This window comes from Labrus mixtus, chromosome 8, assembly GCF_963584025.1.
Source record: "Labrus mixtus chromosome 8, fLabMix1.1, whole genome shotgun sequence".
NCBI lineage: Eukaryota > Metazoa > Chordata > Actinopteri > Labriformes > Labridae > Labrus > Labrus mixtus.
The window spans coordinates 15,363,014-15,430,595 of record NC_083619.1 but is presented as its reverse complement, the minus strand read 5'-3'; the positions used below and the strand labels follow the sequence as shown (position 1 = coordinate 15,430,595).

General features: G+C 40.2%; 8 protein-coding genes and 1 long non-coding RNA gene across 23 annotated transcripts in view; 4 read left to right on the top strand and 5 right to left on the bottom strand.

Moving 5' to 3' along the window:
- ppm1la (protein phosphatase, Mg2+/Mn2+ dependent, 1La) overlaps positions 1 to 7,528 on the bottom strand; it is a 9,572-nt gene extending 2,044 nt beyond the window's left edge. The window contains exons 1-5 of one of the 2 annotated variants that reach the window (XM_061044636.1): positions 7,402 to 7,528; positions 5,788 to 6,121; positions 1,769 to 1,943; positions 504 to 665; positions 1 to 187 (exon numbers count right to left, since the gene is read on the bottom strand). The exon at positions 1 to 187 is cut by the window's left edge and continues 2,044 nt beyond it. In XM_061044636.1, coding sequence (XP_060900619.1) covers positions 1 to 187; positions 504 to 665; positions 1,769 to 1,943; positions 5,788 to 6,015 — 752 coding nt within the window. In that variant the 5' untranslated portion in view covers positions 6,016 to 6,121; positions 7,402 to 7,528. Of the gene's footprint in view, positions 188 to 503; positions 666 to 1,768; positions 1,944 to 5,787; positions 6,860 to 7,401 lie in introns of those variants that run through there. The other variant, XM_061044635.1, reaches the window with a different exon arrangement.
- A 2,219-nt stretch (positions 7,529 to 9,747) lies between these two features.
- Positions 9,748 to 12,837, top strand: otol1a (otolin 1a). The gene is made up of 5 exons (XM_061044623.1): positions 9,748 to 10,079; positions 10,673 to 11,142; positions 11,214 to 11,303; positions 11,451 to 11,522; positions 11,800 to 12,837. Exons 2-5 carry the CDS (start codon positions 10,695 to 10,697, stop codon positions 12,675 to 12,677), a joined length of 1,488 nt encoding a protein of 495 aa, XP_060900606.1. The 5' UTR covers positions 9,748 to 10,079; positions 10,673 to 10,694; the 3' UTR covers positions 12,678 to 12,837.
- A 3,911-nt stretch (positions 12,838 to 16,748) lies between these two features.
- tal1 (T-cell acute lymphocytic leukemia 1) lies at positions 16,749 to 22,283 on the bottom strand. Of its 3 annotated transcripts, none has more exons than XM_061044624.1 (4): positions 22,133 to 22,283; positions 20,216 to 20,785; positions 19,743 to 19,861; positions 16,749 to 18,832 (listed from the first exon to the last, which is right to left on the bottom strand). In XM_061044624.1, exons 2-4 carry the CDS (start codon positions 20,746 to 20,748, stop codon positions 18,309 to 18,311), a joined length of 1,176 nt encoding a protein of 391 aa, XP_060900607.1. In that variant the 5' UTR covers positions 20,749 to 20,785; positions 22,133 to 22,283; the 3' UTR covers positions 16,749 to 18,308. The 3 variants fall into 3 exon arrangements, with proteins under 3 accessions (XP_060900607.1, XP_060900610.1, XP_060900609.1); XM_061044627.1 differs by having other exon boundaries at positions 19,773 to 19,861; XM_061044626.1 differs by having other exon boundaries at positions 20,216 to 20,829; positions 22,133 to 22,217.
- LOC132979110 (uncharacterized) lies at positions 21,255 to 27,318 on the top strand. 3 transcript variants are annotated; one of them, XR_009674019.1, is made up of 4 exons: positions 21,255 to 21,721; positions 24,518 to 24,729; positions 24,927 to 25,084; positions 25,926 to 27,318. It is a non-coding gene; the product is annotated as an uncharacterized LOC132979110 (long non-coding RNA). The 3 variants fall into 3 exon arrangements; XR_009674018.1 differs by having other exon boundaries at positions 24,927 to 27,318; XR_009674020.1 differs by lacking the exon at positions 21,255 to 21,721 and adding an exon at positions 22,342 to 23,157 and having other exon boundaries at positions 24,927 to 27,318.
- On the bottom strand, positions 23,716 to 34,469 carry si:ch211-13f8.1 (uncharacterized). 3 transcript variants are annotated; one of them, XM_061044608.1, is made up of 10 exons: positions 33,797 to 34,469; positions 32,148 to 33,330; positions 30,999 to 31,071; positions 29,425 to 29,577; positions 27,777 to 28,942; positions 26,421 to 26,568; positions 25,917 to 26,136; positions 25,268 to 25,380; positions 24,951 to 25,141; positions 23,716 to 24,707 (listed from the first exon to the last, which is right to left on the bottom strand). In XM_061044608.1, exons 2-10 carry the CDS (start codon positions 33,319 to 33,321, stop codon positions 24,514 to 24,516), a joined length of 3,432 nt encoding a protein of 1,143 aa, XP_060900591.1. In that variant the 5' UTR covers positions 33,322 to 33,330; positions 33,797 to 34,469; the 3' UTR covers positions 23,716 to 24,513. The 3 variants fall into 3 exon arrangements, with proteins under 3 accessions (XP_060900591.1, XP_060900590.1, XP_060900592.1); XM_061044607.1 differs by having other exon boundaries at positions 26,421 to 26,571; positions 33,797 to 34,468; XM_061044609.1 differs by having other exon boundaries at positions 26,421 to 26,571; positions 32,154 to 33,330; positions 33,797 to 34,468.
- Positions 34,470 to 34,781: 312 nt separating this feature from the next.
- On the top strand, positions 34,782 to 51,473 carry rc3h1b (ring finger and CCCH-type domains 1b). 7 transcript variants are annotated; one of them, XM_061044617.1, is made up of 20 exons: positions 34,782 to 34,885; positions 36,107 to 36,526; positions 37,963 to 38,083; positions 39,691 to 39,930; positions 40,028 to 40,203; positions 40,454 to 40,654; positions 40,818 to 40,950; positions 41,171 to 41,289; positions 42,301 to 42,413; positions 42,513 to 42,758; positions 43,147 to 43,358; positions 43,489 to 43,898; positions 44,009 to 44,167; positions 44,299 to 44,460; positions 44,710 to 44,932; positions 45,116 to 45,206; positions 45,348 to 45,444; positions 46,213 to 46,425; positions 46,909 to 47,012; positions 47,143 to 51,473. In XM_061044617.1, the coding sequence occupies exons 2-20, from the start codon at positions 36,296 to 36,298 to the stop codon at positions 47,297 to 47,299; spliced, it is 3,408 nt and encodes a 1,135-aa protein (XP_060900600.1). In that variant the 5' UTR covers positions 34,782 to 34,885; positions 36,107 to 36,295; the 3' UTR covers positions 47,300 to 51,473. The 7 variants fall into 7 exon arrangements, with proteins under 7 accessions (XP_060900600.1, XP_060900599.1, XP_060900597.1 ...); XM_061044616.1 differs by having other exon boundaries at positions 45,113 to 45,206; XM_061044614.1 differs by having other exon boundaries at positions 45,113 to 45,206; positions 45,345 to 45,444.
- Positions 51,474 to 55,123: 3,650 nt separating this feature from the next.
- zgc:110366 (uncharacterized protein LOC550476 homolog) lies at positions 55,124 to 58,333 on the bottom strand. Its single transcript, XM_061044630.1, has 7 exons — positions 58,186 to 58,333; positions 57,645 to 57,893; positions 57,432 to 57,533; positions 57,253 to 57,344; positions 56,548 to 56,730; positions 56,390 to 56,449; positions 55,124 to 55,711 (listed from the first exon to the last, which is right to left on the bottom strand). Exons 1-7 carry the CDS (start codon positions 58,259 to 58,261, stop codon positions 55,616 to 55,618), a joined length of 858 nt encoding a protein of 285 aa, XP_060900613.1. The 5' UTR covers positions 58,262 to 58,333; the 3' UTR covers positions 55,124 to 55,615.
- Positions 58,334 to 58,648: 315 nt separating this feature from the next.
- On the top strand, positions 58,649 to 61,883 carry extl2 (exostosin-like glycosyltransferase 2). The gene is made up of 6 exons (XM_061044629.1): positions 58,649 to 58,882; positions 59,301 to 59,752; positions 59,863 to 59,933; positions 60,075 to 60,190; positions 60,312 to 60,776; positions 61,375 to 61,883. The coding sequence occupies exons 1-5, from the start codon at positions 58,878 to 58,880 to the stop codon at positions 60,715 to 60,717; spliced, it is 1,050 nt and encodes a 349-aa protein (XP_060900612.1). The 5' UTR covers positions 58,649 to 58,877; the 3' UTR covers positions 60,718 to 60,776; positions 61,375 to 61,883.
- A 404-nt stretch (positions 61,884 to 62,287) lies between these two features.
- Positions 62,288 to 67,154, bottom strand: parla (presenilin associated, rhomboid-like a). 2 transcript variants are annotated; one of them, XR_009674017.1, is made up of 11 exons: positions 67,015 to 67,154; positions 65,882 to 66,077; positions 65,673 to 65,777; positions 65,455 to 65,587; positions 65,235 to 65,330; positions 64,929 to 65,078; positions 64,139 to 64,209; positions 63,953 to 64,054; positions 63,752 to 63,808; positions 63,552 to 63,649; positions 62,899 to 62,925 (listed from the first exon to the last, which is right to left on the bottom strand). XR_009674017.1 is itself a non-coding variant. In XM_061044628.1 (10 exons), exons 1-10 carry the CDS (start codon positions 67,092 to 67,094, stop codon positions 62,790 to 62,792), a joined length of 1,167 nt encoding a protein of 388 aa, XP_060900611.1. In that variant the 5' UTR covers positions 67,095 to 67,154; the 3' UTR covers positions 62,288 to 62,789. The 2 variants fall into 2 exon arrangements, 1 of the variants encoding a protein (XP_060900611.1); XM_061044628.1 differs by lacking the exon at positions 63,752 to 63,808 and having other exon boundaries at positions 62,288 to 62,925.
- Positions 67,155 to 67,582: the final 428 nt, after the last annotated feature.

The following is a 67,582-nucleotide window of genomic DNA, read 5'->3' as shown; positions in this document are numbered from 1 at the left end:
AAAGCGTCCCACAGGCCGTCTGAAGCCAGGATCATGAACTCTGGCTGAAGTTTATCGAGGTCAAAGGTCATTATGTCAGGGTCTGGGATGACAACGTTGAGGTTCTTCAGTGGGTAGTCTCCAAGAGAGCGAGACATTGCTAGGATTCCCTGGACTCTCCAGGATCCATTAAAACTGATGAAACCTCCTAGAAAATAAAGAATACAAGTTAAATTTGGTTAATCTATGAGAGAAAAATATTTTTAGAACTATTTGTATTCATACTTCTTTAAATCCCAAATAAGCACTAAAATCTCTGTATTACAAAGTGCTATAAAAATCTAGGATTATTAAAACACTGAATGAATTTGGGATATCTGTCCATGTGTTCTTTTTTTACACAATGCTATTCCTTCATAGACCACCAGATGGCAACCAAGGGCCCTGAAGTTAACCAGATAAGACTCAATTCAGATCATTTAGTACATGTATCATATAAAAGGGTTGTTTCTTTGATCATGTACCTGCCCTCTTGATCCTCTTCCTCTCTTTGAGCTGATAAGGCTTGTGGTCATGTGATAGTGCAACAGCGTTCCCATCTTTGTCACACAGCACGCCCCGAGAGTCTCCAACATTAGCCACGGTGAGTTCCCTGTCCGACAGCAGCGCTACAAGACATGTTGTTCCTAAATTTAAGAGAAAGGCAAAAATAAGAGGAAACAGCTGAGAAGACTGCACCTTTAAATGCCTCTCAATCCTGTTACAAATGTGGTTGCATGATTATCTATAACACAAAAAACAGCGTTACTTATGACAGCTAATGACAAGAAAGTAAGAGAAAGAAAGTGAATGTTCCGTAAATATGAACTCTAATTGGTTAATTACGTTTTTTTATTTTTTACACCTTTTTGCTTTTATCAGATAGGACAGATGAAGAGAGACAGGAAATGATGGGAGGAGAGAGTGGGGGATGACATGAAGGAATGGGTCGAGGTCGGACTCAAAGCCACAGCCATGGAAGCAAGACATAACCACTAGGCTATCCAGCATCCAGTTTATACAAGGGTAAGATGATACAGAAGTTGTTATGTTACAGAAGATACATCTCCCTCCATGATGAAAAATGTGATCTGGTATGACAATCTCTGCCACTACAGGCCTGGTTTTGATGCATGACTTTATAAAAAAAATACTGTGATTCATAAGGATCAACGTTTATCCCCAGGGCTGAAAGTTAAGTACAGTAACCTGGGATAACTTTTAACATTTAAAACGTGACACACAGACTTAGTTGAAAATCGTGTTGACCTGTAAAAAAGTAAAACATGCACAAGCACAAAACACAAGTCCTATAGAGAGACCACAATTAGTCTACTTTTAGTAAATAGTAAATTGACTGCACTTACACAAAGCCTTTCAAGTCTCCTGATTACTGAATGCACTTTTAAACTACATGTCACATTCACCCTTTCTTACATTCATACAATTATCTAGTGCCATGCAAGGCCACTAATGAACTCATTATTCCCACTAATTCATACAGTGTAAGGAGCAATGTGAGGTACAGTTTCTTCCCTAAGGATACTACTAATCCCATATAAGGACAAGGAGAGCTAGGGATTGAAACACAGACCTTCCAATTAAGGCAACCCACTCTACCTCTGAGCCACAACCATCCCACTACTATTGGGATGTTACCAAACGAATTACACACAATAGAGCCATATACTGTATGTTCCCAACAACACACACACATATATATATATATATATTCACTCCCCCCCCCGACCTGCTTCATCATGGTTGGCAGAGAGCTTGTCCAGCATCTCACGATCCACAGTCAGGATGCGTTGCTCGAGGATGTTGGCATAAGACAGAGTGCTCTCTCTCTTTTCTCTCTCAAAGCCCTGCAGCTGCTGCTTCAGTGAGTCAGGCAGGTGGGCTTTCACATAGTCAGCTGCAGCCTGAGACAGGGAGGGAGACAGAGAGGAAGATATGTACAGGGATCATTCTGGTGTCAATTGGGGGGGCCTGCATGGTTACTCACAACACAATGCATATCCTAAATGAATTGTAGAATGTGAGACCTGATACACAGCCAACATTAAAATCACGATACAGCAATTCTGTGACAATTGATAAATTGCAAGACAATCATATAATGACCCATCGTGATATCTGACTAACTGTAGAATACAAAAATTGCAGCATTAACGTATTCATTCACTGCTAATTGTTCTCCAATTCAACTATTATCACTCTTCATCATTTTATTCTTTTCACTGCTCCGACATTATTCCCGTCTTTTTTCTGCTGTCAACATATTCACTGGCCAATTCACTTTTGTTCATGTCATAAGGAGTCATGAAGTAGTGACACGGTGAGTCTAACTGACAGGGAAATCTGAGCACCTGTTTTTTTTTATTCATTAAAATATCAATATTTGACACCAGGGATTTTAATAGCATCACACAAGTTAGGGAAACCTTTATATAGTTGAAACCATATTTTGTCTCAATCCTACTGGTCCTAGCTTTAAAAGGTGTGCACATCTGTATAGTGTTTGTCAAAGTGTCTTGTTTACGGCTGCCTCAGTGATGGGTCTTAGGTGCCTTTATTTTCTAGCCAACTAAATAGGAAAACACTGGTGGTATTCATAAAGCTGAAAGCAAAGTTAATACATACACATTTCAGCACATTTCCCAGAATAATCATCTGCAATTTGGATCCTCTGGACAGGATAAATCACATTGTGAGGTTGTTTATATTTGATGTAATATATGGTCCATACAGCTCTGACTTTTATACAGCACGTCCTCTGTGCTGAATTATTGAACAAACTCCTCCTCTCCCTCCTGCTCCGCCCGCCCTAACTTATCTGCTGCTTCACTCACTTTCTCTGCCAGGATTTTCTTATTATGCTTGAAAGCTGTCAAATCAAATCCAAAAGCTGAAAACTGTGAACCATCTACATTTCCAAGAGAGACAGTCTCAGAGAGAGAATCCGTTAGAAATGAGCCATTCATTTTGCATGCCTCCATGTTTTGCTTTATGATGAACTGATGCGCTATAGCAGCTCTGCAGCAAGAGTCCTCGGTTGGAGTCATGTGAATTTTATTCTGATTTTTCGACTCTACCGTACTAGAATTTGTCATAGCAAAGATAATGCATTTCTGTTTTGGTTAAAACTGTCAAAATAGAGCTACAAAGCAGAGCAATTAATTCATGTGCAACTAAAGAACAAATGTGTTTTCATGAAATGAATCAGTTGAAATGAATGAGAAATTAAAACCACTTTGATTTAGTTTTATGTTAAGAGATTATAATATTTATAATGACCACTGCAGTGAAGCCACCTCTCTCTGCTGCCCCTCCCCCCTCTTTCTCGCTCCCTCTCTCTCTCCCCCCTCTCTCTTGCTCCCTCTCTCTCTTCCTGTTTGCCGTTCAAGTGTACCCGTTCATTTATTTAATTGGTGAGAGAAGTACTCAGAGAGCCTTGATCAGGGGAAAAGGCTTCAAGTATAAATTTCCATTAGTGGTAAAAGCTGAAAATGCCAAAGCCTGAGTCTATAAATGACTCAAATATTTCAGTGTCAGAGGATTTTATGAGTGAATGTTGCCATTTGAGTCAGTGTGTGACTATAAATTTAATTTTACACCGCAAAGAAGTGTGAAAGCCTGTCAAAGTTCCTGCTTCCACAGCAAATGTTCTCAGTAAATCATGTTAAAAGAAGAGCAGTGGTTTGCCACTTTTATCATTCTGGGCCGAAGCTCGCTTTCTCCATGAGAAAAAAATATCAATAAAAGGGAGGTGTATGAGAAGTTTCGGAGCATTAAAGACCAGAACACCCTGCACTGCCAGAGAAAACAACTTTTTTGTGCCCATATTTGGTTTGGCAACATCATAAAATAGATTTCCATGCTAATGTTCCTCACCATCCTTAGTATTGAGGGTCTTAGATGATAGATGTAGCCATACCAGATTACTTCAAATATTAGACTCCTTTCCTATATATCAACTCTCTGATTTTGCAGTTATTTAAAGCTTATAGACAGTAGGTACTGTGTTTTTTTATATCTCAGGTTAAGGTTGATGTCAGAGTGACCCTGTCTTTATCGGTCCAACCCCGTTACAACTAAAACACCAAAGGATGCAAATAGAGTACAAGTAAAAGATAATATTGTAATTGAATGAACAAGCATACACATATAAGTACACGTTTGCATCACGGTATAGACCTGAAAGGGAGCAAAGGGAGCAAAGACTGCAGGAGAGAACGTGAAGAAGAAAGAGTGAGACGTCAGGACAGACAGGAAGGATAAATATTTGTTTATAGGACAGGAATAGAAAACGAGATCCAGAGCGGTAAACAACCCCCAACTAACTCTGTTTGTCCTCCCTCTCTAAAAAAACAACCAAATCACAACTTGTGCATGCTGATCTTTTTAAAAATGAAATGCAAGTTCTCTTGTTTCTTGCTCTTTTCTCTAATCAAATGAAACAATATGTGCATGTATTTCATGCCAGACACACAGGCTTGATGTTAAAGCAGCAGGAGATCATTTGGTTTGAGAGACAGAGCTCCCGACTGTGACAGCAGCACTGTACATAAACTGATTTCAGTTAATTTAGTAATCCATTGGTTGTCAAATATTAAATTGATTTAACCATGTTCAAATGTTTTTGTGAAAACTGTATCCTTTCTGTTCCGCCAAAATTCAGCAAACTAAGCTTGCTCTCTAAACGAGATAAACTGTACTTTATTTATCTTCTGATCCTAAACCAATTTCTCATAGTCAGCACTTTACAAATAAAACACTGAGTAAGTAAAAATGAAAATGTGCTTTTCCAAAAAGATACTTCAAATGTGTGTTTGGATTGAAACACATAAATGAATGTTTGTTAAGTTAAATACAACTACTCAAATTGAAAAACATCTTGAGTTGGATCATCTTCATGAACTACCTTTACTTAAGCCTGATAGATCTTCTCTGGTAATGAAAACCTACAAAACCTAGAAAAAAATGGAAGAAATCATTTAATAAAATCCCAAACTTTGAAACACATCAACTGTGTCTCTAATGTGATATTGTGGTGGACCAATTCACTCCTTCTCCCTGTTTTCTGTATTTGTAAGGCTCTTGATTGAGACCAAATTGTTTTCCTTCTAATTTTAATACATATTTCAAATTATAGATACAATACCAGCTAAAGCTGTGTGAAACAGAAACTGGGCTCTGAAACTAAAATACACTGGAACCTCTGGGGTGATAGGAATGGTGTTAATGGTGTGACAGGTGGCGTCCGGCACACATTGACTAAAAGCAGCCATGAGGAATTACTGCATGACCCTTAAAGACTTAGGGGGTAGAGTAAAGACAAAACCTGCACAAACATCACTTACCCTGCACACACAATTCATTGAGATGAGGCCCACGTGAACTCCCTGAAGGGTGGTGGAGGTGCTCACACAAAAGAAAACACTGATGGAGGAGGGTTTAAACAAGACTCATGTGGTGCTTGTGGTGTTTCTAGTTGCACTGTCCTATCTATTTTTTTTTATTTTTATTAAGTTTTACAATATTCTAAATCAATATTTCTTGTTTAAATTTGATGCATTTAAACAATTTTAAGTTGTGTCATCCCCGTTAATGGGTGATTGGATCTCTGCACCTCTGACTCCATGATATAACTTCACGTGCAGCAGCACACCCTTTACCACCTTTCCTTAGTCTGAAAGATTTCACCACCACCACCACCCCCCACCCCTGTGTAACCTCCCCCCCCTCCCTCCAGTCCCAACTTACCTCCCCACCGTGACCGTCAAATATCCCGAATATGGACGGGTGGCTCTTGTTGGAGATGTCTGTGAGCACCTCGAAGCGGTCCTCCATGTGATCCCTCCTGCCCTGGATGGAGTACACGGCCACGTTGTTGTTCCTGAACTGCCAGGTTTTGGAGAACTCTGCGTCCAGGATACTGAGGCCTCCGAGCCGATCATTCTGCATCATCTCCGCCACCTTCCCCTTCACCATCTTCACGGCGTCCCGGCTGGACTTGACGATGGTTTTCACCTCGTCGGTGTGGAAGAAATAGCTCCACAGCGCCAGACTTATACACAGTAGGAACAATGTCTCAGGCCTGAGGAGAAAATAACGCATGATCCGACCCAGTAGAGACAAGAGCGTCATTGTGTCTCCTATCATCACACGAGACCAAACTGCAGCCCGACTCCCCCCCTTTTTTTTTTTGTTGTACAATTCACTTCATCCACTCAGCGAAATTACAAAGAAATCGATTCACTGCCACTATGTTTAGCAAAGACTGAATATCAACATTTAAACGACCTGTTTTCCCCACTACGACCGCATTTATGCTCAGTGAATAAATCGCTTCTAGACACCGGGGCCGAGAGACGCAGTACAAAAGCGGACAGGACACCCTCATCGACTCGGTCCGATGTCTCGGTCCTATCCTCGGCTCTCTAAACAGCTGCAGGAGGATTCTCCGAGTCCGCCCGAGCTCCCAAAGCCCATTGTTGTATATCGAGTTTTTTGGGTTAGACCCACCCCGGAGAGAGACATGGAAGTCACAGGAGGAGGGCGAGAGTCGACGATATGACTTGGCGGCGTCCTCCTTTTTTCCTCTGCTTCTGACCCCGTTTCTTCTCTTTGATATTCTGTGTCTTCCGTCTCCGTGTTAACGCTACATTTTTCACACACACGCCTCCATTGTTGCAGCTTCGTGAAACCACCAAGCGAGAGTGAGCATAAGACCGGAAGCGAACTGAGGTGTTCTTAATAAAAGCATACAATTAACATGAGCAGTAGACCTAGACCGATGTTTTTCAACTCTGGCTTTTATTTTGAAAGTCTTTCACGGGAGTGAATTGCGATAGTGTCCATCTTAACGTTAGCTTATTGACAAGAGTGCGCATCCGCAAACACATATGACGGACATGCCAAACATTTATTAACCAATGACGGGGGCTGCGGAATCAGATCATGATGTCATCTACTGTAAAATGAAAATATCTTCATAAGCGTATAAAACTTGTAACCAATCAGTGTCGATATTTCCTTCTGCTCTGAACTGTTTCCTTAATGAATCTGTCACGGATCATTTTATTCTATGATCATAATTTTTTGATTATTTGTATTTAAACATATCTCATCATATAAATGTTATGTCTAAGTGTTTGAATATTGTTAACAATCAACCAATAAAGTAAAAACAGTCATAAGTGAAAATGTCACTTCACATTATCTCACATTCATCAACAGAAATTTTAAGGCTGTAGTGACTCTTTACAAGGAACAGAATAATGCATTCACACAAACATCAAAAACTGTAATACTATGCAACAACATTTAAAAGTAAATATACATTTCATTACACAATAATAATTTTGGTTAACAAACCAGAATGTGAATTTCCTGAAGAAACTGCAGTGTGATGGCTCGCAGCTATGAGCTTCTGTTCTTCTGTTGCCAACGCTGCAGTAGTTGCTGCTGTTCCTGTACAGTATGTGTGTGCACTTGAAACTGTGCACTTGTAAGTGCGCAACTCAAAGTGTACAGCTGAAGGTGTATACCACTATAAGATGCACCCTTGAGAAGATGCACTTGTAAGTGTGTACTTATATGTCCTATTAGTGTTCACTTAAGTGTTCACTTGTTAATGTGCACTTGAAATCTGCACTAATGGACTTGTAATTGTTTAATTTTAAGCATGCACTTGTAAATGTGAATGAGAGTGTGCAATTATCAGCATGCACTTGAAGTGCATACCAAAGCACTTCAAAGTGTCCATTTAAACGTGTGCAAGAAAGCACATACAAGGTGTTGACTTGACAGTTTGCATTTCAAAGTGTGCATTTGAAAATCACACTTTTTTATTTGAAAGTGTGGTGCACTTGAAAGTACGCTTATAAGCACTCATAAGTTTGCATGTGATAGTTTGCACTTGCAAGGTTGAACTGCAGAACTAAGTGTGAATTTGATAAAATACACAGTGTGCATTTATGTCCTTGAAAGTGAGCATACTAAGTGTGAACCGCACCTGTAATGCACCTTTGATCCATTAATGTATTGAAAAGTTTGCTCTAGTAACTGTACACTTTAATGTACAGTGGTGAGCCGCAGTTATTTCATTGACCCAACACTGCCCCCTAGTTACTCTCTGGTATGATACACTTCCAACCATCATTTACAATCAACTGATGCGGTGTGTTCACCAGTCAGACAGTCAATTTAAGATTAAAAGATTGGTTTCCAGGAGAAACCTGAAAACAACATACACAAATAGGACATAACAACAAGGCATATTCATTAAAAACAAAACTTCCATCACACATAAAAGTCATTAAGTGAAAAAGTTGGATACTATCTATGTTGGGTTACACATATTCACCATTATATCCGTATAAGCAGAATATTGGGATTTTCATTGGTAATTTTTAAAGCATTAAGTAATACCTTTCTATGCATGACCATATTCTACTAGTGAATTAAAAAAATCTGGTTTTGAAAAACTTAACTCACAGAAATATGAGTTTGAAAAACGTAGAGTTTTAAGACACTTCTACATCTTGTCGCTCTGCGGGTTGTTAGAGGAGAGAAGATAGTATTTTTAAATGAAGAATAACTATTCTTGTGGTGCTTAACCACCTTGTTGAACCTGTACTGTGCACAGCTTATTAAGACTGTGATTTATGTAGGCCTGCAACAATGTCTTTATTTTATATCAGTAAGTAGTAATTAGGAGGTTATCAAGGGAACTCACTAAATGGCCTTAGAAAGAAGATATCAATAAAATGTGCTTTGTAATATAAGAGCCAATGTGCCTCTTCTACTCATACTAATAATAAACTAGTTAATGGTAAATATTTGTTTCTTGATCCTTAACCCTTTTTCAAAAGTATAACAAGAGAGTCACAAAAATTATCTCAGATTTAATTAAGTTGAACTTTCTTGGATAAGAAGAAACCCCTGTAGACGAATTGGGGTGTATGGCTTCAGTTTATTTTGCAGCTCTTTCCAGTAGAAGGGTGTATTGGATTGGAACTTTTCCTAACCAAGTCAAAAGCTGGTTGAGATCTAATGTCACCGTTGTTGACTTTGAACTCAACTAAGGACTATAAGTTACTCATCACACAAAGGTATGTTGATGTTTCTTTAGAGGTCTGTGAGTATTTTACTTTTTAATGTAACTTACGATGGGTGAGTGCCATAGCTTCAGGAAATTAGTCAAAATGAATCCAGTGGTTTGCGGGTATTCACAGTACAATGAACAGAATAAAACATGTTTATTGTTAAGCTAAATTTATGGAAATATGCCTAGCATATATAAGGACACTGAGTTCGTCATTTATTATTTTGCCACCCACACTATCATATTGCTCCTCATCAGATTAAGAAGCCAACAAGAAATCAAGAATTCAGAGTAAATGTCAACACCTGAAACTATTGAGATGTATAAAGTTTAGTTCAGAGGGGCCAGGTACTTTGGTTTCTTGGAGGTTTCACTGGGCCCTTTAAGCTTGGTTAGATCAAGGAAGTCAATGTTTAGATCAAAGCTTCTGTTTTTGGATATTAATCCCTCTCCCACCGGGTTTACAGTGCTACATTTACTACTTTGAGCCTCTGCCAGGTGGTGTGGTCACTACAAGGGGTTTGTACTCTGTAACTCTTATATGAGATGTTATTCATCACTAACAATGTGTGAGCTCGTGTTTCTACACTGGTCGCGTATGTACACGTGTATCTTTGTGCGTAATTTTATAGTCCTGCTGTTTGTGTACAAAGCAACACCACTTTAGTGGGTGTGTTGTAACCTGGAATCATATCCCCCAATCACAAAGAATAAAGTCTTGCATTGTATACCGGCTGCTTTATTTCATATCCCTCAGGAGTCATGTAATCTGTGCCTGCCAGCCCACCTACCTCCTAATAACCCCCTGTGTTTTCTCTCCCTTGTTCTAGTGATGACTTAAAGGTGCAGAAATTGGGCTAACAGGGCAATATAAGGACAGGGAAGCCTCCATCCATCACTAGCTGGAGGAGATGGAATGAAGAGTCAACACCATCTTCATCAGCAGGTTAGATTGACATAATGCTGTTGTATCTGTCTGTCTGTCTGTCTGTCTGCCTGCCTGCCTGCCTGCCTGCCTGCCTGTCTGTCTGTCTGTCTGTCTTTCTCTATCAATCTTGTTTTTTCTTCCCAACATCTCTGTCCGTCTTTCATCTGTCTTAACGCATCCAGTCGAGGCAGACACCAATGAGTCAGGTTCTGTTGAGCCCGTTGCAAATTAGGGTGTTTTGACAGTTTTGCAAAGTACTTGCTCATTGGTTTTTTAATGTTAGGTCACTGTAATGGATATTTCAAAGAGTACAGTTTTTACCTGCTTCTTATTTAGGATGTCTGGAGATTCACTTTTGTAGGTATTTAAGGCTAAATAAGGAAAATTGGTTTACTGATTCATGATATTTGTATTCTCTATTTCAGATGTCTAGCAACAATACAAATAACAAATGTTATTTCTAAACACTTTACATAAGAGAAGGTCAAATACCTTACTCAGCAGGTTATATTATTTATAAAGTGTCAATTTAAAGGGGCTATATGTAACTTTCAAAAATACTGCTGATCATATTAACAAGGCAACTGTAATCTCTTCTGTCTTTCATACAGAATTTGGTGTCAAGCCCTCAGCATGCCATCCTCTCGTCTAGTCTTATTGTCTCTCCTTGTGGTTCTGATGGCCATGATGACCTCCAGCGCCAGAACCACACGCTGGCCCAGACCTCAAAGCACCAAGAAGCCCCCTCGGGCTGGAAGCGGAGGTGGAGGTGGAGGATTTAGGCGGACAACCACCACTACCATGTCCCCTTCCAGTGTGCACACAGATGAGACAACTGAGGTTATGATGGATGCCTACTCCCTGTCCCCTACAGATAGCACCACCTACTCCAGTGACACTTACCCCACTGATTTCCCCACTGATCCCATAGCACCCCCAGGTAACAGCCCTGGAAACTTCACCCTCGACTACAACGAATGCTTCTTCAACTCCTGTGAGTGCTGTCCTCCTGAGAGAGGCCCTGCAGGGCCTATGGGAGAGAGAGGGTTACCAGGACCACCAGGAGAGAGGGGCCCTCTTGGTAAGAAGGATTATCATTTCAGCTTTTGTATTGTGAAATATATCCTGCTTTATACTTCTTTTTTTTTCAAGGGTTAGCAGGAGGTAAGGGGGAAACAGGGCCCCGAGGACCTCCAGGATCAGCAGGACTACCTGGAGCCAATGGACTCATTGGCGACATAGGTACAGCCGGGCTTGACAGGAGGACAGTTTCTGATTGTGGGCCAATTTGTCTCCCTCTCTGCCTCCTTACTTTTTTGCAAACACTGTTTTTGTACAAGTTAGTTTTGGATGTCACTCTCTACACTTTATTTATCAAAACTACCACAGGTGAAAAAGGAGCTCAAGGACCAATGGGTGTCCCTGGTACCCCTGGGATCCCAGGAAAACCAGGAGAGAGGGGTGTGTAGTCTTTTATGAGAACTTCGGAAGAAACCTTTCTGTTAAGAGTCTGCATTTTCTTCGACACCATATCATACAAGTAAAAAAATAAACTGAACTAAACTAATATGTGAAGCTTATCTCAAAGATGTTGAACGATACAGACAGAGATAAGATTGAATAAGCTATAAATACACCCTTTAAATGTTTGTAAAATATATGTATATTTATATGTATATATATGCTTTACTCTAAGTAAAAATGTCTGCCTATGTGAAATTTTTTTTTCATAATACAGGTGATCAGGGCCCCAGAGGAGAGAAAGGTGAACGTGGCTTCAGTGGTCTGAAAGGGGACCCGGGAGAAAAAGGAGAGCCTGGCCTGAATGGGACCAAGGGCAGCACCGGGCGAGAGGGGCCTATGGGTCCCCCTGGGGTAGCTGGAACAAAGGGTCAGAGAGGGGAACAGGGATTCTCAGGCGAGCGTTTACCAGGCGAGAAAGGGGATGTAGGTGAGCGTGGGCCCCCTGGTCCAAGGGGTGGGTTGGGGCCCGCAGGCGTTAATGGAACTAACGGTGCAAAAGGTACAAGAGGGGAACCCGGGCCCCCTGGAGGGAAGGGGGAAACTGGTGCAAGAGGACCTCCAGGAGGGAGGGGGATGGCGGGGCAGAGGGGGGAGAAGGGGCCTAAAGGAGGGCGTGGGCCTCGGGGCCCTAAAGGTTCGCCAGGGGAGAGCGTGGAGCAGGTTCGCTCTGCGTTCAGTGTCGGCTTGTTCCCCAGCAGGTCCTTCCCTCCACCCAGCCTGCCTGTGAAGTTTGACAAGGTTTTTTATAATGGGGAGGGGCACTGGGACCCCGTACTTAGTAAGTTCAATGTCACCTACCCAGGGGTCTACTTATTCAGCTACCACATCACCGTACGAAACCGGCCTGTACGTGCTGCCCTAGTGGTGAATGGGATACGGAAGTTGCGGACTCGGGACTCCCTGTACGGCCAGGACATCGATCAGGCATCGAACCTGGCACTGCTGCAGCTAAACGAAGGCGACCAGATATGGCTCGAGACGCTCAGAGACTGGAATGGGGTGTACTCCAGCAACGAGGACGACAGCACCTTTTCTGGCTTCCTGCTTTATCCAGACTTGAAGAACAAACCTCCTGCTGTGGAAAACATGTAACTGTAGCTCTTATTGTAATTTCCTTAAGTCTGTTGCACTGCTCTGCCAGATTAATGTGATACAGCTCATTTCTGCTAGCTAGTGTCATGCTTGTCAAACCAAACATTCTGCTTTCCTTGCTGTATTTGTAGATGGATGAGGCCATTAAAATTGACTTTGCATGAAATTCATCACCCTTGAGTTTTATTTATGTAGAAGCAGAACCAAAATCATTTATACGCTATTAGTTATTACAATCGGAATACAATAGACAAACTGTGTCTGTGAGGCAACAATTTAGGTAAAATAATCCATGATTGCATTAGGTTCCCACTAGAGGGTGTAAGGTGCCCAAGTTTCGTTATGAGAAGAGTATTGTTTGAATCAGTACAGAGACATCATTTTTTTATTTTTTTAAAAAAAAGGTAATGAAAGTAAATGCAGTAAGGTGAGGTCTACATTACCAGATCCCTTATTTCAATAGTAAACACTTGAAAAACACAAACAAATGACAAAATGAACGTGTTCTGAACCACATACTGACCGCAAAACAATCAAGACAAATAACTAATCCTTCAATGCAGATATTTTTCTCACAACATGAAAAGAAAAATATTGAAGCCTTTAATTATTGTCACTGCTATTTTATTTAAATACTGCATTTGGCTCAATATGTGACCATGATGATTTACTAGGCAATATATGATAGGTAATACAACTCTGAACCTAGACAAAAAATTAGGAGTTAAAATACTTGTTTTACCCTCTAATCATCACCACCTACTTAAGATAGTCTTCAAGGGGGTGCAGACCCAAAGGAACACAATAACAGATTATTTTTCAAATAAAACACCACCACCCAGAAGTTTATACAAGTAAATATGATTCCTTATACACATTACACGAACAACAGATTAGCTATCTTAGAGCAGAGCAGAGGGGATAACCCTCTGTAGCACAGAGAGATGAATGCACTATAAATTATACTCTACTGCACACACACACTGTACAATACAAAATAGCACTGACTTTTACAAATACTATATCTCATTAGACTCTAAACTGCCTTTTTCCAGAACAGAAATGATAATAATTTATTTTCCAGACCAACAATAAATCTTAATGGTAAATGTCCTATCTTATTTCTGAGCGAGGTTACGTGGCGTTTTTATGTTGTGGTGCATTTTAAGAGTAGGGAGACTGCATTGCAGAGGTTGAACTGTGCAGCATCATACTAATTACAGTATGGGGTTCAGGATATACAGTATTTCATTATAAAAAACAAAGAGTCCTGTCTTTGTCTAACTTTTACAAATGTCCAGATAATTTGGATAGAAACATTTAATCACTAAAAGTTTGTATCTTAACTTGAAAGATGTGTTCACCGAAAAGTTGTGTCTTTGAATGTATTTCAACAACAAGACGTCAAATGTGACATTAAAGTATACGACAATAGGAGTTACTCAATATACATTATAAGTGAAGCTCCTGTAAGGAACTTTCGGTTTACAATTTTGGTGCCATATGACAAAGATGCCAGATTCATGTCTTTGTCTTTTGCATGTGTGAGTGTGTTTCCAACAACAACAACAACAACAACAACAACAACAACAACAACAACAATTACAACTACAACTACAAATCTCATTTGCTTTATTTCAAACATATAACAGGCAACTCACAATACATCTTTGTGCATGGAAAAAAGGCCTGTTTCTGCAGCATGCTTTTTTGTCACTTAGTCTTAAACCTACCCTGCTGCAGCTGTTTCACACATTTATAATAATATAGAAAAATCAGTCTCCTTGTTGATGGTCTCATTTGCTTTGATAAGCCACATAGAGACATCAGTGTTAACTTCAGTCTGTTACATAAACAGCTAGGAACTCCTCCCAAGAGCTCTCATTTTGTTTTGTACACGTGTGTCTATACGTTAAACTATTCCAGATTCCCTCCATTCCGTGTTATACATATCATGCTGTTATAGCATGTTAGGTTTTCTATTCAGGAATATCTGAATAATTGAAATCATATATTCATCTTGGCGTGCCCTTACGCTGAAGGACTGTCACATTGGTCTCTAGGTACATCTCACACATCGGTCCTTATGTTACAAAATAACACAATGGGCCCTATGTCTGGGAGATGTTTGTAAATATATGTGTCCCTTTCATTGTCATACATCTGCATGAGACTTTCTCCTTCGGTTTTTTCAGCACAAAACACAGTAAGTCTCATGATTGTCGCATTTGGCACAAAATTGACAAACAGAAGCCTATACTGTATAATTACATGATACTGCACCATAAAAATTACCTGGGATTGATATTGTTTAATTTCAAAGATAGCTTGTATTTCATATGTGTTTAAGGAAGGAATAATAGAAAAGCAGGTCGTACTCTAATTTCTTCAAAATCTAATGTCAGAGCTCATACTCTAAAGGATTGAAGTCATAAGAATACAAATTAAAAATGCTTCTCATTGAAATGTAAAACATTCAAAAACATTTGTCAAAATAAAAGTGTAGTTTTTAATCGATAGGCTAGATTCTGTCTGTAAATAATCATTTTTGTGGTTAAGTTCATCATTGGGTTTGTATATTAACAGGACTCAAGGTTTTTTTTATAAGCTAAGTCTTTTTCAAGGCAAAAGTTTAAATCCAATCAAGAGACTTACAGATAGATACAATTGCACTCTGGGAAATATTTATGGTAATTTTAATGAAGGACAGATGTAATATTTGTTATTAACAACTCTAAAAAGGAATGTAACACTCTCAAACTTGCTAAGGAGGAAAGCCCAGTGTGGCATCCCCATCTACTATAGAAAAACATCAATTTACCACACATGTCCACCTTGTTTAAGCTGCTGTCCATGATGATGATGTTGGTGTGTGTGTGTGCGGGTGGTGTGTATATTTGTAAAAAATTGTATTTGTTTGTTTGTTTATAGGCCTATCTGTGGATGTGTGTGCGTGTGTGTATGCATTTATGTATTTTCCCCTGCTCGGTGTGAAAATATAAATAACTACCTTGGCGGTGTGTGCAGTGTAATCTGCTCCCAGCAGGCTGGATTCCCACTGTGAGAAAGACAGTATATTGTTCCTGCAGCAGCACAGATAACAACTCATTAGCATACTGAATCATTTGGCTGCAAGAGCCACTCTGCCACCCATCTGCACTGAGCTGATAAACACACACGCCTGCTCCCTCGCATACACACACACACACACACACACACACACACAGATCCATGCAGACCAAGCACACGCACTCACTAAAGCCTGCTCTAACAAACACACAAACATGTACAAGGCAACAAGCCTCCTCTCCTTCCCTCCCTTTCAATCCCTCACATACACACTCCCTGGATCCTCTCTCTTTTTGTGTGTTTTTGGAGAGTTGGGAACATTGAAGCAGGTAAATGTTTGGCAGGCATTAACCCCGAGAACCCCTCAGTCGGTCCCCGCACAGGAGGGGTCTCCAAACACCTGGATGTCTCTGATGCCCTCTGGAAGCAGTTATAGTTTTGAGAACGTCTTAGAGCTGCTGCTGCTGCTGCCATAATGCTGGAGTTATGGAAAATAGGCAAGCAGACATCAAAATAGTGGAATTCAACTCTGCTAATTTCTTTTTAAATAACCACAGGCTGGTGAGCATAACTTTCCGATTGCGTAAGTGAATAACTTGCAGGCTGTACGGCTGTGTACAGACACATCAGCCTGCAAACGACTGCAGCGGAGGCTGTCCAAACCACTTTCACAATAGCAGGATATCCTGCAGGTCACCGAGACACGTTAACCTCTGCAGGAAGTTGTCACTTGTTGGGGGGAAGTGAGGATTCAAGCGTTCATTGGGGGAATTTCATGAGGAGGTGTGTGGTTTTAACTTCTTGCTCTTTATACAGAAAATTAGGGAAACAGTTGCCTTGTGGGTCGTTTTGTACCTTTAGGAATTTATCAATAAGGGACGTTACAGTAACAGCCTATTAAGATAAAATCAGATAAATGTTATATAATGTGGCAAAAAAGTAGAAAATCTTAATTTTGAGAAATGCATCGACTGCGTCAAAATTAAGTGAAACATGCTTGAGTAAAATCACATACCAGGCTTCTCTCTCTGTGTTTTATTCAGGGGTTTTGTATAAAATTCATCGCTTTAACATTGGATATATTTATAGATACAGCTATCATACAGCAAATATGTCATTACCAAACATACAATGTCCCTTTACTGCAATTCATAAAATACCATAGTTAACAAAGGTACCAATATAGGCTACAAGGTTCTGCTGAAAAAGCAGAATTACCAACAACAGTGAGCAATACTTAACTGCATTTGTGAAAAACTGCTGGTGTTATTATGATATTAACAGTGTGTGTGTGTGTGTGTGTGTGTGTGTGTGTGTGTGTGTGTGTGTGTGTGTGTGTGTGTGTGTGTGTGTGTGTGTATGTGTGTGTGCACGTGTGTGCGTGTGTGTGTGTGTGTGTGTGTGTGTGTGTGTGTATTTGTGTGTGCACGTGTGCGTGCATGCGTGCGTGTGTGTGTGTGTGTGTAAAATGCGGCAATGAAGGGATTTATTTGTGTACCTTACTAAACTACAACTGCATTACAGTTTTTAAAAAAAACACTGAAACATTCATATCAAAAGGACTGCATGAGTCTGTCAAGATATCATATGACTCATAATTTGTACACTTTAAGAAACACTGCATCGCTTGTACCTCCACAGCTCTTTCAAACAGATATTTTTGACCCAGCAGTGAAACTGTTTATCCGTCTGTCGCCGTGTTTGGTGCGATTTTCACCACCAAAGCGTAACAGAAGTAAATGGTACCACATTTGATGTACTACGTTGAGTTCTGAACGTCTACTCATCTTCGCATCTCTCCAAAAATACCATTTTGCTCGTAAACCCAGTGACAAACACACAAAAGTACATCTTAAACCACATGACTTGAACTCCAGTCACTGTTGTTACATTGTGCAGTGGAAATATGATGCTATTTACAATACATACGCAGCTGCATGGGCACAATAGAGTCAAGTCTAATCATTTACAGCCTCAAACTGAGGCAAACTTAATTTTGTGGCATTATTCCATAACATGGATTTTCATTGACTTGAAGCACTCGGCAGCAAGTTGGATCTATTCTGGCTGCACCAAAATCTGATCAATATTATCATTAGTTTATCATGGGACTTTTTTTTTAATCAAGTGTCTTGTGAGTGATTTTTGGTTTAATTTGAACCTGTTTTTTTTTTGCATATTTTGTTTACTTTTTTTGTGTTTGTACTTTTTTAGAATATCCAGTTTGGGGATTTGAAAAAAACACACACAATTTTAAACTGCCGGTCAGTCAAAGACATGAGACATGCAGAATTTACAAGTCTTTTGTCAGATCAAATTCAACCAACAACTAATCGAACCAAGCCTCGGGTGTAGTTTGGGGACAAGAAATTTCCACATGATCCATTTCGAAACCCCATTCCCTCTCTCTCTCTCTCTTTCTGTATGTGGAGATTGACTCATTTCCCTACACTGAACCCTCAAAGCTAATAGTTCCTGAGCATATCCTCCTCTTTTGTTAGTCCATCTAATTGTCCGCTTTCAGTCTCAGGTTTTTTGTTTGTGGATTTTTTGGCTTCAGCATCATCGGCGACTAGAGCCATCTGTCTGGCGCCCGTTGCGCCTCAGATCCCGAGTTGCCAAATGCAGTGGGGGCCCTCTAGAAGCTGTTAGAGTCCTTGGAGCCGGAGGTGAGTCCTGGTCCTCCATAAAGCTCTCAGGACTGCCCTCGGCATCGCCATCAGGTAAGCTTCCGCAGCTCGAGCTTGGTGACATTGTTTCCAGAAGATCGTCCCTTGCCAGGCCCACCGACGTGTCCTGATGTGCTCCTCCTTGAGGGCCACCCTCATGGGCCCCTATCAGCAGCCCTGTTTCCCCGTCTGTTGTGCTGTCAACGGTCCTTCCTCCGTCCTGGTCCTCCAGCAGGTTGGAGAGGAAGCTGATGTACTTCATAGCGAGCCGAAGGATCTCATTCTTACTCAGCTTCTTGTCCGGGGGATGTGTGGGGATGAGTTTACGAAGCTCTGCAAATGCCCCATTTACGTTCTGCTGCCGCCAACGTTCGCGACTGTTAGTGAAGATACGGCGGACAATCTTTGGCTGGCCAGCTAGCAGAGAAAAAACAGAAAGACAACGGGAGAGAATAAGGTCAGGAGCAATTGACAGGCGACAGTAACCCAAATAACATGAAACGATAACTTAAAACAAATAATGTAATCTTTAAAACGTCAAAGCAACAAAAGTGCAACATTTACAATGGTAGAAGTAGCAGCAGAAGAAAAGATGCATATGCATAAAGAAGAAACAAATACTTTAAAATCCTAAAGAGTTAAGTAACAAAATTTTGTAATATATGGCATTTTTACATGATGGAGCAAAGAGGCTTGAAGTAGTACGATGCCATTTGTCAATGTACTATACATAAATGTGTGGTTTGCTACCATACATTCATAACTCAAGAAATTGTGTGAGAGGGAGAAGGTGATCTGTACTACATTTTATGCACTTTTTCATTTATTTAGGTATGATAAAATGCCCCAGTGCAGGTACTCACATCCTACCAACTCCAACAATGGTGTCTTCCAGGCTATTGTCGCCCTTGGAACACACCCAGTCTATCTTAATCCTTCAGCCCACTCTGCAGTAAAACCTTGGCATGAAGGCAGCAGCAGCACCCCCATCCTCCACCCCTGAATGTGGCAGTGAGTGGGCAGCAGTGGAAAGCATGTTTCAAATGAAATAAACCTCAAATCCTCCTACATCCAGCTTACTTTAATGGTGTGCAGGTACATGTATTTCACATTCCGATTAGCAGCACTCATTTATGCCGTGAATTAGCAAGTATTTATTCCTGCAGGTTATATACTGAATATCCCTTTTTGCAAAGCATCTTGTGCAACCCTCAGATTAGGCACAGCATAGATCCCTGTCAGTGGATGGATGACAATACGGATGTGGAGGGGACGTTTAGGGGACTTATTATTGGCAGAAGGAGGACACAGCAGAAGTGCGTCTTACCATACTTATAAAGATCTAAAATGTGCCTACCCTCGTCGAGTTCAACCTCATAAGGCGCCGGGCGGCGCTTTACCCTGTTGCTGGGGTACATGCTGTACTGCTCCGACTCCCCTCCAAGACTAAGGCAACAGAAAGGAGACAAAAAGTTGAACAGGTATGAGAAAACTAGAATTTATCATTTTATAATTCCCGTCATTGTGTAAAACCCTTAACTGTCCTTGCAACAACAAACACATAGTAACACATGCTCATAAATTACATATTGCTGGGCTTTGGTCATCTGTAATAAATGCAAAAATAGGTGTTCAAAATGTGAACTTAATGTAGGCTATGCACAAAAAGCATTATTAAGGCACAGTAGCCAAATCCTGCAAGTCATCTACCTGCATTCAAACTTTCTATGTTTATCAAACTGAACATATAAAACGTTTGGAAATTAAACTACATGATTCTTCTTCGGTCTGGACCTTTACCTGTTGATGGCGGCGAGAGGCTGCGCCAGGTTGTAGAGCATGGCCCGGGCCGGGACAGGAAACGCGTTAGGGCTCAGTTGGACCATTCGAGCGTCGTCTCGTTGCGGCGGCGGTAGCGGCAACGGTGGAGGTCTGCGAAGTTCTGTGATCGGCACCAAATGGCTCTCAGTCCTATGCTCGAGCGCTTTTATAGCGTCCCTCCTGGAGAGCTCGATCACCGGCACTTCCCTTTTCAGGTCAAGGGCGTTGTGAGAGGCAGTTTCCTTGGCAACGCCGTTGATGATGATGCTGATGCTGGTCCCGTTGCTCGAGTTCTGCAGAGGAACGTCATCCGTCTCCTCAGCCCCCTTCAAGCGCCCTCCCCTCTCCTTCTCCATCTCCTTCTCCTCCCCCTCCTCCACCCTCCTCGGCTCCTCGTGCTCCTTGTATCCGTTCTGTCTGGTGATGATGATGGAGGAGTCCTCACGCTTTCCAGGACCGGACTCTGCATCAGGACTGCCAGGACGAAGCTCTGGCTGCCGTTTTTCCATCATTTTTACACCGTCAACAGGCGCTCGAGACCACTACGTCCTAAAAAAGATTAGACTCGCCTTCATTGTTCAGCGCGTAATAGCCTTATAGACAAAATAGATTTTTTTGTGACATGCAATAAGAAATAAGAACATTCCACTTATTGTCAACTATCTATATAATCGTTATTAAGCTCTAATAATAACGATTATTGAAATAGTTGTAGGCTATAGCATATAGGCCTAGGTTTGCTTCATTTTTTTTAAACCTATCGCAGACTTTAACAAACACGAAACACTTAATTAAATTAAACTAGTTTATTGCTGCCTGTATATCTAAAAATATATTTATTTTCTTCTTATTTGAAATAAAAAAAAATCTCGATTATAGCCTATTCTTTGCAAAGATGACAACTATTAAATACAAATAATTAACGAGGATTCGTTCATCTGAGCTTATAAAGAACCGAGAGCTTGTTTTAGAAAATAATATATAATAGGCTATAGGCTACATTTGTAATTGGGTGACTTTTATAGCCTATTTCTAATAAGACTTGCCTCAAGCAACATTTGTATTCGTCTAAAATGTTGTGCCTATCGATATTTAAAATGTGACTTGTTATTTACACAGAGCTTTATCTTCTCCCTCCATGAATGTTTTTCTCTCTCCCTTCTATGAATCTCTTATCTAACGCTCGCTTGGCCCTCAGCACCGTTAAATATCGTTAAGTACTCTACATTTCTGCATGTATGTAAACCCACGTTTGCGCTCACACTGAACTATATTAAAAGACCATTTCGGCTGCTTTTTATTTAGTGCTGAAATGATCGTCTCATTGAACCCTTTTGGATGCCAGAACCACGAAGGGAGCCTTTATTCTTCGTCGACACAGAAAACCTGCATTCAGCAAAATCCATGGAATAAGCCCGTAGAAGAAGAAGAAGAAAAAACAGTTGGACCTGATCATTTCCATCGGCACAGATATCAGACAAGGTTGTTTAATTTTCGTTTTTATCGAGATGTAGGCCGTGAAGTTGTCGTTATTATAATAGAGCATCAAAGGCTTGCTATAATAAATACAATAGGCCTACATGCAAGTAAATCATTATTTTGTGTTTAGTTGATTCGATAAACGCCATTAGAATATTATAATAAACGAATAACAGAGCGCTAATGAGAAAGCGTAGGCTACTTTTATTTCTGGGAATTCTCTGTAATAGGCCTCGCATCCGTTATGACATCCCGTACAGCCTTCAACCATTCGATCGGACAATAGCAGAAAATATAGGCTAAGTATTTCGCTCATAACACCAAGAAAATCCAGACAAGCGCAATCCAATTAGAGCCTTTAGAAACAACAAATGTGGCGGTTTAAATAAAGAGATGTATTATTTTTTTTTTACTCACCGTTCCAGCCGTGTTGTTGATGTTACTGTGTAAGTGGAGCCATTTTGTGAGTGGGTCATCCATGTCTGAGGTTTTTCTTTTTTTTTTTTTTTTTTTTTTCCCTCTGCCAGTTGTGGAGCAGTGTGCGTGTGCGTGTGTGTGTGTGTGTGTGTGTGTGTGTGTGTGTGTGTGTGTGTGTGTGTGTGTGTGTGTGTGTGTGTGTGTGTGTGTGTGTGTAACTGAGTTATTCCTCGCCGCATCCAGCGCGCTCCCTCAGTATGGGGAGCGGAACACAGGCCGCAATGTGGCCGAGAGAGATAAGCGCACGGCAGCGGCCTCTTCATTCCCGATAAGCCCCTAAACCCATTATTTATGAAATGATTCATTATTATTTGGCTGTCGTGGGCTATATAGGCTTGTGGAGGGCAAAGCATTAAAAAAAAAAAAAAGCAAACAGGCACAGCGTAACGGCCTGTAACAACGTAAGGTAGTGTAGTACTGTAGCTTGAGCTTTAGTTGAGGTGTTTTAATTTTTTTTTTATTAAAGAAACAAAAGCTCAGGTTAAGCTTCTGACCTATTTATAATTCAAACAAAAGGCTTTTCGCTAAGCCCATTTATCCTGCAAAAAGATAGCGTTAAGTGATGATAGCAGAGGGTCGTGTGTCTTTTAGCCTATTTTTTTTTATTTTTCATTTTATCCCAAAAAGAGTGAGCTATATCCATTTTCCATTCCTGCGCCCTGAGGCTGCACGTGCTACTGATACAATACACTAGTGAGCTGACGAGGGTGTAATTATGATAACGATGCCTTAATAGAAAGGAATTCAATTCTTTATCGATTGATTGATTAATAAATAGGGGGATGAATAAATGTGCTGTTGCGTGTAATTGCTGGTGTTAGGGGCCTTGCATGGTCGGCGGTTCCCCGGGGCCCGTGGGGAGGCATCATGGCTGTGGGAGATAAAAGCGCGTGAGCTCCTGGACGCATCAGATAAAAGAGCCGCGCGCTATCAGAGCGAGTGCAGGACAGTTGAAATTGTAGCAGGTACATCCTAATAACGGATTTTTTTTTTCTCACAGCTTTTTTATTTTTGACAAATAAAATTGTGAATTTTAAATGGTACCATAATAGGGCCTTAATATAGATAGATAGATAGATAGATAGATAGATAGATAGATAGATAGATAGATAGATAGACAGATAGATAGATAGATAGATAGATAGATAGATCAGACACGATACACGGATTTGAGTCGTATATTTATGTGTAAAGAAGAAAACAGCTTCACACTCAGCTCAGTCACGACCTTTAAACAGACCTGTTGAGGCAGCAGTCACGACCAATATCCTCCATCCTGTTCCTCACAACAGCACAGCTTCAAGTAATCTCTTTCAACTTTTTTCTTTTGCATCTAAGGACACCATTCGTTCCAGGATTTCTCAGTGCACTTAGCACTATTGATGGTTTAAATTAAAGCTTAAATTGTAACTTCATTTTTTTTTTTTGAAACATCTGATTAAACATAGAATACATCATGTGAAATTATTGAAATTGAAAAAACAATATATATGCATAATTAAAGGATGTGGTACATTAAACAATAACAGTTTGACAAAATATATTATTTTTATTTATAGAAGCAAACACATATCCATTTCATAGGGTGATAGAAATCAAATATCTCAATGTGTGATACAGTAGGATACCTTTTTGTTTAGTATTTTTGTTTCAGACAATAATGAACCTGTTAAAGCTTGTGCTGACAGCTCTTTAGTCTGCGGGTCTCAAGGCCCTGAATGACATTAACAGCACAGCCTCAGACATGTCAATCATCATAATTAATCAACCTGAATCAAAGACACAGTTTTAGGAAATGAAAAAAGACCTAGGAAATGGAGATCACCTCACTAAGCATTTAAGTTTTTACACTATTACACTTGTACTTTTTTAATCAGTAACTTAAGACAAAATAAATGCAGTCATCCTTTTTTCAGGAAGAGTTTTTAAATAATAAATGAAAGATGAGGTAAAAATTCAGCTACATTTAAATGAAACTATTATTAGGCTATTGAAGTGAGACCTAAAAAAAACTGCATAAAAACAAGTCATGCTGGATTGGAATCATTATTCCCTGACTTTACCATCATTAAAATAACAATAGCTATTCTAAAATCCGGTTAATAACTAATTTTAGCTGTCTGTTAATGTATTTGTAAGCCATTAACATGGGTTTGCACTCAAAGGAAAATTACCTGTAAACCTGAGATCCTATATGCTTGTATTTTAACTGCAAATAATACACACTGGCTATCTGACATCGGCCACAGGTTGTAGACCATAAGCAGGGTTTGCAGTGGTGAATTTATATCCATGGCTCTGTGCCACGTCTTTCTCTCCACTTAGCGCTGTATGCGTCTGGCTGGCATGATCCGAAGAGAAGCAGTGCTCTCCCGGGTCATGAGCCGTGTCACCTGGTCCAGACTGAGGCTGGCCACCACCTCTCCATTCACCTGAAGGATCTCATCGCCGATGCCGAGGAGACCAACGTAGGGACTCTCACCACTGCCGTCACCCACTTTCTCTACATACACCCCTGAGAAGAAAACAATAGGCGGGTAAGAAGGGTGAAATAAAATGAAAGGAGATAGTTGCATGGCGTAAGAATTTTTTTTTACTCTATCCAATCTGTCTTTTTTACTCTTTATTCCTTTTATCTTAAAGTTTGACAAAATTTAAATGAAACATATCTTCACAGCTAATCACAAAAATAAAACAACTGTTATTCTATGCTCTACATTTCAAACTGTACAAGGTAAATGTTGATTTAAAGAGTTACCTGTGTCTGGTCGACCTTTGCCTCTTGAGATGACAAAACCGAAGGGGCCATTTGGGGGTCTGACAAGCTCCAGGAGGAGAGTTCCATCAGGAAAGGCCTGAGTGACCCGGCCCACTGGACGCACCATTCTGGAGGTAAGTACATCTTCAACACTCAGTGCCCGATGAAGCTCAATCTGAGGACTGTCAGGGCTGCAATAGCACAAATTCAGCTTTAATAATCTGCAACCAGAAGTAGTCAAAATGTTTTATGTAGATATATACCTGATTTATTTTGTTCTCTTTGTGTTTATTTACACTTCAATTTTCTTGGCCTACCTGGGTGCCAGGCCATACGGTATCTGCACCTCTCCCAGAATTGTTGAGCGTTCTGTTCTTCTTTCCAAACTCTGCACAGATGAGGCTTTGCGCAGTTGGGCCAGTGGCAGCACCTAGTGGCAAATAAATGGCACTGTTACAAACTCTTGTTTTTCCATATTGGCAAAATTCTCCACAACAGCTATTGGAACTGGAAACTTTTTGCTCTAACACTAACTGTGTGTTTTGAACCACACACATCCGTAAAATATTGCCAATGCAATTGGCTGGAACAGAAAGTTGTTTCCATTTGCTTAGTGTACTTTAACAGCTGCCAAGAGGACAACTAGGACAGAAGGTGGAAGGAAACAACCTGGAGAGCATTTTTCGTGCTTCTAGAGTCAGGCGCAATTTGTAATACTTCAAAGCCTCAGTTGGTCCACTGTGGCAAATAAGTAGTGAAAGGTACTTCAAAGCATAACTTGTTATGCTATGTTAAGTTTAAAGAGATGTAAATAAGGTTTTTTCCTCCCTACGGTCTACTTTTCAAGGTAAAAATCGCATCTATTTGATGTTTGTTGTTGATGTTCACATGAAAGTAAACAGAAGACAATAGCAGGTCCAGCATAGCAGTCCTTGAACATAACATGGCATGAAAAAAAATTCTCACTGGGTGCAGGGTTTGCAGTGAGGGTGTCCTCTGGATGCGGCTGGGAGGAGGTGGTCTGCGGGTGGGGCTTGGTGAAGTAGAACTGGCCCGGGGGGGAGCGGGTATACTGAGCTGTTCCATGCTGCTGGAGCGTCCTCCTTTCACCAGTCTGCCAACACTGTTCAGACCAATGGAGGAAAAGAAGCGACGCAAGAAAAGCTTTGGCCGTCCATCCATCTTTCTGTAATGTAGAGACATTATATTCTTATTACGTGGTAATATAGACACAGATGTTTTATCTAAGACACAGTAACTACTTCAACATCTCTATCAGCCAGAAAACAATGATTATTTTTTTGAATTATTATTTTGCAGATCATGATGTTGCATACAGTCTTGACAAGTAAAGCTTTTTATTACCACAAGAGGGCAGGATTGTCCTGTTTCCGAAATACCCAACGCAACAAAATCCTGTGGACTGTTAGGTCACCAGGCTTCACCAGCGACTGTTTTGTCTTGTCTTACCTGGACCCGTCACAGTTCTCCTCCCACACTGCCTCGGCTTTCAGGTGTTCTGCTCTCAACAGCTCGGCTCTGAGGCCCTCAGTCCGAGACAGAGCCAGGCCCCGGAGAGCAGGACGAAGCTCAGGACCAGAAGCAGAGTCTCCAAGACCTGCTGGGAGATGCACTCAGCTGATGTCAAAGAATTATTTTAAAGTGTTCTGTCACATGTTTAATTCTCTTCTATCCTGATCTTTTCCGCTTTATTATACTCTACAAGATTAAACTTCGTAATATTCAATTTTGCTCTGGTCTAGAGTTTGTTCTACTCAAAGAAGTTCTGTTTTATTCTCTTCTGTTCTGTTCCAATATAATGTATGTATTTTTTTCTTCTACCTTAATAATGATTAAGATCATGTCAACTAGACATTTCTGTCTTTAGGATGATAAATACCAATTACTTGGCATAATTAATTAAACTTTATAACATTTAACTCAATTGAATGTGCATTTACAGTATTATAAGAATGAGTATTTTCTCTGACCCTGCTTGAAAAGAGATCTTCCTAAACTAAAGAAACGTAATGCTCTATTGCTTGTTTTATGAGCTCAGTACAATGATCTGGATATCGTCTAGACTTGATCTTTTAGACATGCACAGCAGATTTTTGTCTGCACTAGATACATGATCAAAAATGTGTTTGGTTTGGTCCAGGGGAGAGTCTGGGTAGGGCATGCAGGAGTATATGGGGGGTGGGTGCCCTTTGTCATGATGATTGCTTTTGTTGACATATGATTGGGAGTACCAATCAGCAGTATCAGCAAAAGACTGGAAAACAATAGACAGGCTAGGACAAAACAATATTTAGTTCTTGTCAAATCACAACCTCTAATGTTGAAAAATAAAGCCAATGCAAAAGAACTGTAGTTCCTCAAGTGTCCATTCAAAGGCTGACTGTTAAAGTGTGCAAGTCCAATACACACCAATGCTAAATGCTATTTTGACAGCAGAAATAAACATGTGAACCAGCTTGTTAAAATAAAAATGTTCTGAATAGCTAATTTCTTTATGTGCACACAGAGGGTGGGGGATGATATATAGGCTAAGAGCTATGCATAATAGAGGCATGGCGGGTGCGTTGAAGCTTTTTACCAGGAGGCTGAAGGCCCACCTCAGCTCCTAGCCTGTTACTAGGTTGCCCGAAATTAGGGGAAGTGAAAATTCCCAATGTGTTAAATGCAATTATTGGCCTCAAAACTATGCTTCAGTAACCAATGGGTGACATCACTGAGACAACGTCCATGTTTAATACAGTTTATATTTAGCACAGAGTCTCTATGTCACCACCATAGACTGTAAATAATAAGGTCACCACTCACCTGTTCCGTCCGGGGTTGAATCCCAGACTTCAGAAGACGGCAGATCAGTGGTGACGCGGGCTGGGCAGTACCTGAGGGTGGAGGGCCTTAAACAGGGTACCGGGATGCTGGTTGCAGGAATCACTTGGGTTAAAGCTACCAGAGACTCCCGTCCTGTATCTGGTGAGTCCAGGTGCTGGGACTCTCCCTCGCTTCCCTGATCTGAGGTAATTTGGAACTGAACTGTGGACTGCCCTGCTGCAGAGCGATTTCTGGAACTTGACTTCAAGGCAGATTTTATAGGCAGTGATGGGGCAGAGGATTCCCGTAGTCCACCGGATGCTTTCAGCAAATGGGGCTCCAGAGCTATGGGGCTGCCTGGGGCGAAGGAGACAGCTCTTTCCAAGTTGACCCTACTCCTTGGATTTGAATTACGCCGCTGTGCCCAAGATGGACCATACGGGCCGTTGCCAGACTCTATCCGACTTTCTCCTTTCCTGCTCCTTCTCCTAAGTTTCCCAAACCCTGAGGATTTCCAGCCTGTGCTACTCTCTTTGCTTTCCCCAAGCACATAAGCCCCAGCAAAAGTGACAGTTAGAGACGCTTTGGGACGAGTAATCACCTCTGGCTTGCTTGGAGGCACCCAGTTAGGAGCAACTCGTTGGTCCTCAGGGTTGCCTAGAAGCTGCGGATCCAGCTTCTGTGGATCGGATGTTGATGAAACTGGCTGGGGTTCCCTCACTACAGAGCCACATGCCTCACATTTCTTCACTAGCACTATTATCTCTTTAATAACTGTTGTAGGTTCAACATTGAGGCCAACCTCTTCTGGCTTTTGTGCAGGAGGCATGGAGACACTTCTATGGCCTCTGCTCCTCTCTGAACTGCTGCTGCTAGAATCTGTTTTACTCTCTTTACTCTTGGACTTAGGCGCCCCAGGCCTGCCTCGCTGTCTTACTCTATCCAAGTACCGAGACTCTGCTTCCTTTTCAGATTCATCTTCAAAGCGTACCCGTGTTGGTGAACAACCATACCGTCTGGATCGAACACCATTGTCTCCAGGGGGAATATCTCTTTGGTTGGGGATGGGGAGGGGAATAGATACAGTTTGGGGTGTGACATCATCTTTGGTTTGAACAGCTTTCTGCAGTACCACTGGACTGGGAGGCTCATCTTGCATAGTCTTTCTGCAGGGTGTACACAACAAGTGCATATTACAAACATTTTAAAGCAGCAATTGTCTGCCACAGAAAGACACTTGTTTCAAACACTTTTTCATAGTTATATCTTATGAAAGTGAGGCAAACTGAAAGCAAAAATTAGTTCAAGCGAAATAAATTATTTGAGGCCAATAACAATAACGTGTATCCAAACCACTCCAATCCACATCTTTAACGGTTATTTCATCTTAGCCTTACAAAAAAAGGCTGACATAAACAAGGTTATCAAAAAGTAGAGACATATGAGACAGAATGAATAGGAAACTAAAAGTAAGAGACATGGGCAGTGCATTGAAAGAATATAAATAGGATCTCAACAATGACTCACACCAATGTTTGACATATGCAGTTTCACAGACAAAAAAATAAGACATTTGCAGCCTCCAGCATCTAACTTTTGAAGATGCCAGAGAAGTCAAAGCCTGTATAAGTAGATGCAGCCAACTTACTCAGCAGACCTCTGGTTGGAATGGGAGCGTCTGGAGGGGCAATCGCCTTTGACATGATTGGAACGAGCCTTCAGCCGGGCTCTCTCCAGCAGGCGCTTGGCTTGCTCATGTCTTGGGCTCAGGGGAAGCTCATCACTGATTACAAGAAGTGACCTGAGGATGAAGAGAAACATGAAACAGTGCAGAAATAACTCATTTAGGCAATGCATGTGTATTGTTTGTTGTGACATATCCAGCAACATCATGTTCCCCACAGCTTGACTTAACATAGAGTGAAATCCAGCTGTGTCGTCCTAAGCTGTTTTATGTAATATCAGATAGAAAGACTGGGGGGCAGTGGCAGTGAGCAGCAGAGAGAAACGTCATCCATCCATCCTTATGTCCAGTGGTTAAGCTACTCTGCATTGTACTTGTCTTTATCCCCTGGCCCAGTGATAAAGATAGCATGCAACAACAACCATGTGGATTATCCTTGTAATGGCCTGAGCCTGATTCATTCTCTCCTGGGTGTAAGGCGGAGAACACATTGTGTTGAAATAGATTATAGTTGCATGTCAGTGTCTTATCCCAACACTGACAAACAGTTTGATTAGCAGCCATTTTTGACACTTTAAATAAAGCCTCAGATAATAATGATGATGACCATAATGCACCATAGAAATAGCAATAAATACTACATTTAAAATAGTGCCACCATTGAAGAGAGTTTTCTAAAAGTGGTGGATCACCAGTGACTGTACTGTACAAAAAATGGACGTAGTCTCAATGATGTCACCCATTGGTTTCTGAAGCGGTCCTCATAATTTAAATGCTATCTCCATCTAACTTTCAATCAATCTAGTAACAGGCAAAGAGCTGGAGCTTAGGCAGGCCTTAAACTTCCTGACAAGCAGTTTTGTGTCCACCTGTCAGTCATCTCAGCCATGCCTCTAATTATGCAAATGTATGCATTACTCTGAGCCTTAACATTATAAAATCATATAGGTTTTGACCCCACCATACATTTTTTTCCAATCGAGAAATGATCTGTATGAGCCCAAAACAATTTCTAAACCAGGGTTTAAACATGGTTTTTATTCAAATGCATTTTAATAGAGTATTCCTTGGCTTTTGCAGCAAGCCTCAAGAGGACACTCACTTAATTAACAGATGACCACTTGGAGTATGGCCTGAAGTTATTGTCTTGTCCAGTCAACACTAATAATAAGATAGTTGGACTTCATTGCTATTGTAACATACTCCAGCATGCAAGTCTCTTATAAGTTCAAGCTTCAGTTTTTTCTTTTTGGGTATAATAACAGCGTAATTGTTATTCCATTACAAGTTGTACATTTCTATTTCTTCATTTCTACATTCTATTTCATTCCTGCATCACTTCTTGAGCACGATTTAACCTGCTGTCGCAATGTACGTTTTGATTTCTAAGTGGGCAGCCTCTCTGACACTCTCACTGCTCTAAATACCCACAAGTGGAACTGTAGGAGTGGAATTTATGAGATGAAGATATAAATAGTGCACAGGCGTTGTATGTCAGCATCCGTACCAGGACCATAACGAAGCACTACATTACTCACCTCAAATAGGGTTCAAGTTCCTGATCAAGAATGGCAGAGTCAGAGCTGTCCGAACCCCCGTGGGCACCTGAGTCTGGCAAAATACAGAGAACAGAAGTCCATATTTCAGCAGATCTGATGTGAATACAATTCCCATTTTAGATTTTTTAAAGTGCTTCAAAACTATATTTGTATCCCTCAACTTGTGCTATTAAAAACTGCATTGTATCAAGGGTTAAATGGTATGAAGTGTCTTCTTAATGCTAGTGGGTAAACAGTTACTGGTAAAAGAGCCATGAGACAGAATGACCATGAAAGTATTTAAATTATTGGATGTAGATTTTTCATAGATCTGTATGCAATTAGATTCAGTGACAGTGTCATAGGTTATCCCTGACTCATCCTATTGTCTTACAATATTACAATTGTATTGTCTGTATAAATAAAGTTAATGCAACTACCGAAAAGACAAAAGGAGTTTTCTCAGAGATGAAGGGGGTTGATTTACCCATATGTCCAGTACTGACTGTGCTAAAATCACATACATGAAACATTTACCGTGCAGTATTACTCATGCAGGGTTTGGGATTATACTAAATTTGACATCGTACATGTATACAGAGACATCCATCAGCCCACAGACGGAGATACAAAGGAGAGACACTTACCCCCACTGCTTTCATTGCTAATAATAGCAACAACCACATGCACATCTGCACATCTGACATCTGTTCAACACTGGGAATCAGCTAGGTTACATGTACAACAGCATGGGGCTTGCACAAGTAAATTTGATTGGTTGGAGAAACTGGAAAGCTTATAAAACCTTCATTAATGTATAAATGCTGCTTCTGACGCTTTAATCTTAATGTAAATTCCCTATTGACTTCAAATTGCAAAGGTTTTGAATAAGTCCTATGCAGCAAAGGCAAATTAGAGGCATACAATAAACAAGTAAGCCTTTATTCAACTTGTCACAGTGACTGTCGTTTAGAGTATTTATGTAAGGGTTATTTTATTTATATCACAATCAGTTTGTAACATATAACACAATCCAATTATAAACTAACAACAAAATTAAGCTGCTATAGATCAAATATTTTCCAATTATTTTGCCCCACCTATTGGTGGTAAGATTTTCAAATTTGACATTACTCTCAAGTGACCTACCTGTACCTTCCACTCTGTATGTTGAGTCTTCATAGTTGTCTACACTTTCTCCTCCACTCTGCTCTCTCTCCTCCATGTAGTTCTGTTTCCTTTCCCTTAACCTTTCATAAGCCCTCTGCTTCACCTTCAGTTTCTCATCAGCAGAGAGCAACCCACTTCGTGAAGACATGCTCTCGGAGCTGTCTGAGCTGCACAGTTCCAAGGCCTCTGTCTCCTTCTGCACACACCTGTCCAGGAAACACTCAACACTGTCTGAGTGTTTGAACTCGGCAGAAACAGCGCAGTCATCGACCGAAATTCCAACGTCGCTCCTGGTCCCTGTGTCTTCTGGTTCAGACTTCTGAGGCTCTGTCTGTGCTTCTGTCTGAGTATAGTCTTTCAAAGGTAGAGTGGAGGACATGTTGTTAGGGCCAACACCATTGAGAAGCAATGTTTCAGGACGCGCAACTCTCCAGAAGCCTTTTGGTGGTGCCCAGCGTCTGGTTGACACGGAGGAAGAAGTGGAGGATGTCGCAGAAGCAGAGCTGGCTGCAGGAGAAGAGGGGAGAGTAGGGAGAGAAGGTGGAGGAGGAGATGGCTCGTCCTTACTGCTGCTTGAGTTATCAGACAGAAGACTTTCCAAACTGGTGCCCTCACCGAGCCCATAAGGCTGGAAACTGACATGGCTCTCATTTCTTTCTGACCTCTCTTCTTCAGTATCCTCTCCCTCCTGAATTAATTCATCTCCTTTCGCTTCAGGTGGAGGGCTGTGGATCTCCAACCTGACTTGCACCTCCACCTCCTCCTCTTCATCGCTGCTGCTCAAGATCTTTGCAGCGCCTGATCGCCAGGAAGAGGTAGGCAAAGATACCTGACACTTCCCTCTGGGCCTCGGCCTAAGGAGCACTTCGGATGAAATCTGCCCGACTGGACTGCTCCCTACATCTGCGTTTAACCTCTCTCTATCTCTCCCTCGTGTCCTTCTCTGTGTGAGTGACTTCACCTTGGTCTGTAGTGCATGCACAGCTGAATTCTGAGGAGTAGGAGGAGGAGGAAGCTGGGTGCTTAAAGAGGGTGAAGGGAAAACAGGCTCAGGGACTGGGCCAGTGATGAGTCCCCAGTTAATGGGAAGTCCCGTGGGTAAAGGAGAAATGTATTGTGCTTGAATGTTATCAACCACCTTCTCCTCCTCCATCTGCTGGTCCTGTACAGAAAAGTGCAGACAAATCATTTTAATAGAAAACATCCGTTTTTAATAGCATGCATTTAAAACCATGTCTCCTACATCTGTTTTTTGTCTCTATCTGATCTGCCTGGTGAGAAGATATGTAATGTGGTTTCAGTCACGTTGCCTTATCCACAGATTACTTTGCAGGGCACAGGATAATCCTTCAGAATGAGAGTTAGCAACTGCTCACTGCAACTGAACCTCTTCTCCAATGAACAGTATAATAACAGTGTGTTATCAAACAAAACTTCCATCCAATCAGCTCCTATTTAATATAAAGGTTTGCAAAACATAGGCCTACCAATTGTTATGCATTTTGAAACTAATTAGGTAATTTAAACAAATGTTCATCAACATTATCAGCAAGGCAGGTTTCAAGACACATTGTTAAACAGATTAAGTTGCATAAATAGACCAATATGAAAAGTGTGGGTTGGGCTACCTGAGTAGTTAGTGCAGACGTTGTTCTTTATATAACAAATCCAGCGTTGTCCATCATTTGAAGGTTCCAATACATTCCATTGCTGCTGCTCAAATAAGAGTTACCGTTCATTCTGAAACCTGCGTGCAGATATTGCAGCGCGCATCTGCAGGTCAGTCAGCCACACGAGCAAAAAAAGACGGAGCAACTTTTCCCTCTGGATAAATAAAGGAAATTACATTTTCTCAATGACTCTTCGTGTCTTCATGCTGTTCTTCCACTCTCTCTCTCTCTCTCTCTCTACACAGCTCCCGGTCCGGGCAGTGTCAGAAGAGCCAGCGGCCTCTCAATCATGATTGGTCCGGTAATCCCTTCAGAAATCAGTGGGGATTAGACAAAAATGGAATACAAAAATGCCTGCTTTAGTTTCGTCCTTGCCCCACGAACCCGTTACCGAGTGAAGCTCTCTCTCTGTTGCGTAAGTAGGCTACACACATCGACTCCCTTCACACAACAGACTCGTAACCCAATGAAAAAAAAAAGAAGAGAAAAACTAAAATGGTTTGATAGGGTTTTCTTCAGCCTAGATATCAACAAATATCGCGCCGTTCTGGGGACATGTCGATGTGTCTGATGATACGATGTGTTATGAAAAATATAGGCCACTTTTTTGCATCGTAAAAACAACTGTCGGCTTATTCCTATTTGTCAACATAGCTGATCCCTCCCTCTCCCTCTCTTCTATCTCTGTCTGTTTTCATAGGCTACACACACACAGTCAGTCTAACTGGGACAAGGCTCTTCTTGCCAGTTCTCACAATCCCCAGATGTGGACAGACTTTGGCAGATGTTGTTCAGTATTATTTGTGTGCTGTGTGTGTACATGCCGTGTCATACCGGCAGAGGGCGCCATAAGCACAAGACCCACACACACACACGCGCGCGCGCGCGCACATCCCCAGCTAGCTGTAACCGGCTAAGTGACGCTGTTGTCGAGTCGACGCCTCCCCAAAACCTCGGCAGCAGCTAAGCTGCACAGTCGACATGGCAAGAAAATATCGCAACAATTTCCTAAAGAAAGATGAAAATCTTCCAAGTCTTTTGGAATGAGTGAGTAGCATCGATAAAAAAAAATCATATTATTGTCCTGATAATAAATTCTTAGGTGTTTTACGTTGTGTTTAAATGATGTTAATGACGCATAGCTGTGGTTTAGTTGTTGCTAACACTAAAGAGAGCTAGCATACTGGCTAACTGGAGGGGGGGAGTACGGGTTGTTAGCCTTCTGTGCTCAGTATGACGAGAAGAGTATTTGTCTCCGCCGATTATCACAATGTGATCAAAATATAGTCCTACTAAGTGAATTATGTGCAACAAAAATGCATTCGTCGGTTAAAGTATAAGTATTATGAGTGCAGTGTGGTTGCTGGGTAGAGTTACATAATGTCGGTGTTGAGAGTCAAATGGCTCCACTTTCCAGTGTGTCACTGTGCTTCTCGTTTCCTTTACCGACATAGAACTCAGCGTGATTGTCAGTGTAACATATTCACACGAACATCTTTTATTCAGGTCTACGACTGTATTATAACCAACTCTTAAACAAGTTAAAGATCATTTATAATATTTTTTTTTTTAATCAAGACGACGCTCACTCGCTAAAGCAAACACAGCGAGAGCTAGCCACCCATAGCTTAGCTTGCTAAAAGTATGCTAACGTTTACGGCAGCTACAAAAACTATCACTTTGATTAAAAGATCAAAAAACATTCGTGATCGTGTAATTCCAGTCAACAAAAGCCACGTTAGAAATAACATTGTGAATTATAATAATAACGATCATGTTTGCAGCAAACTATTGGAAGAACTATTAAAGCAAAGGTTAGTCTTAAAAGAAGCTAGATGGACTTCGTTGTTAGCCTCTTCAGGACCCTTTGTCCGTGATCGTAGTGGGGAAACAAGCTCTTGTAAATAGGCCACACATCAGTTGTTTTGATCCTTCTCCGACGTTTGTTTTCACTTTTTATTTAAAGTATGTAAATTGATCCCCCCTTTTTTTAAATGTAGTTTTATGTCATTACTGAACAACGCACTGTTCTCGATATTAGTGTTAACATCGTACTATACGATAAACCTACTTTTACATCCAGATGCCTTTCAGATATTTCTCTAAGGAGATGCACTCATACACACTTGATCTGTAAATTATCACATTATTGAATATGATATAAAAAGTATTAAATGGTAATATTTCAGCTCTATACTTAATTGCTCACATTACTTGATGTTTTTTTTTTTAAACATACTTGTCTTTGTCTTTCTCTCTCTTTTACAGTATTCATCACGCGATGTGATCCAAAATCCACAATGTGTGAGAAAATTTAAGAACGATTGAGTTCGGAAGAAAAATTCTTGATTCCAGTGGAATCTTCCATATATATATTAATATTATTATTATTAGATTTTTTTTTCTGTGTTAAATCTTACACACATTTACACACACTTGTCCCATCAACATATAACCATGCCAGTGCAAGCACCACAATGGACGGAGTTCCTGCTGTGCCCAATCTGCACACAGACATTTGAAGAGACTGTTCGCCGGCCCATCAGCTTGGGCTGTGGACATACTGTCTGCAAGATGTGCCTGAACAAGTTACACCGAAAGGCCTGTCCCTTTGACCAGACAGCCATCAGCACAGACATCGAGCAGCTACCTGTCAACACGGCTCTGTTGCAGCTAGTGGGAGGCCAGGTAAGGCTTGTGTCTGTGTTCGTATATTTGTTTGGCAGTTTATGGCACAGCTTCCATGTTTAATTTTTCTTATTCTGGCTTGTGATTAAAGATAAAATACTCTTGGATTTCTTTGGTAGTAGACCGTTTTAAGAACATTTTATTTTTATGTTGACAGTAAAAACAAAATCTCTGTAAATACTGTTTTAAGACTTTTTTAAAGTGTTGTGCATGGGCTGCTACATGATGAACATAGCTTAAAGATTCCTGCATGAGTCACACTCCAATCATCGAGCAATTACTTTAATTCATTTGGTGTATGGAGTGCTGGCACAATCAGTTGTGTTTCTCTGAGGCAATGTTTGACCAACAGGGTGGAGCACCTCTAATGGTGTTTTGTCTTTGTTGGCCAAGTTTCCATCCATAAACTGTACAATGAAGGATAACGTCAGTATATCGACTTAGAGCCTTATGGGTGACTGATGTACTCATCACTGGTATGTCTTGTCTCTTAGGTGAGTGCCTAACATACTGTGCTCATGTAGGCTAGAAGCCTACAAATTCCAGTCAAATAAAATGCAACAATTGAAACTGAAATGTTTTTTTTTTTTAACCATGGAAGTTAACAAAAGTAACATTTATAATGAGAAGCTTAAAAGCTGCAGGGCTGTCTCAAAGCAAAAGGCCAAAATGTAACATGGCAGAATAGTTTTTATTGTTTGATTGCTTATACTGTATTTTTTCAATTAGCTGTTAATGGGGTTTGAAAGTGTGTCAGCAATGACGTGTGATGAAGTTTAACCTGAGCATGAAATACTAACATGAGCCATTTTCGGAAAGGCAGTAATGGAAAAATTTCAGATTGTTCAATTTGATTTTCCACATATACACAAGAAGAACATGTTGGCGACAGAAGTTACATTACGTGCACAGAGATTGTAATAGTTGCTTGCATACACTATGTTTTTGCAGGGAATCACAGGGAATAAAAGTCACCACCCTCTCCTACTCGCATGAGGGGAGTTCTCCTGATTATATCCTGCCGCGTTCTCGCATCAGCTTGCTCTGACTTTCTGTGGAAAATATACTCATTGGGGCTGGCAGGAGAAACTCTGGATATAGTTAGAGTGAAGAACTTCAGGAGTTTTTTTTACAAGTGTGAAATGACTTGAAATGACTTGATGAGAGATGTGTCTCTGTGGTCTCTACAGTGTGTTTTAAGTGTTATGTGAGCAATGATAGGCAATTCATTAACTTAACTAAGTTTAAACACATTGAGAAGTATCTTGATAATAAACAGAACACTCAGCTAGTCAATACATTTAAAAAGGGGACAAAATTATGGCTGTGAAAGTTCTCTACTTCACACTCATTAGATCATTATTGAGATAACCAAAAATGGCTCCAGCTTTGCTATGATGTTACCTAATGATTTCCTTCTCTGTGTTCTGCTGTAGGTTCCTAAGGCTCAGCCAGTTGCCTTGATTACCAGTCCAGAAGACTCGCAGCATTATGAGGAGGCCAGACAGTGTGTGGAGGAGCTGGCTCTCTACCTCAAACCTCTCAGCAACACCAGAGGTACTTTAAACACACACACACAGCCTTGTCATGTTTTTTTTTCCTTTTTCTACCTTTCTCACAAACTGCCAGGATAATTAAACTTGAGGTTATTGTCAACATGTGAAGTCTAGTACACAATATTTTTGGAATTCTGTGGCACAAAATGTGAGAATATTGTTGCTGATTGACAGTTATTTCATTCTTCCCCTTTCAAAAATGCTATATGAGTTAAGTTTAATAGTTATTTCCAGAGGTGCCACCATAAAAAACAAAAAAACACAAGCATCCATTACAGCTCATGAACTTGGAGCCCTTTGAAAATTTCCATTGGGAAAGTTTTCATGTAATGTAAATGTAACACAAAGAGGGTTAGATTTACACTTTTGTACACGGATAAAAATGATGCCCAGTTAAAGGCATCAGAATTACATATTGAGGAAACGTCTGATCATTAACATTTTGGATCGTCATCAGTTGAAGTAACTGTGTAATAAGTACTATCATAAAATACTTTGCTACAACCAATACCATGCTTTAAAAGAACGTTTTTAAGGCTTTGAAGTTATTTCTGGGTTAATGCTTAAATCAGCCAATTTTTATTTGGAGTTTTGCCAGATGGACCTGGTGTATCCATCATTTAAAAAAAAAAAAAAAAAGCAGAACTAACTTTTTCTGTTAATATAGTGCAGAGACATTCCTCATGTCTACTTCTTGTTAATGGCCTTTAAAATGTTTTTATAGTCACATGGTTTAGCCACATTGGACGGTGAGTCATTGCATATATTATTTATAGCATTACTTTCAAAACAAAATGTGTACAACACTGTTTATACACCACTCCAAAGAACCCCTCAGTTACTTCAGCACAGAGACAGACAGACTGGTAAATGTTCATAATCAAACATTCAGGATTTAATCAACAAGTCATGGGAACAGCTTGTCTTTTTATAAACTGTTTTCCAGGCCTAAGTGTTGGTTTTGAAAAGGCATATGTAGGGGGCCAACTCATAAAAATGTTCCTAACTGCAATACAAATATAGAAACGGAATCCCCTATATTACATTCTGTATTGTTCATGATTCTGTAAGATTGGTATTCTAAAGAGAAGTAAACAGTCCTTTAAGGACATTGTCAGACCACCAGGTGACTGATGGGACTTTGAATCGGATACAATGTGAAATATGGTATTCATAAAGGGAGAACTAGCCAGTCTTTTATTATATGTTTCTTTTTATATAAAGACAATTTCATGAGTAATTGTTGCATAAAAATATGCAAGACTACATGAAATACAGGCTTAGAGGCTCCACATTTCCTGTTGGAGCATCCCCTTCTGTTTCAATTGTGTAAACTAACAAATTAACTTTTATATTGTATTGAATTTAATCTTAAACAGGACACTTTAAAAAGTATATACAACAGGCTTGATGTGAGAACTGTCCTTTCTTCATTTATATCCTTTTTCCCCATCGAAAATTATAAAGTTGAATTGGCAGCTCTCAGAATATTATAAACCCAAACCTCTACATTAGACTGTTTTAGTTTTAGATGGGTTTTTGATTTTGATTTTGCAGCTTAGTTTATACATTATTTTTTTTAACCAGTTCTGTGTTTTCTCTCCCCAGGTGTGGGTCTAAGCAGCACGGCCCAGAGCATTCTTAGTCGACCCATGCAGAGGAAACTGGTAACTCTTGTCCACTGCCAGCTGGTGGAGGAGGAGGGCCGTGTGAGAGCCATGAGAGCTGCCCGCTCTCTGGGTGAGAGAACTGTGACTGAGCTCATTTTGCAGCATCAGAATCCACAGCAGCTCTCCTCCAATCTGTGGGCTGCTGTGCGAGCACGTGGATGTCAGTTTCTAGGACCTGGTAGGTTCTTTTCCTTCATCTGCAAAGTGAGACAGAAACAACACTTCTTGACACTCAGTTGTTTATGTTTATATTTGTATTTTACTTTTTTCCCCAGCCATGCAGGAGGAAGCTCTAAAGTTGGTCCTTCTTGCTTTGGAGGACGGCTCTGCTCTGTCCAGGAAGGTGTTGGTTCTCTTTGTAGTCCAGAGGCTGGAGCCACGATTTCCACAGGCCTCTAAGACCAGTATAGGCCACGTGGTGCAGCTCCTTTACAGGGCCTCCTGCTTTAAGGTATGTCCCTTACTGAGAACCAGAAAACATTCCTCCAAAATTTTAAGATTCTTACAAATAGTGTACTAAATGTGGTGCTGCTGTCCAATGCTCAGTTCAAGAACACACTTACCTCAGTTTCACCCTAAGCTGCTTTGTTTTAAGTTTATTTAGCTAAGTAGAAATATTACATTACCTGTCAGTCATCAAGAAGTCATCAAAAATGTATCTGCAAAAGGTGCGACTTACCTTCTATTCTATGCCTTCGTAGGTAACCAAACGTGATGAAGATTCATCCCTGATGCAGTTGAAAGAGGAGTTCCGTACTTATGAGGCATTGCGGCGCGAACATGACTCTCAGATAGTTCAGATAGCCATGGAGGGTGGTCTGCGTATTGCTCCTGACCAGTGGTCATCTCTGTTATATGGAGATCAATCTCACAAGTCACACATGCAGTCTATCATTGATAAGGTGTGTAAGGTTTTTTTTAATTTTATGTGCATATTTTTTACATCATATATTTATATTGTGAAAGTTCTCTGACATGTAAGCATGTTCTGCATGGGGATCCTTTCTTGTATAAACCAACTTAAGCATTTATGCCCTACCCTATGTTCTTCTACTTTCAATATAGCTGCAGACCCCGGCTTCTTTTGCTCAGAGTGTTCAAGAACTGACGATTGCGCTGCAGAGGACTGGAGACCCAGCCAACCTCAACAGGCTGCGACCCCACCTGGAGCTACTGGCCAACATTGATCCCAGTCCTGGTAGGGAACAACCTCAGGAATATTTGTTTTGGGAGCCCAATAGCCTAGCTATTGGGCTATATGTTGCTTGGGCCTGTGTGAACATTTTATTAAAAAAATGTCTCATTCATTAGGCGCTTAGGCCCAACCCACACATACCCAACCCTTTAGACTTAGAAGCTCCATCAATCAAAACATTGTGATAAAGCCTGTATTCTCATATCTCTATTTGTTTCCAAAGATGCCCCCCCTCCAACTTGGGAGCAGCTTGAGAAGGGATTGGTAGCAGTGAAAACAGTGGTGCATGGCCTGGTGGACTTCATCCAGAACCACAGCAAGAAAGGAGCTGACCCTCAACAGGTCAGTCTATCCGTTCAATCACAAACAGAGATTTGCAGCTGATTTTTCCCCCCCACCCCTTGTTTGTTGCTTAATTATTACAGCGTCAAGTAATATCATGTAATTTGTCTTAGAAGAAAGTAGGGCTGTGAATCTCTCCTTATCTGATTCAATTATCCAGAGCTACAATCAGATTCAGTAAAATATGTGGAATCTGATCAGATACAAATTGATAATTGAATCAAAAGTAGTTTTTTTAGCCATTACTTTTTTAATTATAGCCAGTGTGTCATTTCAAAATAACAACCTTGTGTTTATACATTTTCCAAGAGACAAGTGAATATGCCTAATGTGCAAACAACTATTCTGACATTGTGGATATTATTTGAAGTCCTAGTTACAAACCCATGCCCAGGTTTATCACCTTAGTTTTGATATTCGGGTCTGCTTGGGCTTATTCATATTAAGTCCAAATTATTTCATTTGAGTGTGGAGAGTTGTAAATTGCTGTGGCAATGTTGGACGTTGTTGTTTTCTCCTTGTAAGCTAACTTGTGCTAACTGGCGAGCCCCCTAAGCTCACGTTACTCTCGTAAGAGTTAAAAGGCCAAACTCAGTGTCGCCAGATTAAAGATGCTAAACATAGCATGCAGGATAGGAAAGTAAACCTCTGTTCATAACTTTTAAACCAGGATTCGGATTAGGAAAAACTGGTAAAATCGGTTGCTGATTCAGATTGGTATATCTTTACACCACTAGAAGAATGTTTTTTCTTTTCTACAGAAGAATGTTAATTTACAATTGAAGGGGTTCTTAAGGTTTGTGTTGCACTTTCACCTCAATAAAACAATTTGTTGTTTTCTTTCAATTTATAACTCATCTTTTCCTAACTAACTGTCGTGTTTAATATCACTAATATTGAAAGTTCAACTCTGTTTGTTGTTTTGTAGAGCCACATTTTTAAACAGGGTTTTACCATATGACCACAAGAGGCCATATGTTTTCCATTAAAATATTTTGTACCTTCCTTCAGCCTCCACAGCACAGCAAGTACAAGACTTACATGTGTCGCGACATGAAGCAGAAGGGCGGCTGTCCTCGGGGGGCCAGCTGCACCTTTGCTCACTCTCAGGAAGAACTGGAGAAGTGAGTCTGACATATATAGCATGTCTATTCTATTCAAAACGCAGTTTTAAAGTGCCCTTCATCTCTGACACATTTTGTATCATGTTGTATGTACTTAAGGTATCGTAAAATGAACAAACGTCTGGCAGCTCGCCTTCCTGGCTCAGGAGGGCTCATGCCAGATGATGGCCTTCCTCTTGATGTAGCAGTGACCCGGAAGCCTTCACCACTCACCAACGGCAGTGGTGTAAACTCTTTGCCCCAGCTCATTCCCCGTGGCACCGACTCAGTCCCATATGAGCTACTGCGTAAACCCATGAAGATGGATGGAGGCAGTCCCAGTGCCCCAGGGTCCCCACCTGACCCGTGAGTATAGCATTCTGTGTTCATCAAATTAAGTGGCAGTAAGAAAAAGGCATCCTAGGTGTATGTAATTATACTGTGATGGAAACCAGCTCATTGCATTGTGTTCTTTTTTCTAGTTTAATTCTGACCCTTTTAATAGAGAAACGATAGGTAGATCCTGAAATTAACATGTCATTAGCACTATACAAGCTCAAGTCCATTTACCATTTTGAACTAAAAGAATAATATTCCAATAAAAAGTTTAAGGGAAAGAATATTTATTTCACTTGTATCTAAAGCTGTCTTGCTAACACCATCAGCACCACCAGGTGTAGTCTTCAGCTTTAAGTGCAAGACTAAGAAATAAGATTAGTTCTGCTATGTTTAATCTAGCATTTTCACCCTTTAGCATGGACGCTGTTACCAAAACCGGCATGCCTCTGCCACCTCATGCCATGGCCCATCAAAGGATGCAAGCAGACCACCTCTCTGGGGTAAAGCACATGCCTGTAGTACCTAGAGGTCTTCCTGTGTACCCCCAACAACAGCTCCAAGAGATGTGCTATGACCCTCGTCCTCCACCCTCTGCTTCTCAGTATGAGCCTGCACAGTATGCCACAGGTAGGGGTCAATACACTTATAATGCACTGTTTGATTTGTGTGTGACTGATGAAAAGTGAGTGATTAATTTCCACATATTAATGGTTTAGGGATGTGTCATTAATTATATTTTTCTATAATTATTTCCCAGGGTACCCCTACCAACAGCCACCCCAGTATGTCTCTCGGGATTACAATCGTAACCCTCCTCCCCCGAGTGAGTCAGGACCCCCTTACCAAGACCCTTATCCTGGCTACGGTCATCCAGAGCGCCCGTACCAGGCCCCTCACTCTGGTCCACCCTTCTCCTACCCTCACCCTCCTCACCATGACCGAGGTCGCCACGGGGCATATGCAGGCCCACCACCTCCCCCACAGCCTTACCCATCTCAGAGGGATAGTCTGGTCAGAATGAGTCCTGCTCCTCTGGATGTTCCACCACAGTCAGCTGGGCAGGCCAACTCGCTTTACCACCAGGAGCCTAGTGGCCGGGATAGATACCACCCAGAAGGTTACTATCCACCAGGAGCTCAGCATCCTCCCATGAGGGCTTACGTCAGGGTGAGTCTGTTTGACCTGTTCCTCACTTTGCCCCTCATGCTTTGTGTGGCCTTCTAAGTTTCAAAATACATTCTAGCAGTCAAGAGGAAACATTTCTCTGTGTGTCTCAGGGGCCATCGTATAGTGGTTCACAGCCGAGCCTGGACTACCTGCACAGACGTCGGCAGGAGCTGATATCCCAGCTTGAGGAAAGAAAGGTCATCTCCCCTCCGCCATTTGCTGCCTCTCCCACTCTTCCTCATCCCTTTCCTAGTGACTACCCTCCAGATGTAAGCTCTATGAGAATTTAAATTTTCTTCAACTTTTACAAATCATACAATTGCATTACACTCTATCCGAACATGTTAGTATGAGCTTACATTAAAACTTCCTTTTTGTATTTTCTATGTTCTGTATACAGTATGGCGAGGAGAGCTCTAAAACAATGATGACAATGAAGTGCAGGGAGCCTGACTATGCAGGGCAGTACTCTCCCTGGTCTTGTGAAACCATTGGCTCCTACATTGGCACTAAGGACCCAAAACCCAAAGACGTTATGGTTCCGGGTTCCATGGAGATGATGGTGAGTCCTAATGGATACTTGCGTTAATAAACATCCCCATTTTAGAGGGAAAATATCACTACTTTGTCAGCTGTGTGTGAATGCATGTGAATGGAGTACTTCTACATAAAGTTATCAGGCACTTCACGTAGCAGCCTCCGTAATCAGTGTGTAAATGTATGAAAGTACATGTAGTGTTAAAGCACATTGAGTTCTTAGAAGACTAGAAAAGCACTCCACAAGTCCATTCTTTCTCCTCCTGTTTGCCAGAATGTGGAGGCGAAGGGTCTGAGGGAACCATCGCTTGAGGCGCCTCGCAGGGGTACAGAAGTCAAGGATGATGACCCTATTATCCCTTTTGGCCCCCAGCCCACCGTATCACGCTTCGGTGCCATTTCCCGCACCTCAAAGACGGGGTACCAGACCGCAGGCCCTGTGCAGGCTATGGCCTCCACTCCTCAGAATTCAAACTCTAAACATATGGCCATGTCAGGTAAGAAAACATGCGCAGAACAACAGTAATGACTGTCAAAAAAGAAAGTGCATTTGTATATTTTGGCTTTTATTGCCTTATACTGGAAGTACAAGATGTTCTGTTCACATTACTGGGGTTTAACCATTCAGCTTTTAATTGACAGTATTTCTCACCACTTTCTTACCACCTCACCTACAGCAGAATACACATATGGAAGCCAAGGAGGATGGGCTGGAGCTCCATACCCCTCCCACCAGGCTGCCTCCTCGTCTCAGGGACATTTTAGCGAGCGGTGGGCCCTACTTTAATTTATTCCTGTCTTATATAGTATTTATATGATGACGATACTAATAAGGTTTTCAGTGAAATATCAGAAAAAAAGATGATAATGATCCAAGTTGTACTAATTTCTTGCTGTATTTCATCCTAGAAGCCTACCAATGGCAGCGACAGACAGAGAACAGTTAAAGATTGAGCTGCAGCAGGTCAACCAGCAGATCAACCAACAGACTCAAATGAGAAGCATAGAGGTGAGTAAGCTCCAGAACACTGATCATCTACTGGCGGCCCGTGGGCCACATCTGGTCCCCCATAGCTTCCCATCTGGTCCCCAGAATATATTTCAATTCAGAAAATGTGAGGAGGAAAAAATATGTTGTGTTATGTAGGGTATCTTTTTAAGATTCATATAGCTATGAATAAGTTGTTTTTTTGCATGTTGTTTAACATTTGTTTTTGTTAATCTTTTAAACAAACTAATCAGTCAAAAAAAGAAAAGAGGAAACAGCATGGTAAATGGTCGTCTTTCGTTTCATTATAAATTTAATAGAGATTATTTCTAAGATTACAGGCCTTATGACATCAGAAATCAAATATCGCTCTACATATCCAATAAAACGTGGAGAAGTCCAGACCTGTGATTAAACAATAAACATCTAAATCAAATCAAAAGGCTGAAATACCTGTATTAGGTCAATGGGAGAAATTGAATTTCCCCTCTTACACCAACTTCTTCACATCAGGCTTGACAGCTATGTGCAAGCATATTTTAAAGTCTGGCCCCCACAGTGTCTGTTTGAAACAAATTGGCCCTAGAACTATGATGGTCTGGAACTACTTGCATTTATAGTCCTACTGTCATTGCACATGGTACCTGATGATGTAAATGATAAAATCAGTTCAAAGTTGTGACTTCTCACTTTTAAAATAAAGTTTTTTTCATTATATGCTGTATTAATTAATGCCTGACATTCCTGAATTGCACACGCATCCTCTTTACCTTCTGTCTTATCACACAGGCTGCCAATAACCCTTTACTGCTGCAGAGGGATGCCAGTGGATTAGCAGGCCAGCCTGTGCAGCCCGGCCAGAGCCAGGGAGTAGCAGCTCAGCAACAGCCTAAGTGGCCAGCAGGGGGAGCAAGTTCAACATCTGTCTCCAGTGAACAGTTGAGCATGGAGCTCCACCAAGTGGAAAGAGAGATTGGCAAGAGGACTCGAGAAATGGCTCTGGTGAGGAGTGGTGAACTGTTAAGCAATGGATGTAACAGTTATTTTGTGAATATTCTAAGTTAGGGATGGGGCATTGACATTATGGTGCTATGATTGGAGGAGGGGACATTCAAGGAAAGCCAGGCTATAACAAATGGATTTTAAGTCGTGAATTACAAAACCATCACTGGAAAATATAGAAGACAATAGAGATTATTTTTTTCTTTTTAATATTTATTTTTCAGGGAGAGAGAGTAGGGAATGACGTGGGAAAGGAGCCACAGGCTGGATTCGAACCTGGGCTGCCCGCGTTGAGGTCTATAGCCTCCATACATGGGGCGTGCGCAATAACCACTGCGCCGCCAGCGCCCAAACAATAGAGATTCTTGTGCCATACCGCCATGAGATCATATATGCATAAAACAAAAACGGCTTTAATGATCTAGGGCAAGTCTTCAAGGGACACTGATTTTTTTTTGATTTTTTTGTCCATCTCAAATTCAGGAAAACCAAGTAGCCCATGATGTTCAGCAGTACAAGATGAAACCTGCAGAAAATGGACAACCAGAGCACAAAGCTCAGCTGGAAGAAATCTCCCTGGCTCTTGGGTGGGTATAACATGCTTGGACATAAAAATGTGTTAATGTATAATGTAAATATGATAATATATTTGATGTGTTTCATTATTAACCTGATCAAATGCCAATATTCTGTGTTTTTTTTCTCTCCTTTATTCAGCGAGGTTTCAAACGGATCCAGCAGTCTGCAAGAAAGTGCAGTGGGCGGGTCCATGCTGTCACTGACCAGTAAGACGTCTGCGTTGAGCCTGTGTTCTGATCCAGGTGCCACTGGTTCAGAGATGCAGAAGAATGGCGTTGTCCATTCCTGCTCCTAGGCAGTTCACACTTCGACACACACATACACACACAGACAGAAACACACACAAGATGCTCATTTTAAAAGCATGCACAGGCACACATACACCCATTCTATTTAGAAGATGAGCAGTATCTGCCGTGATATGAATTTTCTTTCTTTTTGTTCTGTGAATGAGCTTTTTTTAATAACTTTCCTTGCCTGGAAACCAGGGCATATGGTAACATTTCTCGTGTGTGTTAATTCTTTTTTTTTTTTGCACTGGGATTATTGATTAACAAGGCTCACAATAGTTATATCAGAAAGAGAAAATGGTGGTGATGTTGACAATGGTTTTGTACTTCATTATAAAAAAAACAGGCATATTATATCCTCAACAAAAAACATGTCCAGGTATGTTATTGATCCTCCCCTATAGAAGATATTTCTGGTTTTGTTATAGCAGTATACATCAATGAACGGTTAAACACGGAGGAGCACATAAGAAGCACTATTACATCTCATGCACTCTGAGGAACTTCTTTATTGCAATCTGACGATCCAAGAAGGTATTACAGAAAACATCAGAAGTGTTGTCACTTGGTTATCACCCCCAGGATTGTAAAAAGTGGTCGCCCAGATTGAGATAGTCTGAGGAGGGAAAAAGCAGCAAAATACCACACAAGTATTCAGCTGAAATTGAGATGCAAGAGCTTTTAGAAATCACTTTTGCACCACATGCACGTTCTCACCTGCCACGAGAAGTCTGATTTTATTAGTGCATTTTATGAACACATCATATGTCTGTTTCATACTTGAAATCAGTATATTATATATTTAATTGAAGCATTCTGTTTTAAAGATTGCAAAAAGTCTTTTTGATAATGAGCTTTCCACATGTTTTCTATAAGGGAATCTACTTACTATGGTGCTTCTCTTGGTTGTCGTGTGACCTGATGTGGTTGGTTGCAATGCCTTTCACCTGTGCTCTTTAGGGCTGCATTCAGTCCCACCTGATTGTGTTAGAAAAGCTCAAATAGGCACGTGAGTTTTTTGTAGACTGAGTGTACATGTTCAGGCTGAGAGAGTACTTCTTTCCGCCTCAGGAGCAAGGTAACTCGATATACTTTTTAACATCAGCATAACTGAAAGATTTCCCTCCTCAGAACTTCTCATCTGGCCACACAAAAGGCCTCCCCATTGGGATTATCTTGTCATTTGTTTTCCTAACTTCTATGAAGTTGCCTTCCCTTGTGATCTTTTTTAATTTTGTTGAATTTTTCATGCTTTAAGTTGTTACAATTCTGGGGAGTGACCTACCTAGTAAAGGCTTAATAGAGTTGAGTTGATTGATGGTTCTCTCTGTTATTAAATGGTTGACTACCGAGTAAAAGCCGACGTATCATCTGTGACCTTAGAAAGGTTACCGTTGTAGGGTTTTTAGCCATACATTGCTTTTGAAATCATGTTTACAGCTGTGGATAATATAAGTGTTGGTAACTGAGGGCTAGATAAAACAAGCTATCGACAACTAGCAGATTTCAATAAACCCCAGCATCTTTGTTTGAGTCAAATATTATATTTACCATAAAACATCCAATAAAAGCCAGTCCCTTTTATCAGCTGGTTGTTTCGGCATATTTGAATTAAGACAGGTATGCGTGACCTTGTTGTTTTTTCAGCTTTCACTCAAACGCCACACATTACATTTACTGATCAGCCTGGGAAATGATTAGAACCTGGATGAAAAAAATCTTGAGAAGCAGCAGCAAAACACTTAAACATTCAAGCTGAACATCAACATCTCTCTCTCTCTCTTTTGTTGTCCTGGGCTGTCTTGCCAAAGCAAGATCACATTAGTGATCAGTTATTTAATCTGGTAATTGCCTGATTTGTATCCACGTCATTATTTTCTGTTCTAAACCAAAAAATGTATACTTTTTCTATCTTTACTGTATGAAAGGCCTGTCTCGTATGCGTGTCCCAAAATAAAGGCAGGGTGATTTCAAACGCTAAAGTAAATGGAAACCCTGGCTATTTTTTAAAGTGTTACTGTAGTCTTGTCATACCTAGTTGTCATCATCACCACCATTACCATTACTGTTGCTCTTTCTCCGTCATGTACTGTTTACTGCTGACGCTCAAAAGTGAGCTCTTTGCCTTTTGTAAACAATTAGCATGATTGGCTTCACTTTTACAGCTCTGCTCAGAGTGAGTGAGTCCCTGCGTTTGAACGGTTAAAGGATAGTGGAGACGCTCTGCTTTTTAAGTGAATGTTTAGCCTTTGTTTTGGTCAGATACGGGGTACTGAAAAACGAACCGTTTTAAAGATCCTTGATAAGAGCTGAGTCAAATAATTGGAGACACAAATGTTTGTTGTGTCTGACATCCTCGTCTGGCTTGTTAAAAAGGGCATCTCTTCCTATTTGTCAGCGCCATAATAGTGGAATTTTTTGGGTTTTTTCTTTATTTCAAATTTTCCCACCACACTTCAAGCCTTTGGCTGCTCCGCGCTACATTTATTGTCTAGGTACACAGCTCACTTATACATATAAGTATGTATACATACATTAATATACTAAAGCACTATTAATGTGCCACCTCTTATTTTACTCGCTCAGCATTTATATTAAATGATCTCTACTTAGAATCAGCAATGTTTTTTTTTGTTTTCTGTCCACTGGTTGCCAACACAGACTTTATCCTTTCCCAGATGAAGGACTTCTGTGCGCATTGATGTGTGTTCACTTAATCTTTTGTGTTCAAACAAAGATGTTCTTTATAGACGATGCTTCCGAAGAAGATAAAATTCTGTACCTTTGGAAACTTATGGAGACGTTTTGTGTGTGCTAGATTGTATTGTAGAAATGTACCCTAAGTTTTTTTTTTGTTTGTTTGTTTGTTTTTTTTTCCCCTCAAAGTGTGCTGTATTGGGTGATAGTGTTCAGCTATTAGAAAATTGTTTGGGGGGATGTTTCTCACCCATGCCCCCAAGAGGATATTCAGGAAGTCTTTGATAAAAGCTTGGCCTTAAATCCTCTTTACTGCTCCTCTTCCTTGTCTTGCTTTAGGAGAATGAGCTCTCAAAAATAGAAACAACGCTGAATTGGCATGATCTGAAGTGATCAAATGACCCCTAGTGGATTCTCCCTCCTTTTTCATATAAAACAGCAACAACACAATGATTCAAATCTCTGACCATTCGACGCTAAATTTATATTTGTATTATTTGTTAAGGATATGTTGTTGAGCTAGCTGCGTTTGTAGTTTTATCTTTCTCTCTTTTTGTTTCTTTATTTCTGCGATAGTTGAGTGAATTTACTGACCTGCAAGTCTTACAGTCTTTAATGCATCACCTGACCTGATGTGCGGTCAACAGCTAGACAAGTATTCAAGTGACATTCACACAACTTTTTTTTTTTCTTCTGACAGCTATTCACAAAATTGTCCCTAAAATCGTAATTCTGTTGTTAAAATTCTATGAATGAGCAACATTTAATTGTGTTAATTCAATGTTTCTTTTAACTCTGAGTGCAAGTCAACCAAAAGTTTCACAAGGCTAGTTCTACCTGAAAGGTCACTGCAGGTCTGAATGGGCTGAAATTGCTTAGCAGAGCTTACATACAGTAACTGAGGGGGGGATTTACTGTACAGTAAATAGCAAAGATTTTCATTTTAATCTCTTGCGTGTTTTTGTTTCTGAGTGGAACTGCTGCCTCTAGCCCTCATTTCTATAACCATTTAACCCCTCCACTCCCACCATTGACCACTGAACTCTGTTACTGCTGTTTGAGGCTCACATTTTATTCCTTGACTTTCTGGGGAAATCGCAAATGGCTATTTTATATGATTACGCCCTTGTAAAATATCTCTTAAATTAAGGTACAGGTTTGATTTCAGCAAGAAAAAAAGAGGTTTTTATATGTATATTATACTCCATTAAGGAATGTCTAGAATTATCTTCCTCCAATGTGGATGTAGCCATTATTACGCCATTTTATGACTTTGTAAGAGAATTCACTGTGTGAAAATTGGTTTGCATTTTTGTATAATACAATCTGCTTTTTTTTTCGTTTGATACGAGAGGGAGGTCAAACTGGAAGTTTGAAGAGAGAAAAAAATGAACCTGTGAAATTGAGAAAACAAAGTGTAACTTATGTAAAACAGTGATCCTAAGCTGAGGGGAAAGATTAAATGATATTGCTAACTCAGAACGTTTGTGCCGTTTTTATTTTTAAAAGTCACCCATTTAAAATGTGACCTCAGTTTTGTTCATTGCTTCTTTCTTTTCCTGTCTTCTAGCCACCCAGCAGTCAATCAGAAGCTGTAACTGCTTTTCTATATTTATACATCTACAGTTTGTACTCTCTGCTGAAGGGACTCTCAATCTATTTAAGAACAAAAGATGTAATGTGATGGGAAAGCGCTGTATAATGGAAGTTGATTTAAAAATTAAGCTTTTTATGGAAAGCCAAAAGGATCATACTTGGTCTCTAATGTCATTTGATATGCAACCGCTGCACTCTTTTCTCTTTTAAGCATTTGGTGATTAAAGGTTCAGATATGTTTGAATGTGAACACAAACACAGGAGAGCTCAAAATCAAACCTCACCAGCAGGTGTTTAAGAAACACTGGTTGGGCATGAATGAAATGCCCTGAAACAGAGAAGATGCAGCAAGAGAGATAAACTCCAGCTTAGTTAAGTTCCATGAAGTGTCTGCTATCACTGCCACAAAGAACAGTATCACAACATTCCTGCATCTTCTATATTGTATGATTGTTCCACTGACAGCTCACCTGAAAGTGTTGGCTATGCTGCACAAACCTGAGGTATCAGTCATGATAAATCAGTCACTCTGTGGTCTGCTCCTTAACTGTTGGTTGAGTTATTGATAAGGCAGTTAACAAGTGTGAGAAGTTTAGGTAAATCATTTTGAATACTTCTACCACTGTGTCATAATTAGGAACTTATTGTTAAATATATCCCAACACCAGACCTTTTGTATAGAAGCCTTTAGCGGACATGCATCCTTATTCATCATTTTATTTACCGGTACACCGTTTTCCTGTGATACATATCTGTTCATTTGATTTATTCTCTACTTCTCTTGGTTTTCCCATGTTAACAAAGTTTGTTTATATCATTCATAATGGATGAATTTATAGCATTATGTCAATATAACAAGGCTTGTTTTCTGGTCATTTCTGGATGATTTTCTGGCATTCTAGTACAAAAAGCAGTGGGCCAGTCTGTGTGAGAGGACAAATCATTACATGATGTTCTACTGTTGCTCACACCAGAGGTAAGTTTGTGCTTTTTCAACTTTTGGGAAAAAGAAAAAAATGCAAATATTACAGGGAGAAAAAACTAAAATTACTTGTAAAATTAATGGATGCATGTCCACACAAAACACACGGGTCATTTGCATCAACACTTATTTTATTTCAAAATGAATGAAAACATTACATTTATATTTCTGTGTCTAAATATGACACAATTGCTGCTAAATTACTTGTGCAACAAATATGACTTTTGTTACTCCACATTAGTCGGATCGAAGGACACATGTCTCCCATCATGCAACATTTTCATGGCCTCCATGCTCGTAAGTACAAATCTGAAAGGTATGTGATGTAATAATTTGAGTAGTGTTTCTTTACCTGACAGTTCTCTACCACACGCTCCCTTTTGGTTGACTTTGGTATTGTAATGGCTCCTTTCTAAAAGAAATACAAGAAAAACTACACTGAAGTGACGCACATTTTACATAGAGGAATTTTAGTTTCAGAATTGTAGACGCGGTTGCATCGACATGTTGCTAAAATATATTCAAACCTAATATTTACTACAGTGTAACAGTTAGCGCACTGCAAAAGCACCTGAACATTAAACTGGAAACATTTTATTTTTTGATTGTGTTTTGCTGAGTCCAATTCAATTCAGGTTTATTTCAATGTAATTTATTTTACCTGAATACTCCAGCGGATACTAACCTGAGCCGGTGTGCGTCCATATTAATAGTGGGATCACTTAAGGCTTGACCCTTAGCTGGAGGGCACTACTCCTGAAAGGCAATCCCCTCCTGGCGACAGTACTCCATGAGCTCTCTGGGCTCCTGGAACGGATGGTACTCCACCTGGTGGTGCATAAAATAATGAGTTTATTTTAATATCATTACATTTCCAGCTGGTCTATTCTGGTTATGGTGACATACATCTATCATAACCTCTCCAATTTCAGACCAGGGCTATATATCATTTTGCCTTTTTATACAAAGGTCATGCATCAGATACTTACCTGATTGACATGTGGCACCACAGTGCAGTCCTGCTTTAACTCTTCCAGGTGGTGAATCATAAAATTGCTTACCCCAATGGAACGACATAGCCCTGTTCCAAAAGGAAGAGTTCATCAAAGATAAAAAATAAATATGTCACATCATGTAATATGCTTATTTTAACCAAGAACTCCACAGCATGAGAAGCATACAAAAAAAAATACATTTTCACAAATCCAAGTGAAGACATTTTTTGATGTATTTCCTTGGGGTCATTCCACTGAACAAGTCTTTCTGGGTCTTAGATGTTTATTCATTTATTTGTAAGTTTATTTAATTGACCGAACAATACCATTTGTTGTTGGTGTAGTCCTTATCTCAACAGGTTTCTCTCTCAGAGGCTTTCAAATGCTCTATTTAGAAAAGTACATATTCTTCATCTTTCTCTTGTCTCGCTCGAGTTCTTCAAATCATCATTGGTTTGGAGAGATAGATAGGCACTTTGTTGTTATTTTATAGAGAAGAACACAACGACAACCATGCTTGTTGGTTTTTGCTGTCTGGTTCTTATGCTTTGCTCTATCATGTAAACTTTTGCTTTCACGTCAAAGCACTTTGTAAACCCTTTTTATAATGTGCTATATCAATAAAGTTATCACATTACATCAATATGTTATCTTTTATTGGTCTATGTGTTATCTTATACGAGTTATTAAACAGCTTCAAAGAATCTAACTGAATGTTGCAAGATCATTACCATAATGTATTTAAAGCAAGCAGCTTTACAACAAACGTAAGAACTCTCTCTACTCCATTTAGGTTTTTTGTATGACATTTCTCAACAGCCTTTGTACCAGTGAGACAGTATCAGCAAAAATGAAAGCCTGTCTCAATAGTTCTTCATGGACTCTTTATGGGACAGGGGGTTAGTGATACTTAAAGGGGGTGAAACCAGGAGTATCTGGAAAGTTCTACTTGAAGTGATAACACAGTTTGGACTTGTCAAGGTTGTTGTTTTTTTCTCTAAAGCAGCATGTTTAGCTCACCCTTATGGTTGTTCTTGGGAAATGTCTGAATTGGAATGGTTGAAAGGGATGTAGACCTAAAAAAGGTAAACTCCTTAGAAAGCTAAGGTGACACTGTAAGATAACTTGATAGTCTGGACCGCTTCATCAGAGTTTCAGACTGTCCAATTGGCCTAAAAAAAGCAAATCTATAGAAACATGTAAATTGTGTAACGCTATGAATCAGTGAATCCAGAAAACAAGAAAGAGTTCTTGACCCAATCTCACAACCTGCAACATTTGTTAGATTCAGCAAAATGTTTTTTGTATTATTGTAGAATGTTATAATTAGTTTTCTGGAATTAAAAAAAATATATATATATTTTTTTTCTTAAGTAAGCCACTCCTTGTATGTGTCCTTATAGATGAGGTAACTTCAAATCCCAGCATGCACTCTTTTTTAACTTGATGTGAAACACAAAACAAACACAAACGTATGAACTAATTAAACTATTTTAAAAAAATAATAATGAGACGCACGTAAATGACCAGAGCAACACAGAACATTATAAACACTGGTCGATGATAACCACTCCATTTAATATACAATAATATGCAAATCATAATTTATTATGAAATGATTATACACTCTGCAAATAACAATAATGACATCGGATTCTATCAAATAAGAAACAACAAGAGCTGTTTATGATACTTTCAGGCATAGAATCACTGCCAAACATTTACTACAGATTCTTTCTCGTCATGTTTCAGAACAATAAAAATCTATTGCAGGCAGCTATAATTACTGAATGTGTTCCTCCTCATACAGACCGGGCAGACTCCTCCAGCTGATTATTCATGTCTTCTTGTTAGCATTAGCTGCCTTCTAGTGTTTTCACATATATCCTCTTTTCTTTTAGAACTATATTCTTGTGTACATCACTCTGCCACCATTGTATTTTGCATTTCTGGTTACATGCTGAGTTTTGTTGTTTCAGTATCTAATTTATATTATTAGCAAACATGTCCAATCTAAATCAAATGTATTCTAAAATCTAGATGTTATTCTGTTACTCCACATTTGTTGGATCCCAGGTGACGTGTCTCTCATCGTGAAGTCCTCCCAGAGCAGCCATGTCCGAGTCGTCCAGTCGGAAATCAAACACCTGCAGGATGTGTGACAAGAGAAAGAGAAATATGAGAGAGCAGAAAGGTGGAGGGGGGGGGGAGGTCACAAGTAACATGGCTGTGACATTACATATAAGTGAAAAACGTCTGACTGACTACTCTCCTGAGAGAGACCTAGAGTGGATTACTGGTAATCATAAAAAACATTTTAGCTCTGTATTAAAAAGTATCCTAATAATCAGCTGGATTATTTAACATTCACATGAAGATGACATTATAACTGCAGTGGAAATGACAGTGATGATTCTTTGTTGTTTGTCTTTTGTGGCTGTTTCTATGACAGGCAGCAAATTTACAAAATGTGCTCAGTTTCATGACTTATATTGGCACATTTATTGACATAAATTATTAAGAATCCAAAGTGCGCTAATCAGATGTGACAAACCTTTTATTGTCATTTCTAGCTAACATTACTTTCACACTTCATTTCATTTGAGGCCTACACTACAGCATCCTGTCTCTAAAAGTTAAGTTTAGTTAGTGAAGACAAATGTGTTTATTTGTTCTTTGACTTGGTTAACCTTTTGCATTATTTCTGATATTTGTTAAATGTATGCTGTAAATGTTTCTTTATCTCTGTATTACCTTCACCTAATCATTTCTCTATTTAAAAAAGGTCAGTGTGCAAAATACTGTATAACTTATTTCCAACTCACTTGACTGTTTTCTTCTATCCTCTTCCTTTTGGTGGATTTTGGTATTGTGACCACTCCATTCTAAAGGAAAATGGAGCTTGTTATTGAAAAGAAAATAATGAAACACATAGAGGTGTGTGTTCACCGTTTGGCAGGCCATATGAGAACAATGCAACAACCTGAATACTCCAGCGGATGCAGATCTGAGCAGGTGTGCGTCTGTACTTTTCTGCTGTGCGGAGAACAGTCGGGTCACTGAGAACTTGACCCTTAGCCAGAGGACTGTAGCCTTCAAACACTATTCCCTCTTGACGACAGTAATCTATCAGTTTATTGGGCTGCTGGAATGGATGATACTCCACCTGATTGGGGCAGACAATTCAAAGATGTAACATGTTAGTGTATGTGAGAGATAAACAATCAAAATATTTGTGGTATGAAGCATGTCAGAAAGGAGTAGAATTTCCAGGGTAATGACGGTTAAACATGTTTCTCATTCAATTAGAAAATAACTTTCCTGTTTTTGTATGAACTGCACTGTATAAAAAACAGGCATGATGATAAAAATCAATCTGGGCTGAGAAAATGTTTAATGAATCTTCAAATACATTTTAATTTAAAATACTCTTTTTTTTCCCCAGCAAAAACTGATCATTACACTTTTGACCCCACACCAAAGAAATTCTATACAGTCAGTTCATAACCTTACAAGGAAAAGTAGTGGAATATACTTTTTAATAGTCACCAACACTACAAGAATATTTAGTTTATTAACTTTTTTTTTCATTTCCAACACAAACTTGTCTGTTACTGGTCGTGGCCTGAATTCCTCTTTGGGTGTTTTAGCCTTAGAGACATGTTTATTCTAGTTATAAAGTAACTACCTGGTTAACATGTGGCACCACACTACAGTCTTCCTTTAACTGCTCCAGATGGTGTACAAGAAAGTTGCTCACTCCAATAGAAAGGCACACCCCTTTAGTGACAGATGGAAAGTTACTCATTGCCTTATAAAGACGATACTTTCTTCTGCATTTTGACATGATCGTCCCAACGTTTGTACCTTCTTTATAAAGTTCCTCCAATGCTCTCCAGGTCTCAGCTCTCATCTCCCTGTTGGAGCAACCAGGCTGCAATGACTCTGGCCAGTGCATCAGGTACAGATCTGAGAAGAAGGGGAAGTTAAGGATGAAGTGGAAAAACTACAAAATAAATCCAAGAAACCCGTAGTTTCTAGACAACTTCTTAACCTATCTTTAAAAATCACAATCTGTACCAAAATATTGCACCCCCATCTGTGAGCAGGAGGTGAGGCAGGCTTTCTTTGCAGCTTTGTATCCATAGTCCCCTGGCCACAGTTTATTGGTCAGCCACAGATCACTTCTTGGTATCCTACTGTCACTTATAGCTTTACCAAGTTCCTCCTCACAGCCGTAACGCTTTGCTGTGTCAATGTGACGAATGCCACACTCGGTGAGTGCATACACAATGGCATCATGAGAGTATCCACCGTAATGTGATGTGCCTGGAATAGAGACAAATATAGCATAGAGAATTAAAAACCAGTCCGTTTTTAATTCAGATTTTTTTATTTTTCAGTTATTGTGTATGCTTTGTTTGTTTTAGAGGGAAGGCATGGTAGAAATTCAGAAAGTACCAAAGCCAATTGGCAAATACCTAGTTAATCATATCAATGATTAAATACATAGGTCTATAATAATTTCATATTCACAAATTCATTAACATATAAAAGTACCATGGAAGGTTACAAGCTACTAGTATTTGAGGGTTTGGGGTGTGCATGTTGGTTGACTTACCCAATCCAAATATTGGAATCTGCAGACCATTGGAAAGTGGGATTGTGGGACAATTCAGGACTTTGACGTACGACATGTTCCCCAGAGCAGTGGGCAAAGGCCTACACTGAATGTAAAAAAAAGAAAGAAGTGTAACTATTTAATTCTAGTTCCACTCATTTATACAGATCATGTGTCATGTGATCTGTTATACAGATCATGTGTCTTCTAGTTAATTACCCGGACCCCCCCAAAGCAATTACTGTTGCTAATACACACCTCAGATGTTCTGCAAGCGGTATGCACCTCGAGTTCAGCAGTCCTATTTGTTTCAGAGATTCTCACCGTTTTCGATTTTCTCCAACCAACATTGTTAGCATTTCTGATATAGGCGGAGATGCACCCTATGGGAAATCGGTTTGTGAAGCCCAACCAAGATGGCGCCTGTTACTGACAGGTACGAAAACGCTCAAAGAATTGGAAAAAACAACGGATAAGCGTAAACCATGATGATGACATTACACGTCGTTTAAATTGCGTTTTGCAATACGTTTGTAAGTCACATTTCGGGTTATAGCTGTTTGTTTTGTTACCATCACCGTGTACTTGCTACTTTATCTAACGTTACCGGTCAACCCGTCACAGCTCCTATTTTTACGCTCTTTGGATACAAATATGGCGACCACGTTGAAGGAAACTTTGTAGTGCCGAAAATGAGGTAAGTTAGAAGTTATCACGAGAAATCACGTAAACCATGCTAAATGCACAGAAGTGGCTCAAAGTGAGGAAGGTGTTGAAAGATAATATTTGAGGCAATAGATAGCGATTCTGAATGTCTCTATGTCTCTAAAAGTTTAACGACACTGACTGTAAAAAAAAAAAAAACATTCATTGTTTTTGTTGACAGACTTCAATACAGCTAAGCTTTAAATGTTAACATTGGAAAGATCGATGTTCCACTATATGTATATGTGTGTAAGCCTAAATCCGGCAATTCAACTTTTGTAAAATCATTATGATGAATGAATCCATTTAAAAGTGTTAAGTTAAAGCCATATCTCGACTGGAAGTGGAAACAAAACAGCGTTCATTGTAATGGGATGATTACGTGTGTATGCCTACTTCTTTGAATGCAGTTTCCCTCGTTGCTGCGTGTGTCCTCGGCGGACCTATTTATTTTGGCCTATCCTGCTGCTTCTCCTGGTCGGTGCAGCCCTGACAGCCCTCCTGCCTTCTCCTGAGGACCAAATAGGCCTGGGTGTCCTCGGAGTGCTACGCCGGGCAACAGCTCAGAAGAAAGAGAAACCTGCACAGCTGCAGCACGGTGTCAGCACAGAGGAGGAGCAGAGATTCACCATCATCATTCAAACTTACAACCGCACAGACGTGTTGCTCAAGCTCCTCAACCATTACCAGGCAGTGCCTCATCTTCAACAGATCATCATAGTCTGGAACAACATCGGGAAGCAGACACCGTTGGACTTGTGGAGCTCTTTGGGGCCTCATCCAGTCCCTGTGGTCTTTAAGGAGCAAACCAGCAATAAGATGCGCAACAGACTACAGCCTTTCCCCGAGATCGATACTGATGGTCAGCATCCATTCACTTTGAATGTGCTCCACGTTAGAGCTTTTAAAATGTACGTGCACCTAAACGTTTTAACATATTTTCCTTGGTATGATATTTGCTTTGAATCTCAGCTGTCCTGATGCTGGATGACGACACCCTGGTTAGCGTTCCTGACATCAGTTTTGCTTTCTCAGTCTGGAAGGTAATTTCAATTTAAATCATTTTATTTACAAGGGAAGATGCAACCTAACATTGTTTCAATACGAAACATGATGTGCAGAGTACTATTTTCCAACCCTTTACTTTCCAAGTGAATAAAGCATTATTATGATTGGCTCCACAGCAATTTCAGGACCAGATTGTTGGGTTTGTCCCAAGAAAACACGTCTCAACACCGGGAGGAGTATACAGTTATGGCAGCTTTGAACTGCAGGACCCAGAAACATATGGTGGTGACAAGTGAGTTGTGTTGTTTTTTTGAAGTCCCACATACAGTGTATCTTATTTGCAGCTTGTTTTATTTAATCATACTTTTATGCATAAGGTTTTTACATTCCTTTGAGTCGCTCTGCCTCCACAGATACTCCATGGTGTTAATTGGTGCTGCCTTCTTCCACCACCGCTACCTGCAGCTCTTCCAGGACCAACCTCAAGCGGTACACGCGCTGGTGGACGAAACGCAGAATTGCGACGACATTGTCGTGAACTTCGTCGTAGCGCTGCATCTGAGGAAACACTCAAAATCCAAAGGCAGCTTCAGCAAACCCTCTGGGGTCTTTGTCAAACCTGTGGACCTCCGCAACCTGGAGAAGGAGGCCAGCAGCGGGTACCAGGGTATGTGGCATCGCCCAGAACACCTCCTTCAGAGATCCTACTGTCTGAACAGGCTGACGCAGATCTACGGCTCCATGCCTCTCTGCTTCTCCAACCTGATGGTGTCCCAGTTTGGCTTCCCAAGCTACGCCAACCACAAGAGCAGAAGCTGAGCTGCCACACATTGCTGACTGTTTTGGATTGAAAGAAGACTGACCCAGGTTGCAGTCTGGTAAGTCTGTGTTTGATAATCAACATTTCCCCTGGCTAGACACAAGATTAAGTTTATAACCTCACCTGGTGTAAATACATCTGTTTGTTTTATTTAATGCAATGAATCCAGATGAGTCATTCAATATTGCTGTGTCATTAGAGTGCATGCAAAGTTTTCATTTATGATACAATTAGTAAATAAAAAAATATTATTATTACAATAAAATGACCATCAAAGGAAGACAAAAACAACTTATTGAAGTTAAAAAGTCTGTCTCGGATACATCTTGTTCGTTTTGTTGGTCGACATCTCTAAATGGATGTCAATTCTTCAGTGTCTAAAATGTGTTCTGTTGTTTTTAACCATAGATAGTTTAGATTGATTTTGTTGTCTTTGTCCACTCCTGTCTCAGGAAGTATATACAAGAGATGCACGTCAGCTTATTCACCGATAGCCACTGACACTTTTCAACCTGGTAATATAACACTGTAAGCCCTGAAGATATGTTTCATTAGGTGTAGATACATTAACACAGAAAATACGACAGTGATGTGTTTCTTTTGCTGGTTTGCCACGTGTTTACCTGCTCGTGATTTTTCTTTCCTTTTCTTGACAGTCTCACCGTGGCATCATTACATTTTCTTACTGGACAACAGCAAGGCTAGTCTTAAGTCCGTCTGTATGGCTCAGTGTGAGGAAGCGTCCATATCTGAGAAGGTAATCTGTATATTGTTACCAAGGGGACATTAACCTGCATTGTTTACAACTCTCTCAGTGGATTGAAGTGCAGTTATTTTATACCTAACAGCAATCCATCTAAGATCTGCTCGAAGTATTTGCCTTGTTTTTACCTAAGATTTAAAACACTGAGCATGCAGAGTCCATCAATTGAGTTTTTTTTTTTACTACATTTCTAACTTGTTTGAAGAGTTACATTTGTTGTGAGTTTGTGAAGTTCCTTTACATTTAGAATAAATGTTGGAAGTTTGTTATGGTTAATATAAGACATTGCAGTGCCGGAAAGAATCTTCACCAATGTGCTGCTGATAATATATTATCCTGTACATTCTATCGATTTATCTAAAATGCAGTACTATGCATGCATAGACAATCAATGCTTTTGCCCTGTTTGCACAGTATCACGTTATTCAGTATCACAGTTTTTCTCTGAACAGAATATGTGAATGATTACAATATTGTGATATTTTTCAAATAAAGAACAGATACGGACAAGCCGATGAATATACTGAGATGTACTGAATGACTAAACACTCGAGATTGTGCCATGTCCAGGTGGGATGGTTTTCTTTCTACTTTTGCAAAATCCGTCATTATATCTTGTGTTTGAAAAAGTGTATTACACTTAGAAGAATTGATTTTAAGTCTGTGTTCTTTTGGGTTGACTTAACTGCACAGAAGTTGGCCTCTATGGAAGGGGAGTCCATTCTGTCATAGTCAACACAGTACAGACCAAGATCCCTTCAAAATACTTTGAAATGTAATTACAAATATGAATGCATACTTAAATCTTACTGTTCAAACTCCAGTTTTAATAGCAACATAAATACAGCCCAATGGACTGTACAGAATCCAGCATCATTTAGTCATTGAATTGCATCAGCACACATCACTTTTTTCCTCTCCAGGCTTCTACAATTTTACAAACAAACCGGAAAAGCCGAAATGAAGGCTTAAGGTTGTGTGTGTAAGGATAGTTAAGAGGTAGGAGAGTGATGATATTTTCATTACTTGGTCTGGAGGTCCTTGCAGGGCAGGAGATGTCACAGTATCAGTCTACATAGTAAACATCTGGATTGATACACAAGGTGTGAGGTCTGAACTGCTCTTAGTTTGAGGTCGCTTCATTCCATCAAATGAGCTCATGCTCATTACCAATCCTCAATGAAAAACTATATTTAATAATGTACAATAATAAAATCCAAATCCTAGGTGGTGCAAAAAATGTCCTTGCATATCCTGAAGTAACTTCAAACCCCGGTTCTTGCACAAAGGGTCAGAGACAATGCAGTCTCATCGTGGTCCTGGTCCAGCACCACCAACTCCAGGTCCGCCTCTGGATCCACCAAGAGAACGCATGTCATGCCACAGCTTCACAAGAGGCTCCCTTTTCCTCCAGATCAGTTTGTGACCGTATGCCACATACCATCTGTAAGACAAGATACTCTGAGACGGATAACACATACCCTCTGTAGGACAGGATACTTCCAAGCTCCACCCGCAGCCCCAGAACTTTTAAAACACTAATGACAAACCTGACAACAAAAACCTAAAAGAATGAATAGTTTGAACAGTCATTATTTCTGGAGCCTTGTTAATTATGGGATATTTTTAGACTGATAGGGATTTTACACATCCAAGAAAAGTTACCCAGAAAGCCTTTCCCTTAAAACAATGCAATGCAAAACTTTTTATGGACTATAAAGCATCACTATACATTATATATATTATTACATCGTCATCCAGCTCTAATGCAAGAAACGTTGGCTCAGCCAGTGCAGCAATTTAACTGTGGAGTTAGAGTGCACTCTGTTGGGCAAAGCTCACATTTTCATTATTTTATGTCTCGTTAAAAAAAAAAAAAAAGTTCTAATAACCACTCAGCTGAAGGATACATAGGAATATGTGACAGGCTCATAAGCAGATCACATCGGCTGACCAATATATCTGTCGAGCTCTAATTATTTCAGACAGAGTTATTAAAACCATATTTTATGACATATATAAACACAATTTATTCTCATTCTTAGAAAAACAACAGTTACCAGTACTCACATTCCAAAGAGAGCTCCTCCGAGGTGAGCTGCGTGGTCGAACAGCCGCCATCCAAGAATGAGCCCTGCTGCATCTATGGTAATGAGCGCCTTCAGAGCCTTAAGACAGTTCAGTGACAGGAGCCTGAAGTTACACTTACTGTCCTGCACTCAATCAACTACGACTATCTCTCTACCATGCATTCAGACATGCATACTTACACATTCATTCATACACACTTTGTCCGTTTAGTTCATGCACAGATTTAAATCTCTGGCCTGCAGCAAAAACACAACATGTGAATGTCAACACATTATTGAATGTATCAATTACCAATATATTTGAATCCACAGCTCACTTCAGAGTGACAGAACCATGCATACACTAACCTCATGTACACATACATTATGTGCATTACTTACATTTCCTGCGGTGAAAGTGACCATGGGGAGAAAGATAATGCCCAGTTTGGCCTCTGGCACTTTTGCACAGACTGCGGCCAGTACTGCCATCACAGCACCTGACTATGGATCACATGAAGGACAGATCAAAGGTAAGCTTCATCATGCTTTCTTTTAGCTGCATTGAGATTTAAGCAAACATCTTACCGCTCCTAATGATGGATAGAGACGTCCCGTGGCTGTTTTACACATGTAGCTGACCATAGTAGAAATCACACCTGGAAAAGACATTTAGATTTACTTTTATTGATCCCCGCAAGTCATGCAACACACACATGCACAAACAAGATCAAGATAATGGAGAGATGTCAGAGTGATGGAGCTGCCCACAGCAGGCGCACCTGGGCTGGTGGTTGGGAGGGGGTTTGGTACCTTGCTCAAGGGCACCTTGGCAGTGCTCAGGAGGTGATCTGGCACCTCTCCAGCTGCCAGACCAACTTCCAGATTTGGTCCGCACAGGGACTTGAACCGGCGACCCTCCAGTTCCCAACCCAAGTCCCTACAGACTGAGCTACTGCCGCCCAAGATATCACTCTTACTTCAACCACAACCAAGTCTTTTTTTTTTTTTTTTTTTTTTTTTTACAGTCAGTCCATAAATTGTATTAAATGACATAAAAATATACTTTACAAGCTTTATTTGTTCTGGTTTTATACAAGCTATAAAAAAAAACCCACATTTGTTGAACTAACGCTGTTGAGCAGAATCACTTTGCTTCACCTGCAGAGTTAGCTATTTTAATTGCATTAATATTCATTTAGTCCCAGACTTCACAATACAGTTGTTTATTTCCTGTGTAACATAAAAGATGGAAAGCCAAAACTAAATATATTCGGACTGAGCATTTTGCTTGGGTGGGTTTCAATACTGTTTACATACTGGACTTTTTCTTATTTGAAGGTGATCAGACCACATTCCCATTTTTAATCGGACTCACCAGCAGACATGTAGACTGCAAGAAACTGCTCCTTTCCTAAGAGAGACACGATTCCTGAGGAGAATGTCCACAAGACATACATGTTGGTAGCCATGTGGAAGATGGAGTAGTGACTGAAGGAGGAAAGGATCATGGGAAGGCACTTTGTTTCTGGTCACACAGAGAGAAAACGAAAAGATAAATGACACATATGCTTAGAAGACGCAGGAGAACTTTAAGAAAAATGTGGCCCTTATTGTACTTGTATCAAGCACTTTGTATTGCCCATGTAAGTAAAAAAGCGGTGTTAACAACAGGCCTACTCACTGGATGCTGGGTTGGATGTGAAGTACTTAATCATGCTTCTTTGCATCAACGGTATCCGCCAGCAACACAGGACTACAGCATTTACGGCAATGATACCTGGAAGAAAGTAATTAAGAGAGCTGACTAAGAAATGTGGGGACACATAAGGAGGATGATGCTTGCAATTAAACTTAAAGAATCCCAAGGACAAAATGAAGTTTGTGTAAGCTAAAGATGTTACCAGTGACTGTTCTCTGTCCTTCTGTGAGGCTGCCCCAGAAGTCATCCACCAAGGACATCAGGAGGATGAGCTGCCGCTGGAAGCCAGACAGCTGGTTCCACCAGTCGTGCCAGTAAGCCATGTCCTGGGAGCCCTGGTAAAATATGAAAGTCATGTTGGTTAAATAAGCTTAAAGCAGTGAAGGAGTGACCCAGAAAGTCTTTTGTCACAAACCTCACCTCTGACAATTTTTCTGACTCCTCTTCCTCTTTTGCAGACTGAACTTTTGACTTGAGGGTCTCATACTGCAGAATGGCCGCCGCACCAAAGGAGCAGCCTGTAAACTAACATGGAGTCAGACAACAGCCAACAACACCCTATACGGTGGCAAAACCCTATGGTAAGTAAATGTTTATGCTCACTCTATTAGAAATATTAGAGGACCTACCCCAACCGTGAACATCAGAGGTTTGAAAAGAGTCGCCCTAGGGACTTTGGGAGGAGGAGGAGGAGGAGGAGGAGGACCTGGTGTGCCAGCCTCAGAGGGAGACGCTTTTGTTTCTTGGGTGACATTTCCTTGTTTCGTTTCTGATCTTTTGGCCTCCCTACGGAAACCGCACCTCTGTTGGTTGTGGGGGCTTAGTCTGAGAAAAAATAAAAAACAATAATTTATATATGGACAGCTCTAGACAATCAAAGAAAAACACACCTGTAAAGAAAAGCTATATGAAAACTGTAAAACCAAAGCTTAATTGTCTTGACTTTTTGATCTAACGCAATGATTTTTGATTTGATGTTGTGCATATTTTTGCATTATCGATGAATTGGTTAGTTTATGCAGTGTCCGAAATATTGAAATATGGAGGTCATTGCGTCACAAAGCCCATTATTATGATGAGTCCAGGTTGCATGTTTTGTATAACTTTTGGATAAAGACCCATCACATTTAGACCTCATTCTAGAAACCAATACCTGGAAATATTTAGCGTGTTTGCAACAAACAAACAAAACAAAAAGTTGACTGGGCAACTTGTTATCAAAATGGATATGCATTTTCTCTTGAATGTTTAAATGCTAAATAAAGCTCTGTTGTGTGGCATTGTACAAAAATGCAACACTGTTTTTTTGTAGTTTAATATAGCCTAAGCACCATCTGTGTCAAGTATGTCGCCTATAAGCTATTTGTTGCTATGTTACCTAGCTAAGTATACAGGTCAAGTTTACCTGACTTTTAAACTGACTGTCCTTAGGTTACCTGTTAATGCATAGCTTCTGGTAGCTAATTTATTTATCAGGCTTTTGAATAATGTAAACAACAGTTAATGGGAGTGGCGTGACAGCAAGCAACTTAATGCTGAATAGCTTCGCTAATTAAAAACAATTAAATACAGAAAACACGAACCGCAGTATCTTGTTAATTTGACCTGTAAAGTGTACAAAAACACGCTGTCCCGTGTGTCTCTTCACAATGACAATTAGGTAACCACACACTGCTGGTCGAGAGGAAACACACACATATATCCTGTCGCTATTATTCTTGTTTAGAGAGACTCTGCATTCAAAACCTTATTATTTGCCCACCTGGATGAACGCGAAGTAGTGTTGGTGGATCTAATGAACTCTGTTTTGGCCCATTTCATTACACATCCTCTCCACGCCATGTTTGTGATGACCTCCTGACTGAAGCTCCGCCCACTGCTAGACTAAAGCTGCGTTTAGGGTCTCGTTTATAAGCTCCGACTTCTGAGCTCCGCGAAATTGCTGTTGTAAAGACTTTTTTTTTTTTTTTTTAGGTTTGGAGGGAGTCAAAGAGCTTTTTGCAAAAGCTGCATGCTTGTTTTACCGAATTATTTGGTTTAGAACAGCTTTAGTAGCCATCCATTTGATAAAGCAGGTAATGTAAATTTTAAATTTCAGTAAAATTATATAACTGTATTTTACTCCCCTTTAAATGTCACATATTACACTTATTTTCACGAAGTATAATTAAATCACAGAGCTTACAAAAACATGTATGTGAAGTTTCTTGCCAAAAATCCACTCTGGTCCTATATATTTACCAGTAAACCCCTCTATTTCAACTTTGCTGAGCACAGGCTGTTTTTGTGTCTATATTTTTAAATGCAAGTGATGTTCGCCCATCTGCGAA

Bases quoted from the DNA above. Each gene is read 5' to 3' on its own strand.
- otol1a (XM_061044623.1), top strand. From the start codon at position 10,695: ATGCCATCCTCTCGTCTAGTCTTATTGTCTCTCCTTGTGGTTCTGATG. The intron at 11,143-11,213 runs GTAAGAAGGATT...TTTTTTTTCAAG, and splicing joins AGGAGAGAGGGGCCCTCTTG to GGTTAGCAGGAGGTAAGGGG. The intron at 11,523-11,799 runs GTGTGTAGTCTT...TTCATAATACAG, and splicing joins AGGAAAACCAGGAGAGAGGG to GTGATCAGGGCCCCAGAGGA.
- si:ch211-13f8.1 (XM_061044607.1), bottom strand. From the start codon at position 33,321: ATGGAGGAGGAGAAGGTGGTTGATAACATTCAAGCACAATACATTTCT. The intron at 26,137-26,420 runs GTAAGACAAGAC...TCTACATTACAG, and splicing joins GAGAACTGTGACGGGTCCAG to AAAGATGGATGGACGGCCAA. The intron at 25,381-25,916 runs GTGAGAATTTTT...ATTTGCCACTAG, and splicing joins CACTGCAAACCCTGCACCCA to GTGCTGCCACTGGCCCAACT.
- zgc:110366 (XM_061044630.1), bottom strand. From the start codon at position 58,261: ATGTCGTACGTCAAAGTCCTGAATTGTCCCACAATCCCACTTTCCAAT. The intron at 57,534-57,644 runs GTACAGATTGTG...CCTTCTTCTCAG, and splicing joins GATGGGGGTGCAATATTTTG to ATCTGTACCTGATGCACTGG. The intron at 57,345-57,431 runs GTACAAACGTTG...CTGTCACTAAAG, and splicing joins GGAGGAACTTTATAAAGAAG to GGGTGTGCCTTTCTATTGGA.
- extl2 (XM_061044629.1), top strand. The intron at 59,934-60,074 runs GTAATTTCAATT...TTGGCTCCACAG, and splicing joins TTGCTTTCTCAGTCTGGAAG to CAATTTCAGGACCAGATTGT. The intron at 60,191-60,311 runs GTGAGTTGTGTT...CTGCCTCCACAG, and splicing joins GAAACATATGGTGGTGACAA to ATACTCCATGGTGTTAATTG.
- tal1 (XM_061044624.1), bottom strand. From the start codon at position 20,748: ATGATGGAAAAACGGCAGCCAGAGCTTCGTCCTGGCAGTCCTGATGCA. The intron at 19,862-20,215 runs GTAAAGGTCCAG...CTGTTGCCTTAG, and splicing joins CCTCTCGCCGCCATCAACAG to TCTTGGAGGGGAGTCGGAGC. The intron at 18,833-19,742 runs GTAAGACGCACT...TTTCTCTGCTAG, and splicing joins TTTAGATCTTTATAAGTATG to CTGGCCAGCCAAAGATTGTC.
- parla (XM_061044628.1), bottom strand. From the start codon at position 67,094: ATGGCGTGGAGAGGATGTGTAATGAAATGGGCCAAAACAGAGTTCATT. The intron at 65,079-65,234 runs GTGAGTAGGCCT...CTGTGTGACCAG, and splicing joins CACATCCAACCCAGCATCCA to AAACAAAGTGCCTTCCCATG. The intron at 63,650-63,952 runs GTAAGTAATGCA...AACTGTCTTAAG, and splicing joins TCACTTTCACCGCAGGAAAT to GCTCTGAAGGCGCTCATTAC.
- rc3h1b (XM_061044611.1), top strand. From the start codon at position 36,296: ATGCCAGTGCAAGCACCACAATGGACGGAGTTCCTGCTGTGCCCAATC. The intron at 39,931-40,027 runs GTAGGTTCTTTT...TTTTTTCCCCAG, and splicing joins ATGTCAGTTTCTAGGACCTG to CCATGCAGGAGGAAGCTCTA. The intron at 44,168-44,298 runs GTAAGCTCTATG...TTCTGTATACAG, and splicing joins CTAGTGACTACCCTCCAGAT to TATGGCGAGGAGAGCTCTAA.